This window comes from Monodelphis domestica, chromosome 4 (assembly GCF_027887165.1).
Source record: "Monodelphis domestica isolate mMonDom1 chromosome 4, mMonDom1.pri, whole genome shotgun sequence".
NCBI lineage: Eukaryota > Metazoa > Chordata > Mammalia > Didelphimorphia > Didelphidae > Monodelphis > Monodelphis domestica.
This window is the reverse complement of record NC_077230.1, coordinates 259,495,252-259,567,340: the sequence shown is the minus strand read 5'-3', so window position 1 is coordinate 259,567,340 and position 72,089 is coordinate 259,495,252.

The window sequence follows — 72,089 nt, the reverse complement described above, 5'->3', positions numbered from 1 at the left end:
AAGAGGGGGAAATTTTAAGGGCTTCAATAAGAACAAATTAATTATATTTCTAAATTGAAAAATTATATTTATAACTTTAAAAATGTGTTTTCATTATATAGTAAATAGAAGAAATATACATAGGCAGAGGTTGTGGTATTAAGCTATTTAATATGATATTTAAAAATTAGGGAAAGAAAAAAGAGGATTATACTTAGAGAAACTCAAAGGAATAGGTAAAATAGTATAAATTATACTACCTAAAGAGGCATATGCTGGGGGTTGGGGTGGGTAAAGAATACTATTAAAGGGAAGAAAAGAGTGATGACAAGAAATACTTAAACCTTACTCTCATTGGAATTAGTTCTGAGAGGGAAAAATAACCAGATTTATTAAGGTATAGAATTCTATCTTACCCTACAAAGAAGTTGAAAGGGAATAAGGAAAAGGGGGTGAGGATGGGAATATTAAAAAGGAGGGGAAAATTTGGGGGGGTGATTAAAAGACCCTAAAGAGACATCAGAGGGGAATAAGAAGGGAGGGTTGGGAAGGAAAGTAAAAGAGGATTGGGGAAAAGGGGACTGATTAAAACACTGGTGTGGAGGGAAATAGTGATAGAAAAAAGGGCATAATTAAAAGAGAAAATCAACATGATGAGGAATACATAGATGGTAATCATAACTGAATGTGACTGGGATGAATTCACCCTTAAAACATAAGCAGATAATAGAGTGGATTAAAAACAAAAATCCTACCATATATTGTCTACAAGAAACACACATGAGTTAGGTAGACAGACACAGGATAAAAATAAGAGGCTGGAGCAAAATCTATAGGGAATCAACTCATAAAAAGAAGGCAAGAGTCATAATAATGATATAAGACAAAGCCAAAGTAAAAATATATATAATTAAAAGAGTTAAGGAAAATAATTACATTCTGATAAAAGGCTGTATAGAAAATGAGTAAATATCAGTATTGCACCAAATGTATGCACCAAATGGTATAGTATCCAGATTTTTTAAGGAGAAACTATTGGAGCTTAAGGAAGCAATAGAGAGTAAAACTATACTAGTGGGAGACTTAAAACTTCCTCTATCAGATCTAGATAAGGCAAACCAAAACATAAATTAGAAAGCAGTAAGAGATGTGAAGGAAATTTTAGAAAAATTAGAGTTAATAGATATATGGAGAAAATTAAATAGTGATAAAAGGGAATGTATCATCTTTTTAGCAGCACATGGGACATTGACAAAGATAGACCATGTACTAGGGCATAAAAAACATTGCAAACAAATGCAGAAAAGCAGAAATACTAAATGCAACTTTTTCTGATCATAATGTGGTAAAAGTTATAATCAGTAAGTGTACATGGAGAGGCAAATTAGAAATTAATGAGAAATTAAATAATCTGATTTCTAACTGTGGGTTAAAAAACAAACCATAGAAATAATTACTGATTTCACTGAAGAAAATGACAATTCGGAAACAGCATACTAGCATTTATTAAATACATTCATAATAGTATGCAGAAGAAAAATTATATACTTGAATACCTATATTAACAAAAAAGAAGAAATTAATGAACTGGGCATGCAACTAAAAAATACAAAGAGAAGAAATTAAAAACCCTAAAATAAGACCAAATTGGAAATCATGAAGTTTAAAAGAGAAATTAATAAAATTTAAAGTAAAAGAACTATTGAACTAATAAACAAGACTAGGAGCTGGTGTTTTGAAAAAAAAATTATTGGTTAATTCAATTTAAAAAAAGAAAGAAGAGAACCAAATTAACAGTATAATGAATGAAAAGGGCAATCTCAACTCTAATGAAGAAATTCAGGCAACCATTAAGAGCTATGTCATCCAATTAAATGACAATAAACATGGCATGAAAATTTCTAGATGAAATGGATGGATATACAAAAATGGATATACAAAAATATACACTGCCCAGATTAACAGAATAATGGATCAATAGAAAAGGAAATATAATACTTAAATAATCCCATATCTGAAAAATAAATTGAACAAGTCATTAAGAAACTCCCTAAGAAAAAAATCACCAAGGTCAGATGGATTTACAAGTGAATTCTATCACACATTTAAAGATAAATTTATCCCAATACTCTACAAACTATATGAAAAAATAGGCAAAGAAGGAAACACCAAATTCCTTTTATGATACAAATATGATATTAATTCCCAGACCAGGAAGACCAAAAATAGAGAAAGAAAACTATAGGCCAATATCCTTAATTAACATAGATGCAAAAATATTAAATAAAATACTGGCTAAAAGACTATAGCAAGAAAGGAATGATGAACTGGAGGAATTTCATGTGAACTGGAATGACCTCCAGGAATTGATGTAAAATGAAAGGAGTAGAACCAGGATAACATTGTACACAGAGACTGATACATTATGGCACAATCAAATGTAATAGACTTTTCTACTAGCAGCAATGCAATGATCCAGGACAATCAAGAGGAACTTAGGAGAAATAACACTATCCACATCCAGAGAAAGAACTGTGGGAGTAGAAAGACAGAAGAAAAACATGATTGATCACATGGTTCAATGGGTATATGATTAGGGATGTTGACTTTGAATATTTTTACTCTATAGGTTTTGAACAATAATACATGAAATGAATCCATGATGTTGAATTGCTTGTTGACTCTGGGAGAGGGAAGAGAGGAGGGGAGGGGAAAAACATGAATCCTGTAACCATAGAAAAATAATTTAAATTAATTAAGCAATAAAAATATTAAAAATAAAATAAAAGACTACAGCAAGTTATCACAACCATTAGTCATTCTGACCAGGGGGAATTTATGCCAGAAACTCAATACTTGTTCAATATTAGGAAAACTATCCATATAATTGACCATATCAGCAACCAAATTAATAAAAACTGCATGATAATTTAAATAGATGCAGAAAAGGTTTTTGACAAACCACAATACCCATTCCTATTGAAAATACTAGATAATAAATAGGAATAAAAGGGCTTTTCCCAAAAATGATAACTATTAATAAGTATCATCTACAATGTGAATAAGTTAGAAGCATTCACAATAGTATCAGGAGTGAAGCAGGGATGCTGATTATCATCATTACTATTTAATATTGTACTAGAAATGCTAGCAGTAGCAATTAGAAAAGAAAGAAAATTTAAGGAGTCAAAGTAGGCAATGAGGAAACTAAACTATCACTCTTTGCAGATGACATAATATATCTATAGAATCTGAGAAAAAAGAAAACAATTAAAAACCTCATGATTGATAACTTCAGCTAAATTGAAGGGTAGAAAATGAGCCCACATAGATCATGAGTGTTCCTATATATTTGCAACAAAACCCTGCAACAGGAGTTAGAAAGAGCAACTCCTTTTAAAATAATCCTAAGAAATATAAAATACATATGAATCTACTAGCCAAGACAAGTTCAAGAATTATATTAACATAATTGCAAATCATTTTTCATACAAATAAATTTAGATCTCAACAAATGGAAAAAAAAACATAAATTTTTCATGGTTAGGACAAGTTAATATAATAAAAATGACAATCCTATCTAAATTAACCTACACATTCAGTGTCATACCTATAACAGATTACCAAAAAAAACCTTCTTTATAGAATTTTAAAAAATTACAAAATTCATCTGAAAGAACCAAAGATCAAGAATATATATCAAGGGAACTAATGATAAACATGTGAAGGAAGGAGACCTAGCTTTATCAGATCTAAAACTACACTATAAAGCAGTGATCATCAAAACAATATGGTACTGACTAAGAGATAGAAGGGTGGATTAATGGAATAGACTTGGAGTAAATGACAGAAGCAAGATAGTGTTAGATAAACCCAAAGATCCCACCTTTTGGGACAAGAACCTACTATTTGACAAAAACTGCTCAGAGAATTGGAAAAGAATATAAGACAAATTAGGTTTAGGTCAACATCTCACACCATATACCAAGTTAAATTCAAAATTAATAAATTACTTAAATATAAAGAAGGAAATTATGAAAAAATATGCAAAATCAAATAGTGTACCTATCAGAACTATGGGAAAGGAAGGCAATTAAGAAAAAGCAAGAGATAGAGAAAATTACAAAATCTAAAATTTTTATTATGTTAAATTAAAAATGTTTTGTACAAAGAAAACCAATGCAAACAACATTAGAAGGAAGGTAACCGATTGGGTAAAAAAAAACAACTTTGATAATAAAAACCTCTAACAAAAGTGTAAATTCTAGATTTATAAGGAGCTAAGATAATTGTACAAAAAATCAAGCCATCTCCAACTGACAAACACCTAGCAGATCAGCCAATTTGACAGTAAAGAAAAATAATAAATATTAGTGGCATTGTGGCAAAATTGGAATACGTAAGATTAAATTAGTTTCTCTACTAAAAATGTTATATTTTTATGAGGTTTATTAACAATTATTAGAAATCAAGGATACAAAATAATGATCCATGTACCTAGGGCACAATTAGCCCATTCACAGCCTACTTACAACATGTTGTAATCTCTGAGTAGAGGAAGAGAGCTCTTGAGAGGCAGAGAGCCCATTAAATAATAAATTGTGATCTCGTCCAGGCGGAGACACAGGTGAGATCATAGGGAATTCTGGGATGTACGAAGGACTTCTGGGGATTGGACTCTGGGGTTTAAATCTCCATTTTTATAATCCCTCAGGGATCATTATTGGGAAACTAGTTTCCCCAAAAGGATCATGAAAACATAATCAACTTAAATATTACAATAATTTGAGGATAAGAGGAAAAAAGAAACAAAAAAACAGTTAGGGGGCAGTCCCCTTTGGCATGAAAGTATACATACAAATAAATGTTCGATCAACCACACCCAAAGATCTTTCTTGCTCTTCTTGCGCAGCTTGTGGTCTGGAGGCATCTTCATGGTGTCTTCTCCAAACAGTTCAGTTTCTGGATTCAGAGAGGTATCATGTTTCTTAACCTAAAATTCTTCTCAAAAGGAATTTAAACTTTGCAATTTAAAATGATAATATTTTTACATTCCCCCCCTTGAAGAGGGTGACTGAGAAACACAGGGATCATTTAGGGATGTGTGGCTGAGTTATGAGGTATATGAATCAATTGGCAAGGGAAATTAAAAGACATCAGAAAAATCTAAATAAAAAAAGATAATTTCTGGATGAAAATATAGACTATCAAAGTCTTATATATATGTATATAATATAAAATAATGTAATATAATATAAAATAATATAAGCAAGTAAGCATTTACCCAGTCAGTAGCCAAGACTACAGAAAGTTGCCACACTAGAAAAGACAGAAAAGGGATTAGATTATAGTAGCCAGGTAGGATCCAAATTTGAGATACTAATCTATAAGTATTTTCAAGAAGAGGGACTGTCCCTCAATTCCAGAATGGCTGAAAAAATTGTGGTACCTGATGGTGATGGAATACAATTGTGCTTTAAGGAGTGATGAACTGGAGGATTTCTATATGAACTGGAAAGACCACCAAGAACTGATGCAGAGTGAAATTATCAGAACCAAGAGAACATTATACACTGAAAGTGAAAAATTGTGGAATTATTATATAATGGACTATAGTAGTATTTTTTTTGTTTTTTTTAAATATATTTTATTTGAACATTTCCAAGCATTATTCGTTAAAGACATAGATCATTTTCTTTTCCTCCCCCCCACCCCCCATAGCCGACGCGTAAGTCCACTGGGCATTAGATGTTTTCTTGATTTGAACCCATTGCTTTGTTGATAGCATTTGCATTAGAGTGTTCATTTAAAGTCTATCCTCTGTCATGTCCCCTCAACCTCTGTATTCAGGCAGTTGCTTTTTCTCGATGTTTCCACTCCCATAGTTTATCCTTTGCTTATGAATGGTGTTTTTTTTCTCCTGGATCCCTGAAAGTTGTTCAGGGACATTACACCGCCCCTAATGGAGAAGTCCATTACGTTCGATTATACCACAGTGTATTAGTCTCTGTGTACAATGTTCTCCTGGTTCTGCTCCTCTCGCTCTGCATCACTTCCTGGAGGTTGTTCCAGTCTCCATGGAACTTCTCCACTTTATTATTCCTTTGAGCACAATAGTATTCCATCACCAACATATACCACAGTTTGTTCAGCCATTCCCCAATTGATGGGCATCCCCTCGTTTTCCAGTTTTGGGCCACCACAAAGAGCGCCGCTATGAATATTTTTGTACAAGTCTTTGTGTCCATTATCTCTTTGGGGTACAGACCCAGCAGTGCTATGGCTGGGTCAAAGGGTAGATATTCTTTTGTCGCCCTTTGGGCATAGTTCCAAATTGCCCTCCAGAATGGTTGGATCAGTTCACAACTCCACAAGCAATGAATTAATGTCCCTACTTTGCCACATCCCCTCCAGCATTCATTACTTTCCTTTGCTGTTATGTTAGCCAATCTGCTAGGTGTGAGGTGATACCTCAGAGTTGTTTTGATTTGCATCTCTCTGATTATAAGAGATGTAGAACACTTCTTCATGTGCTTGTTAATAGTTTTGATTTCTTTATCTGAGAACTGCCTATCCATTTCCCTTGCCCATTTATCAATTGGAGAATGGCTTGATTTTTTGTACAATTGATTTAGCTCATTATAAATATGAGTAATTAAACCTTTGTCAGAGGTTTCTATGAAGATTTTTTCCCAATTTGTTGTTTCCCTTCTGATTTTAGTTATATTGGTTTTGTTTGTACAAAAGCTTTTTAGTTTGATGTAGTCAAAATTATTTATTTTACATTTTGTGATTCTTTCTATATCTTGCTTGGTTTTAAAGCCTTTCCCCTCCCAAAGGTCTGACATGTATACTATTCTGTGTTTACCCAATTTACTTATGGTTTCCTTCTTTATGTTTAAGTCACTCACCCATTTTGAATTTATCTTGGTGTAGGGTGTGAGGTGTTGATCTATTCCTAGTCTCTCCCACACTGTCTTCCAATTTTCCCAGCAGTTTTTATCGAATAGTGGATTTTTGTCCCAAAAGCTGGGATCTTTGGGTTTATCGTATACTGTCTTGCTGAGGTCGTTTTCCCCCAGTCTATTCCACTGATCTTCCTTTCTGTTTCTTAGCCAGTACCAAATTGTTTTGATGACTGCTGCTTTGTAATATAGTTTGAGGTCTGGGACTGCAAGGCCCCCATCATATGTGAAGAAGTATTTTGGTAGTTCAATGGGTATGGCACTAAATAGATAAATAAGTTTGGGTAGGATGGTCATTTTTATTATATTGGCTCGTCCTATCCATGAGCAGTTAATGTTTTTCCAATTGTTCAAGTCTAGTTTTAGTTGTGTGGCGAGTGTTTTGTAGTTGTGTTCATAGAGTTCCTGTGTTTGTCTTGGGAGATAGATTCCTAGGTATTTTATTTTGTCTAAGGTGATTTTGAATGGGATTTCTCTTTCTAGTTCTTGCTGCTGAGCTGTGTTGGAGATATATAGAAAAGCTGATGATTTATGTGGGTTTATTTTGTATCCTGCAACTTTGCTAAAGTTGTTGATTATTTCAATTAGCTTTTTGGTTGAATCTCTAGGATTCTTTAAGTAGACCATCATGTCATCCGCAAAGAGTGATAACTTGGTCTCCTCCTTGCCTATTCTGATGCCTTCAATTCCTTTATCTTCTCTAATTGCTACTGCTAGTGTTTCTAGTACAATGTCAAATAGTAGAGGTGATAATGGGCATCCTTGTTTCACTCCTGATCTTATTGGGAATGCATCTAGTTTATCCCCATTGCAGATGATATTAGCTGTTGGTTTTAGATATATACTGTTTATTATTTTTAGGAATGACCCTTCTATTCCTATGCTTTCTAGTGTTTTTAATAGGAATGGGTGTTGTATTTTATCAAAGGCTTTTTCTGCATCTATTGAGATAATCATGTGGTTCTTGCTAGTTTGCTTGTTGATGTGGTCAATTATTTGGATGGTTTTCCTAATGTTGAACCAGCCCTGCATCCCTGGTATGAATCCTACTTGATCATGGTGAATGATCCTTCTGATCACTTGCTGGAGTCTTTTTGCTAGTATCCTATTTAAAATTTTTGCATCTATATTCACTAGGGAGATTGGTCTATAGTTTTCTTTCTCTGTTTTTGACCTGCCTGGTTTTGGAATCAGTACCATGTTTGTGTCGTAAAAGGAGTTTGGTAGAACTCCCTCTTTGCTTATTATGTCAAATAGTTTGTATAGTATTGGGGTTAACTGTTCTCTGAATGTTTGATAGAATTCACAGGTGAATCCATCAGGCCCTGGGGATTTTTTCTTAGGAAGTTCTTTGATGGCTTGATGGATTTCAATTTCTGATATGGGATTATTTAAGAATTCTATTTCCTCTTCTGTTAGTCTAGGCAGTTTGTATTTTTGTATATATTCATCCATTTCTCCTAAATTGGTGTATTTATTGCCATATAATTGGGCAAAGTAATTTCTAATGATTGCCTTAATTTCCTCCTCATTGGAGGTGCTGTCCCCCTTTTCATCTTTAATGCTGTGAATTTGCTTTTCTTCCTTCCTTTTTTTAATTAGATTGACCAGTACTTTGTCTATTTTGTTTGTTTTTTCAAAGTACCAGCTTCTTGTCTTATTTATTAAATCAATAGTTCTATCACTTTCGATTTTATTAATTTCTCCCTTAATTTTTAGGATTTCTAATTTGGTTTTCTGCTGGGGGTTTTTAATTTGATCGCTTTCGAGTTTTTTCAATTGCATTTCCAATTGATTGATCTCTGCTCTCCCTTGTTTGTTAATATGAGCTTTCAGGGATATGAATTTGCCTCTGATTACCGCTTTGGCTGCATCCCAAAAGGTTTGAAAGGATGTTTCGCCATTGTCATTTTCCTTGATGATATTATTAATTGTTTCTATGATTTCTTCTTTAGCTAAACGGTTTTGGAGTATCATATTGTTTAATTTCCAATTGGTTTTAGATTTGGTTTTCCATGTACCATTACTAATCATTATTTTTATTGCCTTGTGATCTGAGAAGGCTGCATTCATTATTTCTGCTTTTTTGCATTTGTGTGCTATGTTTCTGTGACCTAATGTATGGTCAATTTTTGTGAATGTGCCATGTGGTGCTGAGAAGAAGGTGTATTCCTTTTTATCCCTATTTATTTTTCTCCATATGTCTATTAATTCTAATTTTTCTAAGATTTCATTCACTTCTTTTACCTCTTTCTTATTTATTTTTTGATTTGATTTATCTAAATTTGATAATGGTTGGTTTAAGTCTCCCACTAGTATGGTTTTATTGTCTATTTCTTCCTTCAATTCTCCTAGTTTCTCCATTAGAAATTTGGGTGCTATATTATTTGGTGCATACATGTTGATTAATGATATTTCCTCATTGTCTAGAGTCCCTTTTAACAAAATATAATTACCTTCCCTATCCCTTTTGATCAGGTCTATTTTTGCATTGGCTTTATCAGATATCATGATTACCACTCCTGCCTTCTTTCTATCAGTTGAGGCCCAGAAGGTCTTACTCCATCCTTTAATTCTGACCTTGTGGGTGTCAACCCTTCTCATGTGTGTTTCTTGAAGACAACATATGGTAGGGTTTTGGATTCTAATCCATTCAGCTATTCGTCTACGTTTTATGGGTGAGTTCATCCCATTTACGTTCAAAGTTATGATTGTCATTTGTGGACTCCCTGGCATTTTGATAGCCTTCCCTAATTCTAACCTTTTCTTCTTCGGCTCTACCTTTTAGTCCAGTGATTTACTTTGAATCAGTCCCCCTTGTCCCCTTCCTTGATGTTTCCCTTTTTAGTCCCTCCCTTTTTGTTCCCTCCCCCTCCCCCCTCTCTTTCCCTCCCTTTTTGTTCTCCCTCTCCCCCTCCCCCCCTTGGTTTTCCCTTCTCCTTACCCTTGTTGGGTAAGATAGAATTCAAGATCCCAATGGATCTGGATGTTTTTCCCTCTCAGAGTTGATTTCCCTGAGATTGAGGTTTAAGTAACCCCCCCCCCTCTCTTCCTCTCCTTCTTATAGGAGTTTTCTTCCCCTCCCCTTCCCCTGTGAATCTTTGTGTGAGAACCATTATTCTATTTGGTCTTTCTTTACCCACTATTTATACATTACATTTTCCCCACATATTAGTATACATAGGTTGATATAAGTGTAGTCCTTATAGAAGAGTGTTTGAGTAAAAGAAGATAACATTTTTCCCCTTTCCTTAATATTTACCTTTTCAGGTATTCCTTGCTCTTTGATTTTCGGTATCAAACTTTCCACAGAGCTCTGGTCTTTTCTTTGCAAAAAGTTGGAAGTCTTCTATTTTGTTGAATGCCCATACTTTCCCTTGGAAGTATATAGTCAGTTTTGCTGGGTAGCTGATTCTTGGTTGGAGACCCAGCTCTCTTGCCTTTCTGAAGATCATGTTCCATGCCTTACGATCATTCAGCGTAGAACTTGCAAGGTCTTGTGTGACCCTGATTGGCATTCCTTTATATCTAAATTGTCTTTTTCTGGCTTCCTGTAGGATTTTTTCTTTTGTTTGATAGCTTTGGAATTTGGCAATTACATTCCTGGGAGTTGTCTTTTGGGGGTTTAGTGTAGAAGGTGTTCTGTGAGCTCTGTCAGTGGCTGTATTGCCCCCTTGTTCTAGAATCTCTGGGCAATTTTCTTTGATTATATCTTGTATCACCATGTCCAGTTTGGTGTTTATTTCTGGCTTTTCTGGGAGTCCAATTATTCTTAAATTTTCTCTTCTCCCCCTGTTTTCCAGATCTATCACCTTGTCGGTGAGATATTTTATGTTCTCTTCTAATTTCTTGGTGTTTTGGCTTTGCTTTATTAGTTCTTGCTTTAAAGCCTGGTTTTCTTTTACAGTTTGGTCAAACTGGTTTTGTAGATGCGTGAATTTCTTTTGCATCATTTCCCACTTTTCCTCCCAGAGGGCTTCCATCTTTTTGGTCCTTTCTGATTCAAATTCTTCATGGGTTTGTGGAGAGTTTCTATTTCCTTTGGAAGATTTTGGAGAATTTTCTTGTATATCTTCTTCTATCTGCTCTGTATTTTGTATTTTGGCTCCATAGAATGTGTCCAGAGTCGCCCCTTTCTTCTTATTTTTCTTGGTATTTTGGGGCTTCTGTGCTTCTGTGGAGTTTGTCATCTCTGAACGTGGAGGATTGGCTTTTCTTGTCTTTGTCTGGTGATCAGAGGCTTTAGTCCTGGGCAGATGTTGGTTCTATGAGCGTTCCCTGGGTTAAACTGAATATGCCTCACTGGAACTGGAATGGAAGGGTTGGACCACGAGGCCACACTCTCCCCCTGACTCGATTTCCGGAAGTTGCCTTCAGAATCCCTGGCCTTGAGGCTGTTTCTTCGGCCTGCAGGGGGATGGGCTGCCGCTTCCCCAAGCTCCGAGAGCACAGACTTTCACTGAGACTTGGATAGCAGGATCCAGCCCGTGAGGCTGTCTTGCCCGCCCTGAGGGTTGCTGTTGTTTTGACCAGCTCTTTGCAGCGGAGGCCCCAGGCAGTAACTTTCACCCGGACTGGGACTTGTGTAGAAGACCCTGAGGGTTGTTGTTCCTCAGACCCTGCTCTCTGAGCCCGGCGCGGCTGCCGCTTCCGGGAGCCTTGGACTCTGCGCTCCTACCCCTGAGGTCCGAGGGATCTCGGGTTCTGGCTTTTAAGGGGAGCCGTACCTTTTGAACCGGGTCCAGGTCCAGGAGGAGGGTTCCCAGGGTCTGTGCTGTTGATCGTTTTGAATTTCGGCGCCTTAGGAGCTTCTAGTTTGAGATCGGTCGGGAAGGGTTTTCCGGAGATCTGAACTTCAGCTTTCTCTAAGCCGCCATCTTCTATAGTAGTATTAACAGTAAAATAATCCAGGACATTCCTGAGGGACTTATGAAAAAGAATGTTAAACCACATTAAGAGGAAAATAAAAAGCTATGGGAGCAGAAATGCAAAAGAATAACTTATGATCTCACTTATCACTTGTTTGTATGGATATATGATTTGTGGTAGCAGATTTAAAAGTTTGCTCTATGAATGATGAATTCATAAAATGAAATGTATAAGAAGAATATGTGGAAATAGGTATCAAATCGTAACATTTGTACAACCCAGTGCAATTGCTTGTTGGCTCTGGAGGGGATTTGGTAAGAGAGAAAATGAATCATGTAAACATGAAAAAATATTTTAAAAATAAATAATACAATTTAAAAAATCTATTTTCAATTGTTTCATTTTATATAATTTTATATTAATACAATTATCTTCCTACTCACTTTTATATTAGTTAATATGAACCTTGCTATATTTCTCTTAATTGTTTCATACAATTATAATTGTTTCAGTTTTTTTAGCACAATCATATTTCCTTACACTATCAGGTCACAATTTGGTCAGTCATTTCTGAATTACTGATTACCTGTGTAAGAGAGGAATCAGATCCAATGGTACAAGGAGTAGAGAGTGAGAGAGAGAAGTGCAAGAAGAGAAAAAACTCAAGATTCCAGTCAGAGAACAGAAGCTGGAAGATTTCCTACTGCTCTGGGATTTCTTCAGCTGGGAGCCTGAGAAGCAGGTCTCCTAAGCTGGGGTTTCTCTTTCTGAAGATCAAATGTTCCCAGTGAACTCCTGAATATAACTCAACTTAAGGTACTGTGGACTAGGACTTTGAAGAAAGCCATCTTCAGAGAAATCCTTTCTCCAAAGATTTATTCTCCATCTCTCTCCCTAACTTGTCCTGGACTCCAATATTCAAGCTAGATTAGTTCTGGAGTAGGGAGCAAACCAGCAGCTGACCAGAAGAGGGGTCAAGTCTGAGAACCTGAACCCCACGATTTTGGAGGAGTCAGTCTGCCAGTCAATAGGGCTTCCTGCTTACCCACTTTCCTCACCTAACACCTTTATCTCTCTCTCTTCCCTGTGTGAACCCCAAAAAGTGTTTATTACTCAGAATCAGGTCTGGTTAGTTCCTGACTAGCAAAGGGGACTGAAGATTTGGGGAGAAACATACCTCTCCCCAAAGAAGAGGGTTAACTCAGGATCCTAGGAATTCAAACAATTAGGTCCAAGGAGCAATCCTCTCCCCTGGACTGAGGAGTATCTCAAGATCTTGGGGGGGGGGTGACAGTTGGTGTACTTGAGGGACCTAGAGGCAGAAGAGTCCATTCTGCCTCTCAGCCATAGTTGAGACCAAAAAGGGAGACAGTGGGCCATTTTATCAAAGCTCTTTCCTCTAGTTCTTAACTTTCACCTCCCAGAACCATTGACTGAGGAGACATACTCTGTCCCTTAGGGAGACAAAACTGGGTTAACTTCCCCCAAAGGGAAGAGAGGGGAAGATCAATCTCTTCCTCCTCTCCATTCTCTCAATTCTGTCTCTCCCTCCAGAAGCCATGTGTGTATGTGTGTGTTTGTGTGTGTGTGTGTGTTCCCTTTCTGGCCATATATTACAGTAACATTACAGCGATTTTGAATTTTACCCCCATAAAAAGTATTATATTAAATACATTGCCATACAAGGAAATTCTAAGGTCCTTGAATGTATATGTCCAGTAGTGAAATAGCACAATCAAAAAGAATGAACAATTTCCTCATATGAGTTGTTTTCTGTTAGTGTTGGGCCAGTTCACAACTGGTAGAGGAAATTATTCATTCCTTTAGAAAATTCATGTGAATGTATTTAGAACTCTTAAGTACTTTGTCAATATTATCTAATCTTATCAATGCAGAAATCCCATAAGATAGTGTAAGAAATATTTTATCCCTACAAAATTAACAAGTACAATGGTTATGTGACTCAATGAAGATCACATAGGCAAGAGAGGGAAGAACTGAGACAAAAACCTAAGCCTGATAACTTGAGGTCCAAACTGGTTTTACACATTTAGTCCAGTAGCAATACATTTCATTTTTATTTGTTCCACATCAATTAAAAACATTTCTGTGCCTCATTTTCTTCATCACACCTTTAAAAGCTTTACACTTATTTTCTAAGGTTCCATAATATTTAATCCAGGAAGTAAATTCATCTAGTACTATATTGAATAATAGTGTTATTAATGGGTATCCTTGATTCAACCCTTATTTATAGGAAAGATTTTTATATTATCTCCATTTAAGATAATTGTTTTATAATAAATGGTTTTAGCTAGTTTATGTCCATTACAGATAATAATTTTTATAACTGATTTTATATAGATAATACTTGTAATTTTAAGGAAAGCTTAATAAATGTTTGTTGAATGAAATTTAAAGTAGTTGAGCTCCAATAGAATAGATTTTAAAATATCTTTTAGTAATAAATCTAACAATTTGTTATTTGCATATTTTTTCAAGTATATCTATTATAATAAATTAACCATTCTTAAAGAGCTACTTTTTCCAGGAAGGGTATCAAGATCTGGAGGTACAGAAAGGGAAAAAAAACCTTTTTCTTCAAGAAGATGACATTTTAAAGGGGGAGAGAACATTTAATATATGATCCATACAAAGCAGATGTTAGGTGACTTTAGTGGGGAAACAAAAAGAAGTTGAGGGAAAGGGAATGAGTTTTTCTAGAAAGTAGGATTGGATATTGATGTAATGTCAGAATCCAAAAAGGCAGAGGTGAGGAGGGGGAGCATTTCACTTACAGGAAATAGTCAATTCAAAGGTACATAATAGAGAGATGTTTGAAGACCAGCAGTAGAGTAATAAATATGATAGCACTGGGGAAAGGTAGCTAAAGTGTTAGAGAAGTGAAAATGTTTAAATGGACCAGATTGTGAAAAAGATTTGTTTTAAACAAATGTCATACTTGATCTTTTAGGTAAAGGGAATAACTGGAATTTATTGAGAAAGGAGTGAGATATGCAGACATACAATTTAGAAAATCATTATAGTAGTAGGTATTGGATAGAATGGAGTGTAGAGTTATTTGAAGCACAGAAAACAATGAGAACATATAGAAATAAGGGTACAAGTAGTGAAAGCCTGAAATTCAGTAATGAATTTAGAGTAGGATTTATATGTTATAAAATGTTGTAAAGGCAAAAAAAAATCATTGGTTCAAGTATATGTGGTAAAGGCAAGTGAAAACAATGAAGATGATAATGAGGTTGAAACCATGAGTGATATTACCCTAATTTACCTATATTATCATCTTTCATTTCTAAATAATGGATTCATTTTGACCATTGTGGTATACAGTGTGAGATATTGATCTTTGCCTAGTTTCCACCAAACCACTTCCAAATTTTCCAAGGAATATTTGTCAAATTTTGAGTTTTTAATTAAAAAGCTTGAATCATTGAGTATATGAAAAATTAGATTACTGTGCTCATTTACTTCAGCACATGATATATCCAACCTCTTCCACTGGTCTCTATTTCTTAGCCAGTAGCAATAGGTTTCTATGATGACTGATTTTTGTGAACTCTAAAACTAGTAGTCCTTTTTAAAGAATTTTTATAATGCACCTTTCTAAATATTTTATCTCATTGATTTCCTTGATATTCTTGGACTTTTCTTCTTCCAGATGAATTTTTTTTCTACTTTATAAAATAATTATTTTGTAGTTTAATTTGCATGTCACTGAAAAAGTAAATTAACAGATAGAATATTCGTTTTTTCACATATTGGCTTGCCTTAAGCATGAGCATGTAATATTTCTCTAGTTTATATCTATTTTGTGTGAAATTTATTTTATAATTGTGTTTGTGCTATATCTGAGTATGTCTTGGCAAGTTGAGTCCCTAAATGTTTACATTATTTTCATTTTACAAAATTTGTTATTATTTTCTCTCATTTTAATTTTATTTTCTCATTATTATCACTTGAATTTATTTTTCTTGCTTAATAGTTATACAACATTTCTAGTACAGAACTGAAAAATAAGTGGTAAAAATGGACATCCTAGCTTTATCTACCAAAAAGTCTTTAAATTTTCCTGATTACTGATAATGTTTACTCTTGGTTCTAGGTACTCTAGGTACTCCAGGTTTACTCTAGGTTCTAATCATTTTAAGAAAGTCTATTGATTCTTTTGATTTCCAGTTTTGTTTAATAGGAATAGATACATTTTTCTAAGGGAATTTTTTCTGCTTGTACTGATATAATTATACAGTTATTATTGTTATTATTGAAATGGTCAAATAGACTCATAGTTTCCCTGAATTTGAACTATTATGACATTTGTTGTGACAAGGATTTATTTAATTTTCATTAAGAGCAGATTTTAGGTCAGAAAAAGGGTTTGTGATTTTTACTCTGTCCCCTTTAAGAGATCAACCAGATAGATTCTTATTCCATCCCTTCAACAGGAAAGCATAAACCTAGGGATAAAGGTCAGTTAAGGGCTCCATCTTCTCTGGCAGTCAAAGGGAAAAGGAATGATTGATTTGAGAACTCAGCTCAACAGCTGATGAGGGTTGGAGTAACAGAAAATAATTAAGGAGGTTGAAGAAGAAAACTTCCCATTTTCTTTCCCTTTTCAGCACTCTAAGGAAGGGGTTCCCGAACTTTGTACACAGAGGTCCAGTTCACTGTCCCTCAGACCTTTGGAGGGCTGGACTATTAAAAAAAACAAAATTATGAACAAAATTGTATACCACTGTCTGGGATAGCCGAGGCTGTAGTGCTGACTGTGATGGGCCTGTCACACCTTGCATAGGCCCAGCACTGCCACCACTATACCAGGCAGCAGTATACACAGTGTGGAATCTCCTCTCCCAGATTGCTGCTCACCATGCTGATGTCTTCCATTGTGCAGCCACACAATCCTTTGCATGGCACCTCATTGTCATTCAGTTACTCTCAGAACAAGGGGCCACACAAAGGATTATGTCACCAGAAGTAGTACTGTACATGTACAATGCCATGCTTTGTGGCACTGCCATATTCAGTGCTCCTCTCACTGACCACCAATGAAAGAGGAGTCCCTTGAAGAAGTGCAGTGGGGGCCAGATTAATGGCCTCAGGGGACCACATGTGGCCCATGGGCTGTAGTTTGGATAGAGGTCTATTTTTGAGGCCAATTTCACAACAGGAACTGGAGGGGGAGCCAGAGAGCTGCCTGTGGGAACTAACACAGGCAGTTGGATCTTTGGTGTTGGGTGAGAAAGAAACTTATCTTTTTAGTTTTATAAGTTATTGTAAGAATATAGAGATTCAATTTTAGCTTAGGATAAGATAGTAAGAAAAAATATCTTTTGTTTAGTCAGTAAGTGTAGTTCAGTGCAGGTCCACCTTGGTGGACAAGAAGAAATTCTGTGAGGATCAGTTTTGGGGGGCTTTATTTAGATATTTAGAATAAGATAAACAGATTTCATATATTATCCCTAACTACTAGTTTCTATCCTTCTTCATTTTCCTACCTCAACCAGTAATGAATTATAGTTGGATTAAATTGTTCATGGCTGTCCATCTAACATCTGAAATTCAGTTTAAACTTTGACATCTTTAGCTGATTATAACTGGCCATTACTATTTCCTAATATTCAATACTAGTCCAGATTAATTATACTTACAACAGCTTGGCCCCATACCAGATTTAGTCACTTATAATAGCTGGGCAATGCCAACAGGCTATTAATAATCAATAAAACCATCACATTCCTGGTATAAATGCTATCTGATTGTAATTTATGGTGTTTGTAATATATAATTATAATCTTATTAGCATTTGTTTTAAAAGTTTTTGCATCAGTATTCATCAGGAAATTGATCTGTTATTTTCTTTCTCTGTTTTTACTCTCCCTGGTTTAGGTATCAAGAATCAGTACCACATCTGTGTCATAATTTTTTTCATTTTAATTTATGTCTTAAAAGTAATACTAAGTACTTGTTCCAAGGCAGAATAGTAGTAAGGGCTGGGCAATTGAGGTTAAGTGACTTGCCCAAGGCCACACAGCTAGAAAGTGTCTAAGGCCACATTTGAACTGAAAACCTATCATCTCCAGGCCTGACTATCCATACACTGAGTCACCTAACTGACCCATTAAAACATATATTTTAAGGTATATCTATTTTGAAACTCTTTATATAGCTTTGGGGTTAATTATTCTTAAATTGTTTTTGTTTATAGAATTTAACAGTGAATACATTATTTTTCCTGGAGTTTTTTTTTTTCTTAGGGTGCTCATTAGCTACTTACTAAATTTATTTTTAACATTAGGGTTATTATGTATTTTATTTCCTCTCATAAATCTGAGTTTATTTTTATGCAAATATTCATTTTATTTAAATTGTCAGTTTTACTGCAATATAATTGATCAAAATAACTCCTAATTATTATTTCATTTAATATTTATTTGTGGTGTGTTCATGCTTTTCATTTTTGATAATGATTATTTGGTTTTCTTCTTTATTTTTTATTAAAATTATATCATTATTTACTTGTTTTATTGTTTAATATCAGGCCAGTTTATAGTTTTATTTATTAGTTAATATTTTATAACTTTTTTATATTAAGCTTTTCTTTATTATGAATTTTTATTTTGCTTAGATGTTATTCATCCATAGTTTAATTTTAATTACATGTCCAATTCATTGATATCTTTTTTCTCTTTCTTTTATGATATACAAATATACTGGCTAATTTCTTCATTTAATTTTTTTTATTTTTCCTCATTTACATGAAACAAAATGTATAACATTCATTTTTTAAAAATTGAAATCTGAATTCTCTCCCTCTTTCCCCTCTCTCTACCCTTAGACAAATAGTCTAATATAAATGTTAATTTATAATCTAATATAAATTTTACTTTTGTAATCAAGGAAAAAATTCAAATTAGTATTTCTCATGGAAGAAAATTAATATTAAAAAATGAATAAAGAAAATGAAAGGTAGTACACTTTGGTCTGGATTTAGGTTTTATAAGTTCCTTTAAAAAACATGTCATTTTTTATCATAAGCCTTTTGGGATTGTCTTGGATCAATATATTGGTGAAAATGGCTGTTATTCACTGTTATTTATCCTGCAATATTGCTGTTGGTGTGTATAATATTCCCTTTATTCTGAATGATTCATTCTGTATCAATTCATGTTAGTCTTTCATGCTTTTTCCAAAATCATTCTGTTGAAAATTTAATATAATAGAATAATTACATCACAATCATATACCACAAATTTTTTAGCTCTTCCCCATTAATGAGCATACTCTCACTTTCCAGTTCATCACCATCATAAAAAGAACTGTCATTAATATTTTTGTTGTATAAATCTATCCTTCTCTTTGTTTTTTGTTGTTTATCTCTTTGGGATATTGCTAGGTTGCAGGGCATGAAAAGCTTTATAGCCCTTTCTTTGGACATAGATTCAAACTGCTCTCCAGAAAGGTTGAATTAGATCACAATTAACCTAAAAGTGCATAAGTATCTTAATATTCCTATATTCTCTTAAACATTTCTCATTTTTCTTTTCTATTATAATAGCCAGTCAGATGTGGTACCTGGTTTTAATTTTTATTTCTTTAATCAGAAATAATTTAGGGAGTTTTTATATGACTATAGATAACTGTGATTACTTCATCTGAAAATTGCCGATACATATCATCTGACTAGCAGTTAGGGAATGACTTGGGTTCTTATCCATTTAACTCATTTTCTCTACATATTTGAGAGATGAGATCTTTATTTACAGAAATTTGTAATATTTTCATAATTATAATTACCTGCCATCTTATTTTCCCCTTTACTTATTCCCTTTTACTCTGCTTTTATATAGGGTAAAATAGATTTCTATACCCAACTGAGTGTATATTTGACACAATTCTATTGAGAGTAAGGTTCAAGTGCTCACCTCCCAACCTCCCCCATATTTCCTTCCACCATCTCTCAACACATTCTTTTTTATCATTCCTTAATTTTTTTTAATTTTTAGATAATATCCCATCATAGTCGACTTAAGCCCATGCTCCCTATCTAAGCATATTCCTTCTAATTATCCTAATAATGACAAAGTTCTTAAACATTAGAATTATCTCCCCATGTTAAATTTTTAACAATATAACATTTATGAATCTTTCATGATTTCTCTATCCATTTCATCTCTTTATGCTTTGCTGAGTCTTACATTTCAAGGTCAAATTTTATTTTCATATCTGGTCTTTTCACCATGAATGTTTGAAAGTCCTCTATTTTAATGAATGTTTTGTTTTCACCAGAAGTATTTATTATTGTATTCTTAGCTCCTTTCCCCTGTGGAATATAATATTTCTAGCCACTTAATCTTTTAATTTATGAGCTGTTAAATTTTTTGTTATCCTGACTGTGGCTCTGTGATACTTGAATTATTTCTTTTTGGGTTCTTGCAATATATTTTTTCTTGACCATCTAGCTTTTGAATTTGGCTATAATATTCTTAAGAGTTTTCATTTGGGAATCTCTTTCAGTAGATTATTGATGGATTTTTTTTCAGTTTCTATTTTATCCCCTCATTCTAAAAATATTAGGACAGTTTTCCTTGACAATTTCTTTTAAGATGATTACCAGGAATATTTTTGATGATAGCTTTCAGATAGTCCAATTATTCTAAAATTTATCTACATTCTCCTTATTGCTCAAGCTGGTTGTTTTTCAAATAAGATATTTAACATTTTATCCTTTGATTTCATTTTATTGTTTCTTGATGTCTCACGAAGTCATTATCTCCCATTAGCTTGAATTCTAATTTTTAAGAAAATATTTTCATCAGTGTGATTTTGTTCATCCTTTTCCATTTGACAAATTGTACTTTTCTTCTTTTTCAGTGCAATTTTGGACATGTTTATCCATGTTTCCCATATTTCTTAAGGAGTTTTTCTCTTTGGTGGATTTTGTCTATCTTTTACATTTGGTTTATTGTGTTTTTTAAGATGTTATTTTCTTCAATATTTTTTTTCTTTTTTACCAACATGTTGATTTTTAATGATTTTCTTTTATAATTCTAATTTATTTCCCCAATTTTTTCTCCACCTCCATTATTTGATTTCTAAAATCCTTTTAGAGGTGTTATAGCAATTATTTTTTATTTGAAATGAATTTAATTTTTTTCTTTCAAAATTTAGATGCACTAGTTTTGACTTTGCTATCTCCTTATGAGATTGGACTTTGAACTTTCCTGTCACTATAATAATTATTATGAGTTTATTTTTAAAATTAATTTCCCTCATTTTCCAGCCTATTTTTTAACTTTGACTTTAAAAAATATGGTAAAATTCAGTTCTGTAATTGTGCTATATGAGGCACTTTACCAAGCTTCATGTTTTTGAGAAGTTGCTTTCCAAGCTAGTTATGGGGATCTATGTTTTTAGTTATTTCAAGGTGGTCAGATGTAAAAAGAACTATATGTACTAACATCCTTACCTGTGCACTCATCTAAGACAGACCATACTCTGTCTTTTATTCCCTATAGTAGTAGTCTCTCAGAAGCTGAGAATGATGATTGCCTTTGTGCAAAAATCAGAAAGATACTTGTGGGTGAAAAAGATTTATGTGGAAAAGTCGGTGCACAGAGTCAGTCCCACTCTCTCGGCAGTAGAAGCCTGGATCCAGTGGCACAAAAAATCATTATACCTGGAGACTTCCTCAGCTGCATTGGGTGACTGTGCTGTTCTTTATGCTCCAACACACCCTAAGCACTCCACAGTGCTTTTCTGCGTCACCATCTCAGCCATTGAAACTTCTTATTGGTTTCTTCCACCTGTTCAGCCGAAGCAGTCTTCACATGCTGGGTGAGCAAAACCCTAGTTCACCAGGGGTCAACAATGACCCGATGTCTACCCTCACAAGGTTTGGCTGGCCTGTCAAAGCTGTTGCCCAGGGTGTGGCCGCTGCCACATGCTAGCAGCTACTGGGAGCCACAAGTGAGAGCTGGGTGTCAGGTAGGGGTCAGAGGCTGAAGAGCTGCCCTAAGAGGGCATGATAAGCCATCCATACCAAGGGTGCTACCCCTCCCTGAACACCCCATACACCCCTTACTCCCTAGAACTGTGTTATAAACATGGATTTTGGGGCAGTCTCATTCTCCATATCACAAATCTTTCTTTCACACACATTATCATTATCATCTAATTTTTTTACTCTGTTGCACAAAAATTTGTTTTGAGACATTATTTTGAAGTAATTTGGAGAAGAATATTTGGAGATCTCAATTTTCTATACACTGCCATCATGTCTTAGAAGTCATCACTAAACTTTTATTAATACATCGATTTTCCTCATCACATTAAGGAACATTGCTATGATATAGTTATGCCTGAAAACATCCAGAATTGTTGTTGGTATATCTAACTAATCTATTATATTACTCATGTCAAAATTTTGAGAGTTTCCTAGGTTAATATGTTTTAGAAACATAAACTATTTTACAGATAAAATAGTACAAGCTAACTATAGCACAGAGTAGGGAAATGAAGGCAAGACAAGTTATTTATATCATTCTATTTAAAAGTGGAAAATCTGGGGTTTTAATCAACATTTGTATCAAAACTTATTGTCCTAGGGTGGCAGAGTCAAGATGGTGGCATAGAGGCAGCAAAAGTTTAGACGTCTAAAAGCCCTTTCTTACAGATTAAAAACCAAATGCTCCTAGGAGACTGAAAACCAAACCTAACAAAAACACAGAGCCAAGGAACCCTCTTGATGTAATCAACTTAAAATGTAACCCCCCCCCAGCCTGAATTTGAGAACACTGAGGTTTAAGGGGAAGGAAGGAAGAAGGAAGGTCCCAGGACCCCTCCCCCACCTCCAGTATTGAGCCTCCAGCAGTGGCTGTAATCTCTGGGAAAACAAGGGTGCTAGTCTGGAGAGAGTAACTTGTGGGCAAAGCTGGGCCAGGCTCAGGGCTTAGAACATAGGCGGGGGAAGCAGCTGCAAAAAGAAGCAGAGAAGGCAGACTAGTTGCAGCCAAGACATTCTATATTTCCCACCCCTTCCTGAGGTTTGGCCTCAGGGCACATCTAGCTCTGCAAGTTCAACTCCCCTGAGCTTAAACTTATCAAGCCTTCAGAGGAGAGGGAAGCTCAAGCTCCAACATCCCTCTCCCACAGATTGCTGTGAGAGCCTTGCTAATTTCCAAGGGTGAAAGTTGACAGAAAAGACCTAATCAACAGATCCAACACTTAATGAGATGAGCAAGAGTGCAGGCAACTACAGGGGAAAAGAAGGGTCAAATATGAGCAAGCAATAGAAAAAGAAAAAAGAAATTACAATCGACAGCTTCTATCCAGGCAACAAACAAAGAACAAATGCAACAGAGGAGGGTAAAGGAACACCAAGCAAAAAACAAAGAAACTCCAATGAATTTGACACGGGCTTTGGAAGAACTCTAAATGCAGTTCAAAACTCAATTAATAGAGGCTAAAGACCACTGGGAAAATAACCTAAAAAGCAAGATAAGTCATCTGGAAACAAAAAATAGTGTCTTGAAATCCAAAATTAATCAGCTTGAAAATGAGGCAAGGGAGATGAAAGATGAGGCAAAGAAGATGAAAGATGACCTCCAAAGAAAATCAGACCATAAGGAGAAGGATGACCAAAAAGCCAGGGTTGAAATCCAGGCTTTAAGAACAAGAATACAACAATTAGGAGAAAGAGGCTTCACAAGGCAGCAAGAAACTATGAAACAATATCAATAGAATGAAAAAAATTGAGGAAAATATGAAGCACCTCATTCACAATACAGAACATTTAGAAAATTATTCTAGGAGAGACAACTTAAGAATCACTGGTCTAGTGAAAGACCATGACAAAAGAAAAAGCCTGGACATCATTCTACAGGAAATTATCCAAGAAAACTGCCCCATCATTCTAGAACAAGAAGGAAAAGTGGAGATTGAAAGAATCCACAGATCACCTCCTGTACTTAATCCCCAATGGACAATACCCAGGAATGTTAAAGCCAAATTGAAGAACTACCAGCCCAAGGAAAAATATTACAAGCTACTAAAATAAGCAATTAACATACCATGGAACTATAGGAAGGATAATAAAGAATCTGGCTGCATCTACAATGAAAGATCAAAAGGCATGGAATATGATATTCTGGAAAGCAAGGGAACTAGGTCTACAACCAAGAATCAACTACCCACCAAAACTGACTTTACTCTTAAAGGGGAAAGTATGATCATTTAATCAAATAGAAGAATTCCAAGCATTTGTAAAGAAAAGACCTGAACAGAAAATTTGATGCCCAAACACAGAAACCAAGTGAATAATCAAAAGGTAATTCAGAAAGTGGGAAAAAAGACAAACAAAACAAAAAAAAAAGCTTTTTAAGGGACACAATAAGTTAAAATGATATGTATCCCAAGAAGAAAATAGAATATTGGTAACTCTTAATAATTATTTTTATCACCTGGGTAGCTAGAAGAATTATACTTAGAGGGAGCAATGACAATATGTATAGGATTAAATGCCAAGACATAAATATGTATATAGATATATGTAGGCATACATATGCATATGTATGCATATATATGAATATATAGAAATAGAGTTTTAAAAAGAGGTTGATACTAAGAGAAATGAGAAAAGAAACAAAATGGAGTAAATTTATATGTCACAAAGAAGGGCATGGTGAAAGGGGGAGAACATCAATATGCTGGAAGGGTAAAGAGGATGTAGATAGGAAATAATCAATTCTTACATGCATTGAAATTGACTCAAAGACAGAAGAACAATCAAATACAATGGGGCAGATAATTGATATGAGCCATATATGGAAGTAGAAGGATAACAAATGGATTGGTGTGGAGGGAAGCAATACAAGGGAGGGAGAGAGTGGAGGTAGTTTAAAAAGACTATAAAGAAAATAAATCAGGATTAGAAGGGAGGGTGTAGAAAAGGAAGTAAAATAAGGGTGGGAATTAGAGGGACCAATTTAAAAACACTGATGTAGAAGGCAATAGTGAAAGAAGAAAAGGCAGGACTAGGAGTAGATATCAAAATGCTAGGAAACACACAGATGGTAATCATAACTCTGAATGTGAATGGAATGAACTCACCCATAAAACACAAGTGAATAGCAGAGTGGATTAGAAACCAAAACTCTACCATATGCTGTCTACAAGAAACAAACATGAGGAAGGTAGACATACATAGGGAAAAAATAAGAGGTAGAGCTAAATCTATTGAGCATCAACTGATAAAAAGAAGGCAGGAGTCACAATCATGATATCTGACAAAGGCAAAGTAAAAATAGTTCTAGTAAAAAGAGATAGGAAAGTAATTACAACCTGATAAAAGGCAGTATAGACAATAAGGAAATATTTGTACTCAACATGTATGCACCAAATGGCATAGCATCCAAATTTGTAAAGGAGAAACTGGTGGAGCTGTAAACCTCAAAATTTCTTAGACTTATAAATGTTGGAAATTTCACGATTGGGAAATTTCATACTTGAAAAATTCCCTATTGATAGTGGGTCTTGGCTATTGGAATGTGAACCCCATTGGCATGAGAGTTTCCCCCTCTTACCTTCTTAAGATTACTTTAGGACAGAAACCTTTTGCTGAACAATGGAAAGGACTTTGACCTATGCTTAAGCATAGAACCGGAATTTCTTTGAGTCATGATTGATTTTAGAATTGATACAATGGAGATACTTGGAATCAATCTCCACCCTATTCAGTCCTAACAGGATTGAGTAAGGGCTGCAGCCTAGATCAAAATTTAATTATTCCAATCTCTACCCTACTCACGTTAACAGGATTTAGAAAGGGCTGTAGCAAAGGATCAAAGATTTAATTATTTGAAAATATTACCTTCAACAGACATGTGCAAAGCCAGAGACCTCTGGGCGGTCCTGGGTTAAGCTAGAGCCTCCATTGGCACAGGGAAAATGATGGACAGTGATTGGTAGATGGGAGAACTGAGGGGAGGCAACTTGAATGGTTTCCTTAAAGAGAGAGGGGTCTGAAGACTCAGGGTGGGTGTGTTTTTAGGAGTTTGTCGGAGTGGTTGTTGTGTGCTCTGAGAAGCTTGCGCTGAAGGAAGCTGAAGGTGGGGGCCCCCGGAGACTGTTTCTCCATTTTTGGTCACATGAGTAATAGGGACTGATCTCCTTTCATTGCCCCAGCTATCTAAGGGCTTGGGCCTTTTGGCCCAGCCTAAACAGAAGGGGTATTTAAGCCCTATTCCCTTCTCTCCCCTTTCTCTCTCCCTCTATCTCTCTATCTCTAATTTGTTTCTTCCTCCTGTTTGTAATTAAAACTCCATAAAAGATTGACTGCTGACTTGAGTTTTCATTTAGGAATTACATAGCTGAATTCCTTGGCAACCTTAAATTAATATATATCAGTCTTTAAAAGTTATTTCCTTATCACATTGTGGCGACCACGAAGTTATTTCCTTATCACAGAGCTGAAGGATGAAATAGATAGAAAACTATACTAGTGGGAGACCTGAAACTTCCTCTTTCAGAACTAGATGAATCAAACAAAAAATAAATAAGAAAGAGGGAAGAGAAGTGAATGAAATCTTAGAAAAATTACAGTTAGTACATATGTGGAGAAAAATAAATAGGAACAATAAGGAATATGCCTTCTTTTCAGTAGCTCATGGTACATTCACAATGATTGTCCATGTACTAGGGCATAAAAACATTGCAAACAAGTACAAAGGAAAAAAATAATAAATACAACCTTCTCAGATCACAATGCAATGAAAATAATAATTAGTAAAAATACATGGAGAGGCAAATACAAATTAATTGGAAATTAAACAATAAGTTTCTCCAAAATTGATTAAAGAACAAATTATTGAAACAATTAATAATTTCATTTAAGAAAATGACAATGATGAGACATCCTTTCAAAACCTATGGGATGCAGTCAAAGCAGTAATCAGCGGAAAATTTATATCCTTAAGTCCATACATTAACAAAATAGAGATGACAGAGGTCAATGAATTGGGCATGCACATTAAAAAATCTAGAAAGTGAACATATTAACAATCCTCAGATGAAGACTAAATTTGAGATCCTAAAAATTAAAGAAGAAATTAATAAAATGAAAGTCAAAGAACTATTGATTTAATAAATAAGACTAGAAGCTGGTACTTTGAAAAAACAAATAAAATAGACAAGGTACTCCTCAATCTAATTAAAAAAGGAAAGAAGAAAACCAAATTGACAGTATCCGAGAAGAAAAGGGAGACCTCACCTCTAATGAAGAGGAAATTAAGGCAATCATTAAAAACTATAATGCCCAATTATATGGCAATAAATATGCCAATCTAGGTGATATGGATGAATATTTACAAAAACATAAATTGCCTATAGTAACAGAGGAAGAAATAGATTACCTAAACCACCCCATATCAGGAAAAGAAATTGAACAAGCCATCATAGAACTGCCTAAGGAAACCCCCCCCAGATCCAGATGGATTCACAAATGAATTCTATCAAATATTCTAAGAACAGTTAATCACAATATTATACAAACTATTTGACAGAATAAGCAAAAAACAAATTCTACTAAATTCCTTTCATGATACAAATATGATACTTATTCCAAAGCCAGGCAGGTCAAAAACAGAAAAAGAAATCTATAGACCAATGTCCTTAATGAACATAGATGCAAAAATCTTAAATATAATACTAAGGAAAAGACTCCCTCAAGTCATAACAAGGGTTATTTATTATGACCAGGTTGGATTTATGCCAGGAATCCAAGAATGGTTCAATATTAGGAAAACCATCCACATAATTGTCCATATAAAGAAGCAAACTGACAAAAATAACATGATGATCTCATTAGATGCAGAAAAAGCCTTTGACAAAATACAACACCCATTCCTATTGAAAACACTAGAAAGCATAGGAATAGAAGAGACTTTCCTAAAAATATTAAACAGTATTTATCTAAAACCATCAGCAAGCATCATCTGCAATAGTGATAAATTAGAAGCATTCCCAATAAGATCAGGGGTGAAACAAGGATGCCCATTATCACCTCTATTATTTAGCATTGTACTAGAAACACTAGCAGTAGCAATTAGAGAATAAAAATAAATTCAAGGTATTAAAATAGGCAATGAAAAGACCAAGCTATCACTTTTTGCAGATGATATGATGGTCTACTTAAAGAATCCTAGAGAATCAACTAAAAAGCTAGTGAAAACAATCAACAATTTTAGCAAAGTTGCAGTATATAAAATAAACCCACATAAGTCATCAGCATTTCTATATATTTCCAACACATGTCAGCAGCAAGAATTAGAAAAAGAAATTCCATTTAAAATCACCCTTGACAATATACAATACTTAGGAATCTATTGCTGAGACAAACACAGGAACTATATGAACACAACTACAAAACACTGTCTACACAATTAAAACTAGATCTAAACAATTGGAAAAATATCGATTGCTCATGGGTAGGATGAGCTAACATAATAAAAATGACAATCCTCCCCAAATTAACTTACTTATTTAGTGTCACACCCAATGAACTACCAAAAATCTTTTTTAATGAATTAGAAAAAAATAAAACTTAACGTTCATTTGGAAGAAAAAAGATTATGGATATCCAGGGAAATGATGAAAAAAATGCACAGGAAAGTGACCTAGCAGTCTCAGATCTCAAACTATATTATAAAACAGTGGTTATCAAAACAATGTGGTCCTGGCTAAGAGGCAGAAAGGAGTATCAGTGGAATAACCTTGATGTAAATGACCTCAGCAAGACAATCTATAATAAGCCCAAAGATCCCAGCTTTGGGGACAAAAATGCACTATTTAATAGAAACTGCTGGGAAAATTGGAAGACAGTATGGGAGAGATTAGGTTTGGATCAACATTCCACACCCTATACCAAGATAAACTCAGAATGGGTGAATGCCATGAATATAAAGAAGGAAACTATAAGTAAATTAGCTGAACACAGAATAGTATACATGTCAGATCTTTGGGAAAGGAAAGATTTTAAAACCAAGCAAGAGTTAGAAAAAAATCACAAAATGCAAAATAAATAATTTTTATTACATCAAATTATTTTTTTTGTACAAACAAAACCAATGCACCCAAAATTAGAAGGGAAGCAACAAATTGGGAAATAATCTTCATAACAAAAATGTCTGACAAAGGTCTAATTACTCAAATATATAAAGAGCTAAATCAGATGTAAAAAAAAATCAAGCCATTCTCTATTTGATAAATGGGCAAGGGACATGATTAGGTAATTTTTAGTTAAATCAATCAAAAATATTAATAAGCACATGAAAAAGTGTTCTAAATCTCTTATAATCAAAGAGATGCAAATCAAAACAACTCTGAGGTATCACCTCACACCTAGCAGATTGGCTAACATGACAGCTATGGAAAGTAATGAATGCTGGAGGGGATGTGGCAAAGTAGGGACATTAATTCATTGCTGGTGTGGTTTTGAACTGATCCAACCATTCTGGAGGGCAATTTGGAACTTTGCCCAAAGGGAGCTAAAAGAATGTCTTCTCTTTGATCCAGCCATAGTACTGTTGGTTTTGTATCCCAAAGAGATAATAAGGGAAAAGACATGTACATGAATATTCATAGCTGCACTCTTTGTGATGGCAAAGAATTGGAAAATGAGGGAATGCCCTTCAATTGGGGAATGACTGAAAAATTTGTGCTTTCTTTTGGTGAAGGAATATTATCATGCCCAAAGGAATAATAAAGTGGAGGAATTCCATGGGAGATGGATTGATCTCCATGTATTGATGCATAGTGAAAGGAGCAGAACCAGGAGAACATTATATACAGAGACTGATATGGTAGTAGTCTCTCAGTAACCGAGGATGACGATTGTCATTGTACATTTTTGTGCACAAAGACACTTGCGCATGAAGATTTAAGTGGAAAAGTAGATGCACAGAGACAGTCCCACTCTCTCGGCGTGGGAAGCCTGGGTCCAGTGGCATGAAAAGTCGTTACACCTGGAGACTTCCTCAGCTGCAATGGATGACCATGTTGTCTTTTGTGCTCCAACACGCCCTAAGCACTCCACAGTGCCTTGCTGCATTGCCATCTCAGCCGTTGAACATTCTTGTTGGTTTCTTCTGCCTGTTCCGCCGAAGCAGTCTTCACATGCTGGGAGAGAGAGAGGCAGAGAGAGATAGAGACTAATACACCATGGTACAATTGATTTTAATGGGGTTCTCCATTAGTGGCAATGCAGTGATCCTGAACAACCTGTAGGGATCTATGAGAAAGAACACTATCCACATTCAGAAGAAAAATCATGTGAGTATAAACATCGAGGAAAACTGCTTGATTACATGGTTTGAGGGGAATATGATTGGTATTATAGACTCTAAATGAATGTCCTAGTGCAAATATCAACAACATGGAAATAGGTTCTGATCAAGGACACATGTAATATCCAGTATAATTGTGTGTTGGCTACATGAAGGGTGGGGAAAGGGAGTGAGGTAAAGAATATGATTCCTGTAACCAAGGAATAATGTTTCTAAATTGACTAAATAAAATTAAAAATAAATAAAAATAAAGAACTTTAAGAAATAAAGTTCTTCTATACTTTCAAAAAATTTTATTGTCTCATCTAATGCAATTTTGATGTGTTTTCTTCAGTTCTGAGAATTTTGCAAGAATGATTACTGCAGTACTCAACATGATATGCAATATTCCAGTGTTGGTCATCTCTGACCTATTTAAAATTAAACATCTTTCCCACTTCATCTTTATACCTAAATTCTATTTTTATTTCAAATCTCATCTTAAGCCCCTCATACAATATGAAGTTTTAGATAATTCCCCTAATCAAAAGTAATATCATTTATTGAATTTATTCTTTGTTATTCCTATCCTATGTAATATTGTACAGTATTTATTCATACTACTATACTTTATTATACCACATTTTAAGTACTGGTTCTATCACTGACACTAAATGACAAGTTTTAAATTGCAAATATTTTATTTTTCTTCATGTCATCATATTTTTAGAGCCTCTTTCAATGCAGTATATCTAGTAAACATTCACAAATTATTCCCTGACAATAGATAATATGAGAAATATAAAGCTACTGGAATGATTTCTCACTTTCTTGAAGATTTGGAGGAGATAGGCTATTGCTTTCTATACTTATGGGTGAAAAAAGGAGCATATGAAAAATAAGCCACCTATTTTTTTGTACATTTACAATTACCACTTATTAAGGGAATGAAAAAATTAAAGAATATAATCATGAATTTGCCTAGTATTTTTTATGAGAAAAACTTGATTGGCTATTTGCCTTGCACTAAAATTTATCATTCACATCAGTTTAATAATAGCATCTTATGATGATATAGATGCTTATATCCTGGGGGTCCCCAGTGTGCTTCACCAACTCAATTCATACAGGGTTCATTTTGCCACTAAAATGAAACAATTTCCAGTGTTGACAACAGAAGCCAAGCAGACAATATGCATATAGCATATGGTGCAACAGTGGGGATAGAGAAGGCATTGGCCAAGAAAATTAAAACAAACCTTTATCCTTGTGAAACATGTCTTGAATCATTTATGCCAAAATAACTTTAAAAAAGTAAATTTTGCTAAAAAATCCAATAACTCTAACCAAAAGAGTTGATAGCATTCATGCTGAATAAGCAACTTAGTAGAAACCAGAATTTCCAGAAATGTTTGTCATTTCAAGAACTTGATGTTGCCTACAGGATTTCTCTCATACCTTATTGGCTACATAGAAAGATGTATTCCTCTAGAGGACAAAGTGGCTTGTAATTTATTCTAATCTATTGTACAGAAATATCTTTGCTTCTCCATAAACTAGGATAGAAATGACAGTTGAACTATTTTAAACTTTCATATTGTGTCAAGGCATAATTATATTTTTGATAAAATCTGACAGGAATCTTATTCAGTGAAAAGGAAGCTGCACAATAGGTGTGCCCTGCTACATTGCAACCTAATGGTTGAATGTATTCACTCTTAAGTGAATCAATTTGTTCTTTCCCCATAAATGTTTGTTTGGATTTGAATCAGTGAGGTTTCTGGCACTATCCCTATACAATTTCATGAGAACTTTCAATGACATGCATTATATGTTTTGTATCCTCAAATAGTTGTAAATAAAAGTTGTCTTTGGTACTCTGGTACTGTGCCAAGTGAATGACTATTCATTTGATTTTCTATCAGGAAACATATTTCTACATCTTCCATAATTAACCTGCCAATCTAATTTGAGCACAAAACTTCTGCCAGGTACCATGGAGAAGATTAAAAGCTTGGAATTCAGCTTATAGTATTGGCATTCTTTCATATTTTCACATTAACCTTGCATAATGGACTTAAACCAATTTAATTTTTAGTATTGGGTGTCTCATTTGGGTGTCTACCTGGACTATCAATCTATGTCCTAGAAAAGTAAAATAAAACCAATTCCACTGTAACATTCAGGAGAATAAACAATTAGATGTGACTGAAAGGAATATATTGAACAGAAAAGGAGGTTCAAATTTCCATTCACAAAGTAGCCAAGGTTGATAAATAACCCATTTATGCTAATCCAGAATCTAGAAATGATAAAAATCCCATACTTAACATGAATTCATAATATCTACTTAGTGAAAAACTCCCTAAATATGCATTGAAAATGTAACTAGTTGTATGCTGCAATAGTAGTAGTAGTAGTAGTCTCTCAGTAACCGAGGATGACAATTGTCTTTGTGCATTTTCATCTACGGTGTATAGATGAGTGTGCACAAAGACACTTGTGCATGGAGATTTAGTGGAAAAGTCATTGCACAGAGACAGTCCCACTCTCTCGGCGTTGGAAGCTGCATTGGATGGCCATGTTGTCCTTTGTGCTCAAACACGCCCTAAGCACTCCACAATGCTTTGCTGCGTCGCCATCTCAGTCGTTGAAACGTCTTATTGGTTTCTTCCATCTGTTCAGCCAAAGCAGTCTTCACATGCTGGGTGAGCAAAGCCCTGGTTCACCAGGGGTCTATGACCCAATGGCTATCCTCACAAGGTTTAGCTGGCCTGTAGAAGCCTTTGCCCAGGGTGTGGCCGCTGCCGCACGCTAGCAGCTACTGGGAGCCACAAGTGAGAGCTGGGTGTCAGGTGAGGGTAAAAGGCTAGAGAGCTGCCCTAAGAGGGCACAAAAAGCCCTCCATACCAGAGATGCTACCCTTCCCTGAGCACCCCATATACCCCTATGCTGTAATATCAATAGCCATTTCAACAGTGGATAAATGTGATGATTCAAAAACTCAGGACAATTAGCTTTTGAATAATCTATTTCTTTTGTTTGCCCATTTTAAATCAAGCTAAATAAGGGTCGTATCCAGACATGTCAAAATTGAATTTAAAATAATTGGTAGAAAAGTGTATAAGATTTGGAATGGAGAATCTGGATTTGAATGGGTTCTGCGATTTTTAATCTCTATGACATTCAACAAATCATTTAACTTTCTTATGACTCATTATTCTCATCTGCAAATTAGGAGTTTAAATTTGATGATCAACAAGATACTATATGTATGGCACTTTGAGGTTTTTGAAGGACTTTACATATCTTGTTAGCCTTGTAAGAACCTTATGATACTGGAACTGGTAATATCCTCATTTTGTAGATGAGATAATTGAAAATAAAAAAAAAAGCCTTACTTTCATCCTCATGAGGTCTCAGCTAGTAAGTGATAAACACAGTTTTTGAAACTAAGTTTTATTTATTTCATATTCAGAACTATAGCTTATAAGCCATGTAGAGGATCTGAATAAATCAAAGTCCACAATGTTGACTATCTCAAATATATGAAGTACTGTTTAACTTTCAACCTACATGAATGTAAGAAAGAAGGAAAAACCAAACATTTATTATTCTGTAACAGACTACATGAGTCACTTTTCTTATGAACTCTATTACTCTAATAATTATTAATATAAACCTTTTTAAATTGTTTTCTAATATTAATTGATAAGTAAATATTAGCAAAAAACTATGACATACTGTTGAGTCAAACTTCAAAGGAGGTCATTTATAAAATTTATTACATAATATCATTATTCAAAGAGTACAAATTAAAACAACTCCCAAAGATTTTTCCTACTTTTCTTCTGCCTATGATTATTCCAATATATAATTTTATTATGTCCCTTAAGTTTTGGTTGGTTATTGTTTTTTGTATTCATAGAGGACCAAAATGACCTCACCATGTCAGGATCAGTGTACAGTGTGTCTGACTTAGGATAATCAAAACATAACAAGCTTAGAAGGTTCTACCATGAGTCAGGCACAAGTAGTCATTATAAATGTTTGGAGTGAATTTATATCTGAATTTTTACATCTCATATTTCTTTTGAGCTACTGCCATTATCCTTTGCTCATAGAACACAGAGCCCTTTTTATGTGGGCATGCTATGCTGAATAGTCCTTTATTCATGCCTTTTGTCTCACAATCAATACCAAACTTCTTCAAAATGACCTTTGTAAATGTAATTTTATGACTTCTTACAACTTCCATAACTACTTGCCATGTGTGAATTGTCTATACAATCATCTTTCATGCAAACATATGTTTTTCATTCATACAACATGACTAGCCTATTGGAATTATATTCTCCACGGTAGAGTTTGAACTCCTGGCATTTCAGCTTGAGAATGGACCTCTGTGTCTAGTAGTTTATCTTGCTAGATGATCTTCAGAATCTTCCTAACACAATTTAAATAGAAATCTTTCAATTTCCTGGCATTTCCCTGGTACATTATCCAGGCTTCACAAGAGTACAACAATTAGGTCAGCACTTTGGTAAACTGCCCAATAACTCTTCTCTCCCACACTTTCTTTTGGAACCTCTCAAACACTGAACAAAGTTTTGAAATGCTTATGTTAACCTCAACATATATGTGTCCATCCCAGGAGAATGTATTACCAACCTAAATAAACATATCCATAGCATTCAAGATTTCTCTATCTGGTATAAGCATATTGAAGATCCATGGTAGAGAATAATGGTTATGAACTGAGATTTTACTGGAGCAGAGACTGTAAATTAGTAAGGCCATAGTATAAACTAGTGATGGTTAACCTATGGCATGGGTGTCAAAGATGGCATGTAGAGCACTCTGTGGGCACATAGTCAGCCCCACCCCCAACTGCCACTACCAGAATCCAGAAAGGCAGAGGGACTCAGGCAGAGCTGTATTCCTTCCCCTCTCCATCATGACTGATGACATTTTTTCACATCATTTGCCCCTCTGCCTAGCAGCCCAATGGGAGCTCAGAGGGGGTAATATGAGTGGTTCACAGGAGTCAGAACTAGAGGGGAGATTAGTGCTCAGGCAAGACCCCTCCCCCTCTTGTAACTCTATGAGGACATTCCTCTATCCAGCAGCTCAGTGAGAATGCTTCCCCCTTCTGCTGTGTGGTATAAGTTGGGCAAGGACATACCCAGCATGTGGTTGGGGGGTAGTGGCCCAGTACTCAGTCTAGAGGGTGGGGTGGGGATGGAGCCTAGCACTCCATCTTTAACAGATTTGCTATTATTGGTATAAATGGTTAGTGACCAAAACTTTTCTAAAATGACATCACTTTGGAAGTACTAAAAAGAAATAGGAATTAGCATTTAGTCACAGAATCTCATGTTAGCATTCCTTCCTCCTAGTAATGAGCAGAATCAACTTTAACAAAAATCCAGACAAAAGACAGTCTGGAAAAATGAGTAAATAAAAAAATAATTTTACCATATAAAACTTCTATAGTGACATGGAAACTCAGTACACAAACTTGAAAGACAACAACCAAATAAAAATGACAAACAAAATCTCAAAGGAAATTGTGAATTAGACATGAACTTAAAAAATGTCTAATAAGAGCTAGAAATAATTTCTAAAAAGCAAAAAAAAATAAAGGATTTCATTTTATTTTAATTAATTTAAATTATTTTTTATTGTTACATGATGTATGATTTCCCATTCCTCTTCACTCCCCCATCTTGGAGCTGACAAGCAATTTCACTAGGTTATACATGTAGCATTGTTCAAAACCCATTTCCATTTTATATATCTGCAACAGAGTGATATTTTAAAGCCAAAACCCCAATCATATCCCTATCCAACCAGGTGATTGATCATATTTTTTTTTTTGCTTTTCTACTCCCACAGTTCTTTCTCTAGATGTGGAAAACATTCTTTCTCATGAGTCCCTCTGAATTGTCCTGGATCATTGCATTGCAACTAATAGAAAAGTCTATTACATTCAATTATTTCACAATGTATCAGCCTCTGTGTACAATGTTCTCCTGGTTCTGCTCATTTTGCTCTGCATCATTTCTTGGAAGTCTTTATAGTTCAGTATTCCTTTTGGCACAATGGTATTCCATCACCATGAAATACCACAATTTGTTTAGCAATTCCTCAATTGAGGGACATCCCCTCATTTTCAAACTTTTGCCACCCCAAAGAATGTTCTTATAGATATTTTTGTACCAATATTTTCCTTATTTTATCTTTGGGGTACAAACCCAGAAGTAGCTTGGCTAGAATCAAAGGGAAGGCATTATTTTAAAGCCCTTTGGGTGTAATTCTAAATTGCCATATCCCTTCCAACATTTGCCACTTTCCTTTGATGCCATATTGGCAAATACCAACATAAATCATTTTTAAAAAAAAATAAGGAGTATGCTTAAATTTCTTCTAAAAACAAATATAGATCATATACAAAAACCAGGGAGAACAAAAATAGAGAAAAAACTATAGAGCAATTCTTTTCTTTTAAATTTATTTATTTAGAATAAATTTTAGAATTTATTAAGAATTTTGTCACAACCCCCCCAACATTCATTATTTTCCTGTAATTAATATAATAGTCCTATTGATCAATCTGCTAGGTGTGAGATGGTACATCAGAGTTGTTTTTATTTGTATTTCTCTAAACCGGAGAGATGTAGAAAACTTTTTCTTGTGCTTATTGATAGCTATTATTTCTTCATCTGAGAACTACCTATTAATATCCCTTGACCATTTGTTGATTGGGGAATGGCTTGATTTTTTTGTAAATTTGACTTAGTTCCTCATATAATTTGGAAAATAAACCTTTGTCAGAGACTTTTGTTATAAATTTTTCCCGAGTTTTTTGCTTAATTTCTAATTTTGGTTACATTGGGGATTTTTTGTACAAAGCCTTTTAAATTTGATGTAATTCAAATTATTCATTTTTATATTTTGTTATGCTCTCTATCTTCTGCTTGGTCTTAAATTCCTTTCTTTCTCACAGATCTGACAGGTATACTATTCTATGTTCACCTAATTAATTTATTATTTCACTCTTTATATTTAAGTCATTCATCCATTTTGAATTTAATTTGGTATAGGGTGCTAGATGTTGATCTAAACCTAATTTTCCCCATAGTGTTTTCCAATTTTCCCAGCAATTTTTGTCAAATAGCGAGTTCTTGTGCCAAAAGCTGGGATTATTGCGTTTATTGAACACTAGCATATTGAGGTCATTTACCGCTAGTCTATTCCAGTGATCCACCCTTCTATCTCTTAGGCAGTACCATATTGTTTTGATGACTACTGCTTTATAATACAGTTTAAGATCTGGTACTGCTGAGGCTCTATACATCACATTTTTTTCATCATTTCTCTCCATATTCTTGATCTCCTGTTCTTCCAGATGAACTTTGTTATAATTTTTTTTGTAGTTTGATATGTATGGTATCATACTATATATATCATTACTGAATAAGTAAATTAATTTGGCTAGGATTATCATTTTTATTATATTATCTCATCCTGTACATGAGCAATTAATGTTTTTCCCAATTATTTAGATGCAGTTTTAATTATGTAAAAACTTACACCAATTCTTCTAATAAATATTGATGATGAAAAAAATTAATATAGCAATGACAGGAAATCATAGAAATAAATCATCAAGATATGAAGATATGACCAAGTGAGATTTATATTTTAAAAATACAATGCTCATACAATATTAAGATATAATGATACCAAATGAAGATATTGATATTAAAACAACAAAAATCCTATGATAATACCAAAAGTTGTATTTTAACAAAATACAAAACATATTTCTCGAAAAATAAGAAAAATAAGAATGAATGTTTTTTTCTTAAAATGACAAACAGCATTTGCCTAAGATAAAGAGGAAACATTATCTGTATGAAGTATAAGCTAGAAATCTTATCAATAAGTCTATATGTCCAGTTTTACCTTTAATTTCACTCTTGAACCAATAACAAGAAAAAGAAAATGAAGGATTTATAATAGGCAATGAGAAAATATTTTTTTCATTCGTCATAGATGATATGATGGTATAATTAGAGAACATGAAGCAATTAAGAAAATTAAATGAAACATTTGACAGCTTTAGCGAAGTTACATATAAAATATGAGCATTCCTCTATCAAAAAAAGCTAGCAGGAAGAGATAGAAAAGTGAAGCCCATTTAACAATAGTGCAGAAATATAAAATACTTGGGAGACTACTTGTCATGAAATAACATTCATACTATATGGAGAAAAATAAAAGACATTTTTCCATGAAAAATAGACATAAACTACTATAGAAATACCCCCTTGCTCATGAATAGACTGAGATAACATAATTAAAATGAGTATTCTATTTAAATTAAGTTAATTGTTTTGTGATTTACCAACCAAACTGTCAAATAATTATTTAATAGCATTATTTTAAAAAATGTTTTGCACAAACAAAACCAGTATTGCCAATATTAGAGGTGTAAAAGGAGGAAACTGGGGAGTTGGAAATGTACAGTAAGATTCTCTGTTAAAGGACTCAATTCTCAAATATATTAGGAATTGATACAAATTTATGGAGATGAAATTCATTCCCAGTTAAAGATCTGGAAAATTCCTATGAATATGTTTTGACCACTTATTAGCTGGTGAATTGATTTTTGTTCTAAGAAGCTTTTAAAATATTTTTATATTTGAAAATTTTTCTGTCTACATAAACATATCTATAATTATCAACTATTATTAAATTATTACAGTATTTTATGAAGAAGACCTATATTTAGAGAAAGTCATTTGGCCTTCTAAACAAGCACATGATAAAGTGACTGAGCATTCATGGCGTGAAACCTAAACTCTAACCATTCTTGCAAATGTTCACAATAATTATTGTACAGAAGTAGACATGCTAAAAGAAAAAAAGTTTCCAAATAGAGAGGTTCTTCATGTAACTTTTCCAAAGCTTCTCATGATCTTCTAGGTGCATTTGGAAGATAAAATCAGGGGGATTAAAAGATTTTAATAGAGCACTTAATTTTTTAAATCAGATATAAAAAGTATACACACATGCAAAAATCAAATGTACTTATGTATATGTATACATATTATATATGCAAATATATCTATTCATGTATACATATATACATACACATACATTTGATTGTACTAATACATGGATCAAATAATATTTTAAATAACAGTTAATGACTTTACATAAATAAAATTCTTTAGATTTTGCAAAAAGATATTTTGCCTCATATCCTTGTAACAAATCTGTGATATATATAATGTAAATAATATTATTCTTATCTTATTGATTGCACCCATTGACCTGAGGTTAATATGACCATTAAAAATAAATTAAACTCACAGGAAGGAAAATTAAAGTGAAAAAGAGAACAATTCAGGTTTTATTATCTCATTTGCAGTAGATGCCTCACCATGTAGCTATAGTGGGTGCTTATAATTCCTTAAGGCATACCTAAATAACAGTATCTGAATCTATTCATAATATTTTTAATTATCACATTGCATCATTTTCCTTCAGAGATTTAGCATTTATATCTACAATATTTTAAAATTTCTGTTGCATGTCAGTACTTGTTTATATACTATTTGTAGAAGTTTATAAAATGTTGGTGAAAAATATCTGACTTTCTCTTGTCATAAATCTATCTCACTAACTCTAGTTTGACATGGATAAAATCCTCTTTTTATAATATTAACCTCCTTGCCCAAATGGTAATAAATTTAATATTGTGCTTTTTGGCATGAAATTTAAAATTATTTACTTATATTCATATCCTTTCCACAGGTTTTTAACTTATATTAGTAATCTACCCACCATTTGAAATATTTTGTTATTTTTTCTAAATTATATGCACAATCATATTTTAATTGTTTTTTGATGTTCTGAAATCCTTGTTATGGCCTTGCTGCACTTGCTCCTTCCAATTCTAATTCCCTGAAATGGTAGATAATATTATATCAGTTATACATGTGTTATCATGGAATGTATATTTCCATGTTTGACATATTGTGAAATAAGACATTTTACTTATTCAAGAGAAAAAATATGAAGGAAATAATGTGAAAATGGTTTACTTTAATTTACAAACAGATTGCATTATTTCCTTCTCTAAGAATTCTCTACTATTTCACACAAGGCCAAAAAGAATTCCTGGATTAATTTTAAAAATTTTGAAATAAAATAAAAGTTATATAGGAAGCATTAGGCAAAAAATGTTAAAAATTATAAAAAAACTATTAACAACTTGTTAAAGAGGTATAAAATATTACTGGTGCAGATAGCATCATACAAAAAAACTTACCAAATGGAAAAAGGAATACAAAATGGTACTGATGAAAATAACTCCATAATAAAGCAAAATTATATGAGAGGCAGTGCCAAGATGCAAGAATGAGGTAAGAAATTTGTTGAATGCTTCCAAAGTCACTTTAAAAAAATATAAAATACCTCAAAATTAGTTCTTCATAGAATCAGGTCCACCAAAAAGATGGGGCTAATCAAATTTGTATTAGTTTGATTATTGATATGCTCAATTATTGCTAATATTCCTGTTATTCCTAATATTCAGCCACCTTTGCATTTGTGGTATAAATCCCAAGTAGTCATAGTGAATGGGGTGTATGGGGTGCTCAGGGAGGGGTAGTATCTCTGGTATGGAGGGCTTGTCATGCCCTCTTAGGAAAGCATTCCAGCCTCTGACCCTCACCTGACACCCAGCTCTCACTTGTGGCTCCTAGTAGCTGCTAGCATGCAGCAGTGGCCACACCCGGGACAACGGCTTCGACAGGCCGGCTAAACTTTGTGAGGGTAGGCATCGGGTTGTCGACCCCTGGTGAACCAGGGCTTTGCTCACCCAGCATGTGAAGACTGCTTCGCCTGAACAGACGGAAGAAACCAATAAGAAGGTTCAACGGCTGAGATGGCGATGCAGCAAAGCACTGTGGAGTGCTTAGGGCGTGTTGGGGCACAAAAGACAACACAGCCATCCAATGCAGCTGAGGAAGTCTCCAGGTGTAATGATTTTTCGTGCCATTGGACCCAGGCTTCCAAAGCCGAGAGAGTGAGACTGTCTTTGCAATGACTTTTCCACTTAAATCTCCTTCATGCACATGTGTCTTTGTGCACACTCATCTATACACCATAGATGAAAACGCACAAAGACAATCGTCATCCTCGGTTAACGAGAGACTACCACTATGTGCATAGTGAATAATTCTTGTGATATATTGTTCTAATCTCTTTGCTTGTATTTTATTGAAGTTTTTTGATATCAATGTTCATTAAATAAATTAATCTATAATTTTCTTCATGTTTCTGATCTTCCTGGCTTTTGTATCATAATATCTGCATTATCAAAATGATTTGGTAGGACTCGGCTTATTTTGCCAAAGAATTTGTGTAATGTTGGGATTAATTGTTCTTTAAATGCTTGATAGAATCCACTTTAGAGTCTATATGGTCCTGAGGATTTTTACCTAGGGAATTCATTGAGGGGTTGTTCAATTTCTTTTTCTGAGATTGAATAATTTAAGTATTCATTTCCTCTTTTTTTGTATCAGAAATTTATATTTTTGAAAATGTTCATGTATTCACCTGGATTATCAGAATTATTGTCATATAATTAAGCAAAATAATTCCTAATGATTGCTTTAATTTCCTCTTTATTGGAGGTTAAATCAAACTTTTCATTTTTGATGCAGGTAATTTGATTATCTTCTTTCTATTTTTAAAACAACTTAGCCAATGCTCTATTTTGTTAGTTTGTTTGTTTGTTTTTCCAAAGAACCAACTCTTGGTCTTATTTATTAGTTCAATAGTTCTTTTATTTTCAATTTCATTAATTGATCCTTTGGTTCTTAGGATTTCTAATTCAGTCTTTTACAGAAGACTTGTATTCACTGGTACAAGCATTCAAGGATAATATTTACCCCTGGGTACTGTTTTGGCTATATCCCATAATTTTGACCTTTTTTCCTCCTCATTTTTATTCTCTTTAATGAAATAAGTGATTGCTTCTATGGTCTGTTCTTTGAAACACTTATTTTGAAGAATTAGATTATTTAGTTTCCAATTAATTTTTAAATTGTCTTCCCATGATCCCCTATGATTGTAATTTTATTGCATTATGATCTGACAACGTTGCATTTATTGTTTCTGCTGTTCTGCATTTTGTTGTGAAGATTTTAGGCCCTAACATATGTTCAATTCACATATATGTACTATGTGGTGCTGAAAAGAAAGTATATTCTTTTTTACCCCTATTCAGTTTTCTCCAGTTATCTGTTAAATCTAATTTTTCTAAAAATTCATACATTTCCTTTAATTCTTTCTTATTTATTTTTTGTTTAGCTTAATTAGTTCTGATATAGAAAGGTTAGGGTCTCCCACTAGGATAGTTTTACTTTCTATTTACTCTTTAAGCTCCTTTAAAAATTTGGATTCTCTACCTTTTGTTGTATATATGTTAAATACTGACATTAATTCAATGTCTATACTACCTTTTATCAAGATGCAATCACCTTCCTTATATCTTTTTACTCAGATCTATTTTTTGCTTTAGCTTTGTCTTCTATGATCATGATTGCCACTTTTATTTTTCATCTCAGTTAAAGATTAAATAGATTCTGCTCTAGCCCTTTATCTTTAGTCTGTGTGTATCCTCCTGCCTCAAATGTGCTTCTTGTAAAAAACATACAGTAGGATTCTTATTATTAATAAACTTTTCTATCTGCTTCTGATTTAGGAGGAGTTAATCCCATTTATACTTTCTCTTTTAATTTTGTAATTTCTCCTTTCACTCTTTCCCTCAACCAGTGTTTTGCTTTTTAATTACTCCCCCATTTCCCTTCTTTTATATTGCTCCCCTTTCTACAACCACTCTTCCTCCTACTTCTCCATAGGTACTTATATTCTCAACTTCTCTCTCCCTTCAATTACTTGCCTCCCCTCCATCGCCATTGTTATTCCCCTTCTACTTCTCTATAGGGTAAAACAGAATTCTATAGCCGAATGAATCTGGCTGTTCTTCACTCTCTTAGCCACTTCCAATAAGAGTAAGGTTTAAATATAACCTGTCACCACCCTAATCCTTTCCTACACTGTAATAGTTTCCCCCATCCTGTGCCTCTTTATATAAAATGATTTATCTCAATTTACTTCTCTCTTCCCATTTCTCTTAGTGAAATCCTTTCTCACCCCTAGATTTTTTTGGCATATCATCCTAAATAACTTACTACCAGACCCACTGACTATGTATACTTCTTCTAAATACTCTGATCAAAATAAAAACATTTGAAGAGTTATAGATACCATGTTTTTGTATAGTAATATAAAACATTAACATTATGGATGCCCTTTTTCTCTTCCTTATTTTCCTTTTTATACTTCTCTTGAATTTTTAATTTGGACATCAAATTTTTTGTTTAAGTTTGGTCTTTTTTTCCAGAAATGCTTGGAAGTTTTCCATTTTATTAAATAACCATATTTCCCCCCATAAGAACTTGTCTAGTTTTGGTGGATAAATGATTCTTGTCTGTAAACCCAGTTCACTTGCCTTCCAGAATATCATATTCTAAACCACTTGATAAAATACCTTTAATGTGGTAGCTATCAGATCCTGTTTAATATTGTCAATGACTCCTTGATATTTGGATTCTTTCTGGATGCTTGCAGTATTTTCTTCCTGATCTGGGTTCTCTTGAACTTGGCTATAACATTCATGGCAGTTGTAATTAGTGATTTATTTCAGGATGTGAACTGTGGATTCTTTCAATTTCTACTTTACTCAATCATTCAAGAATATTAGGAAAATTTTCTTGGATAATTTCTTATCATATCATGTGTAGGCTTTAAAAAATTTTTTGTAATGACTTTCACATACTCTAATAATTCTTAAATTATCTTTCCTCAATTCATTTTCCAGGTCAGTTGTTTTTTCAATGAGACATTTCCTATTTTTTCATTCTTTTTATTTGGTTTTATTGTTTTTTATATCTCATAAAGTTATTAGTTTCTCTTTCCCCAATTCTAATTATTAAGAAATTAAGTAATTCAATAACTTTTTGATCCTTCTCTTTTTGTCTATTCTAAAATTCATTGGATTTTGGGCCCCTTTTTCGAGTATGTCAATTCTTTTTTGTAAACAATACTTTTCTTCATTGGATATTTTTGCCTCTTATTCCAGTTGGCCAATTTTGGTGTTTAAACCATTATTTTCCTTTTGTATTATTTTCATTTCTTTTTCCTATTTTTTCTTCTAATATTGTTGAATTCCTTTTCGAGTTCTTCCACTACCTGAGATCAATTCCCATTTTCCTTTGAAATTTTGCATTTGGTTGCTTTTCTCTCAGTGTCCCCTGTTGACTCTGAACCTTATTTTTTTATCTCCATAATGATTTTCTGTGGTTAGGACTCTTTTTATGTTTCCTCACTTTCCCAGACTTTCTTTGCCTGTGGACTGCGAGTGCCAAAGTTCAACCTTCTATCTCCTATCTTGATGGCTTTCAGGACTAAACACTCTGAGCTAATTTGCTCTGGGGCTAAGGGTTTCACCACAGCCATATAGGCTTTAAAGGATCAAGTTGTACAGACTTCCAGAACTCACTGTGGGCCAGTTCCATGTCCTGGGAATTCGGGGGTAGGTGTGAGTTGTGAGGTGCTCTGTTGTTATGTGCATGGAGGACCTGGAGTCCCAAATTTAGCCTATACTCAGGCTCTGACCCTGGTGCAATAGGTTGGGAAAGGTCAGCCTGCACTCCTCCTCTGTATACAGTTTTGCTTTCTTATCTTTTGAAGATTGACTCTCTCTGCCTACCTTTCAAGTTGTGTTCAGCAGGAGAGCCCCATCAAATCATCCTGCTGTTTTTTTCTGCTATTATTTTGAGATGTTTTGTAAAGATTGATTTGGAAGGATTCTCAGAGTGGTCTCAGCTTTCAATGCTGCTGAGCCACAATCTTGACTCCACTCCCAAGAGAAGTGCTAATCAAATTTTCTGCCCAAAACAACATAGAAAGTTGACATGGAACATCATTCTCACTGAGATAAGAGTGAGGCACAATATACCACAGACAGCATCATCCAGGCAAGCCAACAGAAGACTTCCCTATAACAAGTCATTCAGGCTTTCTTTTATACTCCACTTCAGTCATACCAGACAGCTATTCCACCACCATGTCTCTTTGCCCTATTTCAGGCTATAATACTTCCAGGATTTCAATGTGCCATGGCATTGGCCCAAAATTTATCCAGGCCACCTCTTTGCAATAGAGGGGGCCCCAGCATGAGAAACTTGGGGCAGTGTTTCCTCTTTCTCAGGAACAGAGCTCAAATTTAGCATAAAGGTAAAGGTCATGAAATAGATTGGGAAAATGAGCAAAACATAAAAAAGATCTAAGTAAAAGATCATATGATGAGTGTGAATTTCATAACACAAATTCTGAAAAAGACAACAATGTCAAAACAAATATGAAGGTACATACGATAATATGAAATGGTGTTACATCTGAAAAGAACTCTGGAGGAGCTGAAAAAGATTTGAAAAATTAAATAAAATGTGTAGATAAAAAATTTGGGAAATAAATGAGAGTGATGCAAGAGAACCATGAAAAGTATTAACAATTTTGTAAAAGAAGAAAAATATAGTGGGAAAAGATGTAAACAAATTCACTGAAGAAAACAATGCAATATAAACTAGAACTGACCAAATGGAAAAGAAGGAACCAAAAATCACTAATGAAAACAACTTCTTAAAAGTAACATTAGCCAAATGGAAAATAAGGTATAAAAGATACAAAATAGATTCATTCCCTGAAAATTAATGTCAGGCAAATGAAAGCTGATGACTCTAGAAGATATCAAGGAGCAATAGAACACAAAAGCAAAGAAGTAATATTAAAAGGAAAAGAACAAGTATGAAAAATAAATCATATCTCTGATAAATGGTTCACTTTACAAATAGAGAATTGAGTCAAATTTATGAGTACAAATCATTCCATAATTACTTAATAGTCAAAGGATATGAATAGTAATTTCTCAGATGAATGAATTAAATCTATGAAAGAATTAATGAAGAAGTGTGTAGGAAGGATGCCTAGTAGTACTAGATATTAATACATATATGAAATATGAATATAAAAATTATGAAGCTTTAATTATCAAAACTTCCTAGTATTGGATAAAAATAGAAATGTAGATCAGTTAAATAGAATACACACAAAACAAATAGTAGTAAAAGACTAAGATATCTCCTATTTGACAAAAACAAATATATAAGTTTTGAGATCAGAAATTGGTATTTGGAAAAATTGTTGGGAAAACTGGAAAACAGTATGTAAGAAAGTACATATGGACTAATATTTTTCACCATTTACTATAATAAATTCAAAATGTAATTCATAAATAGACATAAAGAGAGATACCATGAGAAAATTAGAAGTCTAGGCATCATCTCATAGATAGGAGAGAATTTATGAATAAATAAGAAATAGAAATCATTGTGAAATGGAAATTTGGATAATTTTGTTTAAATTAAATTAAAAGATTTTGTGAAAATAAAATTAATGTAGCCAAGATTGGAAGGAAAGCAGAAAACTAAGGAACATTTTTAGATAGTTTCTCTGACAGATGACTCATATCGAAACTACATTTAAAGAATTTTGAAAAATTTATAAGAATATGACATATTCCACAACTGATGAATGACCAAAACAAATGAATGAACAGTTTTTGGATGAAGAAAAAATAGTGATACATAGTAGCATATGAAAAAATATTCTAAATCATTATTTATCAGAGAAATGCAAAACAAAACAATTCTGAGACATCACTTTAGGTTTAACATATTGAATTAAGTGATAAAAGGGGAAAATGGGAAATGTTGCAGGGAATGTGAAAAACAGGGACACCAATACAGTATTGATGAAATTATTAAATTACACAATTATTTTGGAAAGCACTCTGGAATTCTGGCCAGATGTGAATTTCAAAACTACTCCACTGTATTCAGACCATTATTTAGAAGATCAGATTTAGCTATTTCCTGATCAATAACAATAGAGATACTTGGAATAACAGAATCAGTTCTTCGAAACTACATTCTCTACCCTACTCAGTGTAACAAGATTAGGAAGGGCTGTAGAAAACTCAAGATTTAATTATTTGAGAATATGGCCTTCAAAAGACATGTGCAAAAAAATGGACAGACCTCTGGATGGTCCTAGGTCAAGCTAGAGCCACCTTTGGCACATGTGAGATGCAAGAAGTGAGGTAGAGAACAGCCTCTGGAGTTCTTGGGACATCCTGTGAGGTGGGCTAGAGTCAGTTCAAGGCTGGTGCTTGAGTTTGGAGGGGCCCCGCAGACTGCTTTCCTTCAGATTGGTCATGTGAGTGATAAGGACTGATCCCTTTCCCTGCCTTGGCTATCCAAGGCTTTAATGCCTGCTTTGGCTCAGTCTGAGCCAGAGTGGTTCTGAGTTAAACTTCTTTCCATCTCTCTCTCTCTCTCTCTCTCTCTCTCTCTCTCTCTCTCTCTCTCTCTTTCTCTCTCTCTCCCTCCCTTCCTCTATCCCCCTAATACTTTCTTCCTCCTATTGTAATTAAAACCCAATAAAAATTTGGCAGCTGACTTGAGTTTTTCACTTAGGAATTACATAAGTGAATTCCTTGGCGACCTTAAATTAATATATATCAATCTTTTAAAGTGATTTCAATCACTTCAATCAATCACAGAGAGTTATAAAACTGTGCATACATTGAGACTGAGGAATACCTTTGTTGGGGGTCTATTTCCCAAGGAAATCAGGGAAAAAGGAAAAGGATCTCTATGCTCTAAAATATTTATAGAAGTTCTATTTGTGGTGGCAAATAGCCAAAAATTGAAGGCATTCCCAACACCTGGAGAAAGCCTAAACAATGTGTGGCATATGATTATGATGGGTACTATTGTGACATAAGAAATGAGCAAGTTAGTTTTTAATAAAACCAAAAAGCCTACATGAAATTATGAAAAGTGAAACTAGTCAAATGAAGAGAAGGGTATATACAGCTAGATATTTAATGCTTGAAGAAAACTTGTGAATGTGTACCTTTAGAGAAAAAGCTGATAAGTAGAAACAGGAATGACATTATACATACATACATACATATATATATATATATATATATATATATATATATATATATATATATATATATAAAGTGATGTCTTCTCTAGTGAAGGTAGAAATGTAGGGAATTTTTTGGCCTTTAATGTAGCCAGCAAGCAAATAAAAAATCATAATATAAAAATTTTAAACTATCTATAATAATATAAAAATGGTTAACATCACTATTTATTAAAAGAATACAAATTAAGACAATTCTGAGCTACTATATCATACCCATCAGACTGACTAATATGACCAAAAAGGAGTTTGATAAATGTTGGAGCAGATGTGGTAAAATTGTAACACTAATATTTTATTCACGAAGCTGTGAAGTCAATCTTGTGTGATGGCAAAGAATATAAAAATGAAGAAATGTCTATAAGTTGAGGAATAGCTCCACAACCTGTGATGTATTGAATACTTGCATTACAATGGTATACTATTATACCTTAGGAAATGACAAGCAGAATGATCATAAATAAACTTGGAAAGATTATATGAAGAGTTCAAAATAAAGGGAGCAGAACCTGGAGAATGCTGTAACACTAATATCTATTTTGTATGATGATGAATTATGATGTTTTATTAATTATTATTAATAATATAATGACCCAAAATAACTAAAAGAGACTGATGAAAATAGAGGCTTTATGCTATTACAGAGAGAACTGATGAAGTCTGACTATAAATTGAAACAATCCATTTGTATTTTATTTCCACCAGGAATTTTTTCTTGAATGTACAATATGTATTTTTCACACTCTGATGAATATTTGGACATGCCTATGCACAATAGTACCCTATAATGTATCATATTGCTTCTCATGTAGATAAAGAAAATTGGAGGGAGGGCAGAAGGGATGAATTTGTATGAGAAAAATAAGCTAAAATTTATTTCTAAAGGCAACTGGGAAAAACACATTTTGAAAAATGGAAAAAAATCAAAGGAATGAATAATAGAAGAAAATCTACGATATCTTTTTGGAAAAATACTGAACTCAAAAGTACATTAAGAATAGAAAATCTAAAAATTATATACCCTGAAAACTGTGATTAAAAAAAAGAGCTGGTACATCACATACAAGAAATTATTTGGGAAAACTCTCCTAATAGAGAAGAAAATAGAATTTGAAATAATTCATATGTGAACTTTTAAAAGGGATTCCATAATTAAATTAAAAAAAACATATCTCATATATATTATTGCTAAATTCCAGAACTCCTAGGCCAAGGAGAAAATATGAGAAGCAGTCAGAAAGTAACAAAGCATACATTATGGAGGCACAATTAGGATTATACATAACTTGAAAACTTTAAATATGGTATATAAGAAGTAAAAGGATCTAGAATTACAATGAAGAATCACATATAAAGAGAAAATTAGTATATCTGGCTTTTTTCCGCTCAGTGGTACATGGTATCTACAATAAAGATGATGATTTTTTAGGCCAAAAACTTCTTAGCCAAATATTGAAAAGCAGAAATATATTCAAAACATCCAGAGAACAGAGAAAACAACAATCTATAGATTTGGTATGCAACTCAAAATTTAGAAAAAAAATTAAAATCCTCAATAAAATACTAAATAGGAAATACTAAATAGGAAATTAAAATTAAGAAAATTAAAAAGAAGGAAACTATTGAGTTAAAAAATAAGTCTATGCTCTGCTTTTATTTATTCCTTTTAAAATTTATTTATAATATTTTTCCATGGTTACATGATTCATGATTTTCCCCATCCCTCTTTCCTCCCCCCTCCTGGAGGCAGTAATTCCACTGAGTTATACAGATATCGATATTCAAATACTATTTCCATGTTTTTTCATATTTGCAAGAGAGTGATCTTTTAATGCCAAAACACCAATCATATTCCCATCAAAGCATGTGAAAAATCATGTTTTTCTTCTGTGTTTCTGCTTCCACATTTCTTTCTCTGAATATGGATAGTGTTCTTTTTCATAAGTTTCTGTGGATTGTCCTGGAATCATTGCATTGTTGCTAATAGAAAAGTCTATTACATTCAATTGTGCCACAATTTATCAATCTCTTTGTACAATGTTCTCCTGTTTCTGCTCATTTTGCTCTGCATCACTTACTGGAGGACTTTACAATTAATTCATAATTTATTTTAGCAAAATAGTATTCCATCACCATCAGATACCACAATTTTTCAGCCATTCCTCAAATGAGGGACATAAAATTTTGCCAACACAAAGAGTGTGGCTCAAATTTTTTCATACAAGTATTTTTCCTTATTATCTCTTTGGGGTACAAACCCAGCAGTGGTATGGCCAGATCAAAGGCCCTTTTCTTTTAAAGCCCTTTGGGTATAACTCCAAAATGTCCTCCAGAATGGTTGGACAGATTCACAATTCCACCACCAGTATATTAGTGTCCCAATTTTACCACATTGTTTCCAACATTTATCACTTTCCTTTGCTGCCTTTGATTTTTAATTTGGATTTCCCTAATAAGAGGGGATTTAGTACACTTGATCTTGTGATTATTGATAATTTTGATTTCTTCATGTGCAAACTTAGACTTTGGTTTTATTTAAAAAAAAACAATAAAATAGATAAAATAGGTAAGCAACTGGTTAATTTTACTTTAATAAAAGAAGAAAAGCAAATTACCAAAATCAAATATTAAAAAAGGTGAATTCACCACAATGAACAGGAAACTAAATTATTATCTTTTTTTGTCCAACCATATAGCAATAAATATGTCAATTTAAATGGGATGTAGGAATGTTAAGAAAAATGTAATTACTCAGTTTATCAAAAAGAAAATATAATATTTAAGTAAATCCATCATTAAAAAAAGAAAATTGGCCAAGCCATCCTAATAAAAAGTCCTCAGAGCCATGGATTCACAATTGAATTCTTCCAAATATTTAAAGAATAATTATTTTCCAATATTATAGTGTTTAGAAAATTATGTGGAATCCTATCATATTCTTTAGTGACACAAAATGGTACTTATATGAGAAGAAAAACAGAAAAGGAAAATGACAAGAGAATTTCCCTAATTAATATTGTTTCAAAAAGTTGAAATAAAATAGATAGAAGGGAGATGACAGAAATATATCCCAAAGATCAAACACTTTATCAGGTGGGATTTGTGCCAGAAATGCAAAGCTAGTTCAATATTAGCTAAACTAAAAGTATAATTGATAATATCAATAATAAAACTAATAAAACCCATATGATTAATGTATGTAGGAAAGCTTTTGGTATTATATAACACACATTCTTTTAGAAATATTAGAGAGCAAGAAACAAATGGAACTTTCTTTAAAATAAGTTGTATCTTTCTAAAACCATCAATAGGTATTAAGTGCAATGAAGATAAGCTAGAAACTTTTGTAATAAGACCAGGAGGAAAGCAAGGATGTTCATTATCAATGCTTTTATTCAATATTGTATTAGTTATAATAATAAAAGAAAAATAAATTGAAGAAATGAGAGTAGGTAATGAGGAAGTAAAGTTATTACCCTTTGTACATGATATGATGATGTACTTAAAGAATCCTAGAGAATCAACCTAAAAACCAACTACTTGAAACAATTAACTACTTTGTCAAAGTTGAAAAATAAAAAAATCTAACAACACATATCAATGGAATTTCTATATATTACTAATGAAGTCCAGCAGCAAGAGAGAAAAAGAAATTCCATGTGAAATGACATAGACAATAACAAACAGCTATGTTTCTACCTACTAATGAAAAATAAGATTTATGAGAGCACAGTTAAAAAACACCTTTCAACAAAATATAAAGTCAGAACAAACAGTTGAAAAACAATTATTACTCATGGGTATGCCAAGCCAATGTCATAAAATGACAATTGTACCTAAATTTTGTTAATTATTCATCGCATATAAATAAAAGTAATCAAAATGGTTTAATGGAGCTAGAAAAATTAAAAAAAATCCATCTGGGAGAACCAAAGATCAAAAATATGAAGGAAATTCTTTTTTTTTTAAATGTGAAGGCATGCAGCCTAATCATACCAGATCTCAAACTATGCTATAAGACAAACAAACAAAAACTTGCTACTGGATGCGGAATTGCATTGTGGATGAATGGAATAGATTAAGTACAAAATGTTCAACAATAAAGACTGTAGCAGCTTAATGTTTGATAAACCCAGAGATTCAAAGATTTTGGAAAAGAACTTAATATTATAAAAAATGACACCAAAATCTGGAAGACTATGGTAGAAACAAAAGCATACAGTAACATCTTAAATGATATACTAACAAAATATCAAAATCAGTATATTGCTTAGACATAAATAATGATAACATGAGCAAAGTGAGGGAGAGTGGAATTGTTTACTTGTCATATCTATACAAAAAGTGTTAAATTTACAGTTGAGACTGAATATTTAAATTGGTGGTCACCAGGGATTTAATTTTTAAAACTCAAAATGAATTACTAAAGTAAATGTAATTTATTGTAGTTTATTTATAATGGAGGGAAGATATTAAGGAAGGGAGAAAAGGGGAGAAAGGGAGAAAGAAAACTCTGGCTTCCTCAGAGCCAAGTAGAAATTTTAAGCCCGAGACAGGGGAAAGGAGTCTCAAGATGAAAGGCCTTTCTCAGAGGTTCACACCTCCAGAAAGGGCAAGGAAGTATGTCAGCCTTTACCCCCACCACAATGACCATCTAAAAGGAAAGCAGTCTAAGGTCTCCTGTAAACTCCTGCAGGGGTCCATTTCCACAGCTAAGTGTCTTCTCAAGTCTGATTGTCTGTCTTCCAGTCTCTCCTCAAGTGTCTGTCTTCCAAGTCTGAGTGTCTGTCTTCCAGTCTCTTCTCAAGTGTCTCTCCTCACTAACACCAAATGACTCTTCCAGTCTCTCCTCTAAGTGACTCTTCTTCACTCCAAGCCCAATTCACTGACTTCCAGTCCAGCTCTGAGTGACTGAACCTTCAATCTATATTTCCATGTACCTCTGTTTCTTCTATTTAAAGACCTTTATCTCTTGTGTCACCTCTCCTAAATTTTATATCTACCAATCACAGCTGATGCTCTTCTCCAGGACTCAATATATGAAATGGGTGTCACACCTTTTGTAGTTAGTTAAAAACCTTTTTGTCGTTAGTTAAAATCTTTTTGTTTAGTTAACACCTTTTGTAGTTAAAATGGGTAGATCTACTTTAAACACTGAGTTAGCACTTTTGGGGATTAAAATCTAAAAATAGATAGGGGAATACAATTTAAATCTTCACAATAAAGGAAGAGCTAAGTATCTTCATTGTTACAATCAGGGGTGAGCCAAATCCAATCTTCACAACCCCCCCCTGATAATTTGGAGACTAGTCTCCCCATTGATCATTTAACAGAATCATCTTGTAGTCATAAAACTTTCTAACTATAGATGCATATAATATTTCACTTTCTCAGAGGAAATTACAATAGAGAGAAATAGAAAACATAAAAGAGAAAAACCAAAATGAATGTTTTGCTAGGTGCATTGACAAAAGGCCAAATTAGGGGGGTAGTCCCCTTTGGCATAAAAGCATACAGTTACAAGAAATGTCCAAAGCCCTTTTATTCAATCAAAAAATTAATCTATTGCACCCATAAGATAATTTTTTATCTTGATGCAGTGTAGGTTTCTGCAAGCATTTTTCATCCAAGAATTCATTTTTCTGGATTCAATGAGTTAGAAAACTTCTTTTCCTGAATTTCTTCTCAAACACAATTTTAAATCTTGGATTTCTATTTATAAAAATACAATTCAATACCCCAGAAGAGGGTGCTCACCAACACCTGGATCAACTCAAAGTAGTTGAGTTATCGTTGTATGAGTCAATTATCAAAAGAAAAAAAACAAAATATAAAAGAAAAATAATTAGAGGAAAATTCATGCTTTTTAGAGAAATAAAAATTCAAAATTCAGAAACAAAATATCAAAAATTATGTATATAGATTTTCTGAATTAAAAAAGAATTAATTCATAACAGGCCCTTGTTATTAGGGTCCAATTCAAATGAATTTTTGTCTCACAAATCTGTATGGGAAAAAATTGCAGTAGTGTTGTATTTACCCGTTATAAGTCAGGACTACAGAAAGTTGCCTTATCTTGAGAGAAAAAAGAAACTAGTTTTTTATGTAAAAAGGGAAGTGTCATTCCCTGGTCTGATAATTTCATTATTTCTCAGGAACAGGGGAGCCAAACTAGCCAATTTTTAGGTACTTTCATAGAAAGTATTTTACAAGGAGTGTTATTCAAGGAGTCCTTTGTCTTAACATATGTCCAGTGCTACAACCTAGAGTCTCACACCAGGTTTAAGTCCTTTCATATTGGCATAGAACTTCATCAATCCTACATAGATTGGTTTCTTTTTGACCTGTGTGTTCTTTTGGCACTTTTCAGGTTAAATCCATGATTCTATGGCACTATGTAGATAAAGTCTGTGCTCCTTTTTTTCCCCATTTCCTAGAATCAGACACAATCATAAATCACAGCCCCATGACATTTATCACTAAATTACAGATTTCCATAATATAAAGTTTTGGGATATGCATTTTATGCTAAGGAAATGTATATCTTAGCTTATTGCAAAAAATCAAAAATAGTTAAAAGAAAATATTTTCAATGCAATTACAAGTGCTTCAAATGCAAAAATGAGAGAAAGAAAAAATATTGTATGGCACAAATAAAGTACAATAAATAGTACAGATCCATAAATATGGAAGTCTTATCATAATCAATAGTTAAATACTATCAATATAGTAAATTATTTGTTATCAACAGAAGGAATAATCAGTCACAGAGGTACTGTATAAAATAAAATCCATTTTTCTTCTTTGCTACTATTTGGAGGGGAGAAAAAAAACTGAAAAGGGTTAATATCAGCAAAAATAATTGAGTCTAAAGGGCATAACCTACTACCCCACATGGAGTTATAGTAGCACCCTGAGTATTTTTTGGACGAGCTCCACTTAAGTTATACTGTTGTGGAGTTAGTTGGTTTCAGTTATTTCCCCAATTTCTGTTTCTATAATTTTGATTTCTGAAATTTTTATTCATATAGTCATTATAGTTATTTGTATCACTTCTAAAGTTGTGATTTTTATGATAATAATTTTGTCATTTCTATAGTTGTTATTTCTAAATTTGTTATTATTTCTTTTTTCCCATAGTCAGTTCTTATAGATGATCATTACATGGCCTCTTTTTCCATGAGGCTTATTATTATTTTATCTGTGGATTCCTGCAAAAGAGGTATGGTCTCTCCCTGATTTTTCAGTTTTCTTTTTAACATTTCAATTTCTTTCTGTAAGTCTTCCACTTATTTACTGTTTTCCTCACTTTGTTTTGTATGGTCCATATAATCCTAGACTGCTACTCTCCTCAATTCTTCAAAGTCCATAGAGTCCCATTTCAAGCTGGTTTAAAAGAAGTCTTTTACCACTGAACAACAATTCTTAACAAATTGTCTACTTATTTGTCTAATGTCTCTTTCTCTGGATAGATCAAAGTCCATATATATGTTCCCCACATCAATAAATCTATCTATAAAATGAGATGGAGTCTCAGATTTTTCTTGTTTGGTGCTTTCAAATTTAGGCCGCAAATCTGGTCTATCAGAACACACTCTTATGACTGTCAATAATGCTTCTCTGGCCTGGTTTAGTTTTGTATAATCTGGTTCAACATTGGGGTTCCAATGTAGATTTTAATTTGGCCAATAATTTACTCCCTTACCTCATTTCTGATTAGAAAAATAGATGACTTTATTTTTTTCTCTCTGTCAGAAATTTTTATGGCTGCTAGAAATATTCTCTCTCTGACTAGAAAGCAACCAAAACATTTCTTATGGCAAAATAATATGCCAGAGATGGTTTGGCTATTTTCAATTGATGGACATTTTTCCTGTTCCTATAAATTTCATTTATTTGTGCAAAATCCTTTTTAATTTGTATTTTGTCTCTTCAAATAAAATGTAGATTATTTAAGAACAAGATCTTTTCTTTTCCATTTTTTTGTAGTTTCTGATATTGATTGGCATATATTAAATACTTAAGAGGTCCTTCTCAAACAAGTGGCTTATTAAAGCATTTAAATATTCACCTTTTATTTCCAGTTGATGTCAGGGGCATTAGAACTTTTAATTTGTCTCAATAGGTCACAATTAAAAAATGTAAAGCAATTTGGTTCAGGAAAGTTCTTAAGAAATATATTATTCAATTGTTTCAGTCTTTGACTCTTTTTGATCCCATTTTGGGATTTCTTGGCAAAAATAACAGAATTGTTTGCCATTTCTTTGGATTAAACATTTTGTAGTTGAGGAAATAAAAACAAACAGGTTTAATGATTTTACCAGGTTCATATAGCCAGAATGTGTAAGTCCTGATTTGAATTCAGTTCTTTGTGACCCCAAGCCTGGTGTTCTATCCACTGAGCAACTTTAGAAGCAAAAAAAAAAAAAGACTAAATTAAAAAGAGTAAAGCAAGCTAATGCTACCAGAAGAGAAGTTATGCATTCCATTTATCACTGGAAATTATAAATATAAAAACATCAATCTAACAATGTTATCATTATATATGCATATATATATATATATAACCATGAACTACTCTCAAAGAAAATAAAGTTTAGTTCAGTTTACTTAAGCTAAGTACAACTTCACTTACCCGAAAATACTCACTTTATACATAGAAGAGAATTCTTAGTCAGTGTTATCTAACCAGAAAAAAATAATTTCTATTTCAGTGTTCAATTTTCTCTAACTATTTTAGGAGAAGGTTTGTGTCAGTTGTATTTTGAGAACTGATATTGACTTACTTAACATCTGCCTTTGTTTGATACTTTAAACAGGACTTTCATTAATAAGAAGGAAAAACAACAACAACAAATTTCCCAGGCCCAATGTGGGACCAGCTCTTCCTCTTTAACGCAAAGAAGGATAGTAGCAATGAACATTCTCTATTTTTCTTTGAGTATAGTCATCCCTTTGACCCCCCCTACATACACTTTTTCTCCTCTCAACTAACCCCAAGTCATATAGGAAGAGAAAAGACCTGGTGAAAAATATCACCTCATCTTTAATACTTGTGAATCAATCAAAAATCATTTAATGACTACTATATCCAAGACATGGTTAAGTTCTAGAAATAGAATTTAAAAAAAGATTTTACATTTATATACTGCTTTACTACTTGTAAAATTCTATCTTCTCTTTATGAGGCAAGTAACAAAACCAAATTTATTCCTTCCATTTTAAAGATTTGAAAACTGTCCTAGGATATTGACCTATACAATTGCACAAGATTTAATACTGTATGGGGTGAGGGGGGGTAAAAGATTGCTTATATAATGTCTTACAAAATATTATAAAGATTAAGTATGAGGGAAAATTCACACAGATATTAAAGAAATGAAAGAGTAATAAAACTCATAGCTTCACACATCTATTCACAAATGCCCAAAGTTTAGGTCAAAATCACTTTGGGCAAGTGGCTTGGAGTTCTAACACAAATGGGAAGTTTACCTGGGGCTTCTACATTTAGATCTATGAATCTTATTACGGGACCATGATTCTGTATGGGTATATTTTATGCTTTTTTTGCATAAACAGAAAAGGTAAAGTTAATGATGATGAGGACTGGGAGAGGGATATCTTTGAATATAAAGAACTTTTACCTTATAGGAGAAAACCTTATATGATATAATCCTAGAACAAGAGGGGAGAATCATGACAGAGATTATTAGGTGAAAATCAGTGGAGAAAGGGATATTTTTCCCCTTGAATATATTACCCACCATGTGTTCAGAAAAAAAGAGCCTGAGAATAAGATCATAAGCCCTACACAGAGGACCCTTTAGGAAACTGTAGGAGCAGGAGACTTCTATTTTCCATGTATTATCTAGGGTTCATTCATTGCAAAAAGCAGAACATTTAATAACTTGTGCATATTATATTTTAAATCTTTAAAATTAAAATTTCTCCTTTAACAGGAGAACAATATTTGAATCTTATTTGCACTAAAAATGATGGGAGCCATGGGGGAAAGTGATTGTTCCCTCTAAGAGTTTGTAATAAAGGAGATTTTTGGATTTGGGGAAAGCTGCCTTCAAAGATTTCAGAGGTATAAGTTGTAGGACACCCTGTAGGAACAAAAATTGCCATTAGAATTAGCCATAATGGATAGAAGCTACTAAAGAAAGAAATTCTGATGACATAAAAGAAAAAAAAAACCAGAGAATCAAAAAAGAGATTAGTCAGAAGCGTTTAAGATGATGTATAGTGAACTCATCTACTACTTCAATTTATAAAGGAAATGTGGAGAAAATATAAATCAAATAGCATAAATGAATACAATTAATGGAATAATCTTGTGAGAATAATATCCAGAATGCTAAATCCCATATTGAACAAGCAAATGAAGTTAATGTTAAAATAAAACATAACTTTTTGTTTTCCTTGCCTTTGAATTATAATACAGTATTGTTATTCTCTCGTTTTAAAGATGCTGAATCATTTGGTACTTAAAACAACCCACTCAGATAGAATTTATTGTTGGTGTGGTTGTTATTCACATTCTACAAGTTAGAAAACCAAGATGATCAGTGATTTGCCCAAAGTGATGAAGCTAATAGATATTTGAGGTAACATTTGAATTTGTATCTTCTTGACTTTCAATCATAAGTTCTCTTCATCATGCCATTTAATTCACATTTCTTTAGTATTAACTATTTAAGAGCCAAAGGCATTATTTATCCATTTAATAAGTGAACAAAATTGAGAGAAATCATTCTATTTTTTCACATTTTGATTTATTTTATTTTTTCTAATAACATATAAACATAAATTTATGTTCATTTAAATTTTTTATATTCATTTAAAATATTTTGAATCCCAAATTCTATTTTTCCTCCCATTCTCTTCCATTACATGATAGGGGGTGCAATTTCACACATATTATAAATGTTAAGTCATAGAAAACATTTTTATATTAAGGATATATTTTAAATTGTTGATATAAAAAGAATAATAATGTTTTAAGGCAGTATGCTTCAATCTGCATTCGTATTCCTTCAGTTCCTTCTCTGGAGGTGGATAAAATTATTCATAATAAATCCTTCAGATATGTCTTGGATCATTATATTGCTGAGAATAGTTAAACCCTTAAGTTGATTATCATATAATATTGTTTTAATTGTGTACAACATTCTCCTGGTTCTGGCCATTTTACTTTGTCAGTTCATGTAACCCTTATAAGATGTTACTGAAGACATCCTACTTATAATTTCCTATAGCTTAATCATATTCCATCATAATCATATAATCATATGCTACAATTTATTTATCCATTCCTCAGTTGATGGGCATCCCCTCAGTTTCAAATTCTTTGCCACCATAAAAAGATGTGTCAGAAATATTTTTTCTACATAGATCTTTTTCCCCTATATTTAGTAGTGACAATCCTGAGTTAAATGATAAGCATAGTTTTTGACCTTTTGAATATAGTTTAAAATAGCTCCCCAGAATGACTAGTTCAATATTGACCACCATTCTCCCAATCTTACCCTCCATTGTAAAAAAAAAAAACTATATATATTGCTTTTTTTTTTTTAGTAATCTTTACCTTCAGTCTTAGTATCAATACTGTATATTAGTTCTAAGGCAGAAGAGCAGTAGGGGCTAGACAATGGAAGGTAAGTGACTTGCCCGGGATCACAAAACTAGGAAGTATCTGAGGCTAGATCTGAATCTAAAACCTTCTGTCTCTAGGTCTGGCTCTCAATCCACTGAACCACCTTGCTGCCCCCAAAACTATTCATTTTTCACTTTGTTTATGCAAGGTTGATTTTTCCTATTATTCTCCCTTCCCCTTTCTTCCTTCCCCCTTCTCCCATTGTATCTTTCTTTCTTATTCCTTAATTTAATTTTTTGAAATAATCCAATTATATTAAAGTCACATCCATGTCTCCTATCTATGTACACTTGTTACTGCAACATGTTCCCATTTAAGAATGTAAGCAGTTTAATCTTTTTGATTCCCTTATGACTTCTCTTCCATGTTTTAACTTTGCATGATTCTATTGAATTTTATATTTGAAAGGATGTATCTCTCTTTCCTTTTTATAGTAAGATTTTGAAGTTCCATTTTCGTCTCACCTTCCACAATTTGTTTGGGGTGGGAACAAAGCCTTAGGTTTATCTATATAAGGAAGATATGCCTCATCTCTCTGGCATTCTAAAAGATGCTTGCCTCTTGTCCCTTCTGGTATCTAGAGGACTGGCCTATGACATGGAATAAGGTTAAACCAGTCCAACCAGGGGAACCTAGAAAAAGTGACATCACTGGGGATATATGTTATGAATCAGATAATTTTGCCTTCTCCTTGCTAAGAAGCAGTGTAGTCTATTTGGTTTTCCTGTCTTGCTTTCACTATCTACCAAATAATTATAAATTAATGTAGTCTACAAATAATTTTAATCTTAATAAAAATAAAATTTTGTTTTCAACTTTAGTCTTTTTTATCAAGAGTACTTGAAAGTTTATTATTTTAATTATTTTATTAAATATAACTCTAAGCCAAGGAAACTTAAAGAGCAAAAATTGATCTCCCATTCAAAGTCTGAATATCTCTATTCTTCCTTAGCAAAACACAAGATGTGACTAGCTGCTGATCCTGAATGTACTTAAGACTAAGGAGACCCATTAAGGGGCAAAGACAGAACATGCCTCATATGAAATTCCATTGAGCATATTTGTCTATCTAAATCCTATCTGCATCATGATTAACCTACTGCAGATGGCATAACTGAAACTGAATTTTGTGAAGATTCTTTGTATAAATAAGGAATAGAGACTCCCTAATACTTAAATATCCTTGTTTATTTGTTTGTTTTTTACTGTAAGACTGTGATATTTTGTCCCAGATTATTTCATATGTATAAAATGATGTTTTGAAATTTTTGTTTTTAACATAATAATACTATACTTAATATCTAACCATCTCTATTTACTTTTAACAGAGAAAATAACACCTATTATATAATAGGATACTACTAAAGGGAAGGTAGAAAACTCCAGAAATACATATAATACAAGGGCAAGGAAAGGGCAATTATATGTTTTTATTTTTTCTATTAGTAATATATTCTCTAATTTTGAATCATCTGAGAATTATGGAACCTTTGTGCTAAGAATTTTCCTTTCTAGGATTGAAGTAGATGTAATTCCTGAGGAATATAGTAAAATTCTACCATATCAACAAATGCAAATTAGTGTTTGAGTCACCAAAGGAACTACAGATCTAACTGTGATAATGGATGCTATGTCCCAGATGAGAGCATATCACATTGATAATCGATTACCCACTATTAATAAATGCTTCTGGGACTTCTTGGGATGTTGGAATATTATGCTGTGGGAAATGAAATTAAGTATCATTCTTGTTGTTGAATTGTTTCAATCATGTCTGAATCCTGGTGATACCATCTGGGTTTTTGTTGTTTGTTGTTGTTGTTGCAAAAATACTGGAGTTGTTACCCATTCATTTCTCCAATTCATTTTAAATATGAGGAAACTGAGGCAAATAAGGGAAAGTGACTTGCACAGTGTCACAAAGCTATTATCTGAGGTTGGATTTGAACTCAAATATTTCTGATTCCATACTTAGTGCCCTGTTCTCCTTTTGGTTATTTGGCCTTTCCTGTACATGCTTTCCTGTACCTCCTTTCCCACAATCCAAAATATATTTCTTCTTTAGAAAATATCAAGGAAATTAATGCTAAAAAAGGATAGTTTTTTAAAATATCTATATAAATTGGAAAGCAGAATATCACCATTAGGATGCAGAAAGATAATTGTTTTTTTTTATGAGAAGTGAGGAGAATTATTTTTTAGAACGAGAAAAGTTAAACAAAATAGTTAATTCTAAATTTAAATCTAAAATAATTATGAAAAAAATGGTAGGAGAATAGTTAGCTCCCCTCAGTGAAATCAAATCACCAGGACTTCATGAAATTTATGTCATGTTGTTAATGGAATTAGAGATTGGCATTAGTTAATGACTACATTTATAAATACATATAATGCAAAATAATTGGCATACTTACTGAAAGATAATTTCTGGCACAGTTTTCAATAAAGGAAAGATGCTAGAACCTTTAAAAGGCACTGGGGTTTCTTTCAACTTCTGTAGTAATTCTAGATTTTTTAAAATATAGAAATGGAAGTAGCCATCACTAAGCTGAAGAATGAGTTCATGGTCTTATCAAAATAATAGTATTCCCATTAATGAAATTTTATTAGGAAAAAAGATGATAATATTAAGGACAATATATATACATATATCAGCATAGTATTTGATAAAATCTCTCTGCTTTGTGGTAAATAAGAAGAAATGTGAACTATTGCATTTATTAGAGTTGAATTATTGAACATAAAAAATAATCATTAAAGTTTCAATGCCAATTTGGCTAAAATTCTCCAGGAAAAAAGTTGTAGGTTCACTTTTGTTCAAATTTTTATCAATGATTGCATAAAGTAAAAAAAAATTGTATGTTCATAAAATTTAGAAAAACACAAATATTGGAGTTATATCTAAGACAATAGATGATAATAATCAAAAAGATATCTGAAGGGTAGAATGCTAGCTCAATATAAAATCAAATTTAATAGAGATAAATGCACTGCTCTAAACTTGTATTCACAGTACACAGGTGTATAATGCTGAAGCATTGGCTGAATGCCATGTAATAAAGATACAAAGATCTTTTTGGTCTCAAAATATCATTAAAGTGTCATGATGGTCATAAATTCACTTGATTAGAGGATTAAGAGATATAATGTCCAGAATGAGAAAGGTCATAAATCATTGCATTATGCCATATCATATCATATAATATATAGAACATATCATTTTCACAGTCACCTATGAGTACAACATTATCAAATAGGAATGATTCTATTAAAAGGTAACCAGAAAACAGATAATCTAGAGATCTTGTTATGTTATTGTTCCTCTTGTTGTTGTTCAGTTGTTTCAAACCTGACCAAGTCTTCCTGATTCCAATTGGGGTTTACTTTGTAAAAATACTGGAGTAATTTATCATTTCCTTCTCCATCTGATATTACAGATGAGAATCTGAGGCAAGCATAGTTATGTGACTTGCCCAGGATCACAAAACCAGAAAGTATCTAAAACTAGATATGAACACATCTTCCTGACTAGATACAGCACTTTGTCCACTATATCACTTAGCTATCTTAATTAATAAGTGATGTCACAAAATTAAATATTCTTAATTATCAAGTAATTGGCTCCCTGTTTTTTGAGGTTTTCAGGATGATGTTAGGTAATTATGTCACAAATATTATATATATGATTCAGTTTTGATACCAATTAATATATGTATCCTTTTAGATTTCTTTTTCAAAATTAATTACTTCATGAACAAAGGATGAAAAGATCAAGAATATATAAATATATTAATAAAAACAACATGGGCAACTAGGTGGTGCAGTGAGTAGTGTGACAAACGTGGAGTCAAGAAAATGCATCCTCCTGAATTAAAATATGGCTTCAGACACTTACTAGCTATGTGAACCTAGGCAACACTCTTCACCTACTTGGATTCAGTTTATTCATCTGTACAATGGGCTAGAAAAGGAAATGCAAACTACTTTAGTATCTTTGTTGAGAAAACCAAAAATGGGCTCACAAAATGTCAGACATGACTCAAAAATGAAGAGTCAAAATTAATAAACTGTCACTTTAAAGTACTTCCATTTCTATCCACCACCATAAAAGAAAGTGTTGGAATGTGAATGCTGACTAACACAAATCATTTCTCACATTTCTTTTATGAACTTTTTTTAATTTTTTTAATTTTTATTTTTTTTAAATATTTTTTATTTAATCATTTCCAAGCATTATTCGTTAAAGACATAGATCATTTTCTTTTCCTCCCCCCACCCCCCATAGCCGACGCATAAGTCCACTGGGCATTAGATGTTTTCTTGATTTGAACCCATTGCTTTGTTGATAGTATTTGCATTAGAGTGTTCATTTAGAGTCTATCCTCTGTCATGTCCCCTCAACCTCTGTATTCAGGCAGTTGCTTTTTCTTGGTGTTTCCACTCCCATAGTTTATCCTTTGCTTATGAATGGTGTTTTTTTTTCTCCTGGATCCCTGCAAGTTGTTCAGGGACATTACACCACTACCAATGGAGAAGTCCATTACGTTCGATTATACCACAGTGTATCAGTCTCTGTGTACAATGTTCTCCTGGTTCTGCTCCTCTCACTCTGCATCACTTCCTGGAGGTTGTTCCAGTCTCCATGGAACTCCTCCACTTTATTATTCCTTTTAGCACAATAGTATTCTATCACCAACATATACCACAGTTTGTTCAGCCATTCCCCAATTGATGGGCATCCCCTCGTTTTCCAGTTTTTGGCCACCACAAAGAGCGCAGCTATGAATATTTTTGTACAAGTCTTTGTGTCCATTATCTCTTTGGGGTATAGACCCAGCAGTGCTATGGCTGGGTCAAAGGGTAGATATTCTTTTGTCGCCCTTTGGGCATAGTTCCAAATTGCCCTCCAGAATGGTTGGATCAGTTCACAACTCCACCAGCAATGAATTAATGTCCCTGCTTTGCCACATCCCCTCCAGCATTCATTACTTTCCTTTGCTGTTATGTTAGCCAATCTGCTAGGTGTGAGGTGATACCTCAGAGTTGTTTTGATTTGCATCTCTCTGATTATAAGAGATGTAGAACACTTCTTCATATGCTTGTTAATAGTTTTGATTTCTTTATCTGAGAACTGCCTATCCATTTCCCTTGCCTATTTATCAATTGGAGAATGGCTTGATTTTTTGTACAATTGATTTAGCTCTTTATAAATATGAGTAATTGAACCTTTGTCAGAGGTTTCTATGAAGATTTTTTCCCAATTTGTTGTTTCCCTTCTGATTTTAGTTACATTGGTTTTGTTTGTACAAAAGCTTTTTAGTTTGATGTAGTCAAAATTATTTTTTTACATTTTGTGATTCTTTCTATGTCTTGCTTGGTTTTAAAGCCTTTCCCCTCCCAAAGGTCTGACATGTATACTATTCTGTGTTTACCCAATTTACTTATGGTTTCCTTCTTTATGTTTAAGTCACTCACCCATTTTGAATTTATCTTGGTGTAGGGTGTGAGGTGTTGATCTATTCCTAGACTCTCCCACACTGTCTTCCAATTTTCCCAACAGTTTTTATCGAATTGTGGATTTTTGTCCCAAAAGCTGGGATCTTTGGGTTTATCGTATACTGTCTTGCTGAGGCCGCTTGCCCCCAGTCTATTCCACTGATCTTCCTTTCTGTTTCTTAGCCAGTACCAAATTGTTTTGATGACTGCTGCTTTGTAATATAGTTTGAGGTCAGGGACTGCAAGGACCCCATCGTATGTGTTTTTTTTTTTCATTATTTCCCTGGATATCCTTGATCTTTTGTTCTTCCAAATGAACTATGTTATGGTTTTTTCTAAATCAGTGAAGAAGTATTTTGGTAGTTTCAATGGGTATGGCACTAAATAGGTAATAATTTTGGGTAGGATGGTCATTTTTATTATATTGGCTCTTCCTATCCATGAGCAGTTAATGATTATCCATTTGCTCAAGTCTAGTTTTAGTTGTGTGGCGAGTGTTTTGTAGTTGTGTTCATATAGTTCCTGTGATTGTCTTGGGAGGTAGATTCCTAGGTATTTTATTTTTTCTAAAGTGATTTTGAATGGGATTTCTCTTTCTAGTTCTTGCCGCTGAGCTGTGTTGGAGATATATAGAAAAGCTGATGATTTATGTGGGATTATTTTGTACCCTGCAACTTTGCTAAAGTTGTTGATTATTTCAATTAGCTTTTTGGTTGAATCTCTAGGATTCTTTAAGTAGACCATCATGTCATCCGCAAAGAGTGATAACTTGGTCTCCTCCTTGCCTATTTTGATGCCTTCAATTCCTTTATCTTCTCTAATTGCTACTGCTAGTGTTTCTAGTACAATGTCAAATAGTAGAGGTGATAATGGGCATCCTTGTTTCACTCCTGATCTTATTGGGAATGCATCTAGTTTATCCCCATTGCAGATGATATTAGCTGATGCTTTTAGATATATACTGTTTATTATTTTTAGGAATGACCCTTCTATTCCTATGCTTTCTAGTGTTTTTAATAGGAATGGGTGTTGTATTTTATCAAAGGCTTTTTCTGCATCTATTGAGATAATCATGTGGTTCTTGCTAGTTTGCTTGTTGATGTGGTCAATTATGTGGATGGTTTTCCTAATGTTGAACCAGACCTGCATCCTTGGTATGAATCCTACTTGATCATGGTGAATGATCCTTCTGATCACTTGCTGCAGTCTTTTTGCTAGTATCCTATTTAAGATTTTTGCATCTATATTCATTAGGGAGATTGGCCTATAGTTTTCTTTCTCTGTTTTTGACCTGCCTGGTTTTGGAATCAGTACCATGTTTGTGTCGTAAAAGGAGTTTGGTAGAACTCCCTCTTTGCTTATTATGTCAAATAGTTTGTATAGTATTGGGATTAACTGTTCTCTGAATGTTTGATAGAATTCACTGGTGAATCCATCAGGCCCTGGGGATTTTTTCTTAGGAAGTTCTTTGATGGCTTGTTGGATTTCATTTCCTGATATGGGATTATTTAAGAATTCTATTTCCTCTTCTGTTAGTCTAGGCAGTTTGTGTTTTTGTATATATTCATCCATTTCTCCTAAATTGGTGTATTTATTGCCATATAATTGGGCAAAGTAATTTCTAATGATTGCCTTAATTTCCTCTTCATCGGAGGTGCTGTCCCCCTTTTCATCTTTAATGCTCTTAATTTGCTTTTCTTCCTTCCTTTTTTTAATTAGATTGACCAGTACTTTGTCTATTTTGTTTGTTTTTTCAAAGTACCAGCTTCTTGTCTTATTTACTAAATCAATAGTTCTATCACTTTCGATTTTATTAATTTCTCCCTTAATTTTTAGGATTTCTAGTTTGGTTTTCTGCTGGGGGGTTTTAATTTGATCACTTTTGAGTTTTTTCATTTGCATTTCCAATTGATTGATCTCTGCTCTCCCTTGTTTGTTAATATAAGCATTCAGGGATATGAATTTACCTCTGATTACTGCTTTGGCTGCATCCCAAAAGGTTTGAAGGGATGTTTCGCCATTGTCATTTTCCTCGATGAAATTATTAATTGTTTCTAAGGTTTCTTCTTTAACTAAACGGTTTTGGAGTATCATATTATTTTTAATTCCAATTGGTTTTAGAGTTGGTTTTCCATGTACCATTACTAATCATTATTTTTATTGCCTTGTGATCTGAAAAGGCTGCATTCATTATTTCTGCTTTTCTGCATTTGTGTGCTATGTTTCTGTGACCTAATGTATGGTCAATTTTTGTGAATGTGCCATGTGCTGCTGAGAAGAAGGTGTATTCCTTTTTATCCCTATTTATTTTTCTCCATATGTCTATTAACTCTAATTTTTCTAAGATTTCATTCACTTCTTTTACCTCTTTCTTATTTATTTTTTGATTTGATTTATCTAAATTTGATAATGGTTGGTTTAAGTCTCCCACTAGTATGGTTTTATTGTCTATTTCTTCCTTCAATTCTCCTAGTTTCTCCATTAGAAATTTGGATGCTATATTATTTGGTGCATACATGTTGATTAATGATATTTCCTCATTGTCTAGAGTCCCTTTTAACAAAATATATTTACCTTCCCTATACCTTTTGATCAGGTCTATTTTTGCTTTGGGTTTATCAGATATAATGATTACCACTCCTGCCTTCTTTCTATCAGTTGAGGCCCAGAAGGTCTTACTCCATCCTTTAATTCTGACCTTGTGGGTGTCAACCCGTCTCATGTGTGTTTCTTGAAGACAACATATGGTAGGGTTTTTGATTCTAATCCATTCTGCTATTCATCTATGTTTTATGGGTGAGTTCATCCCATTCACGTTCAAAGTTATGATTGTCATTTGTGGACTCCCTGGCATTTTGATAGCCTTCCCTAATTCTAACCTTTTCTTCATCGTCTCTACCTTTTAGTCCAGTGACTTACTTTGAATCAGTCCCCCTTGTCCCCTCCCTTGATGTTTCCCTTTTTAGTCCCTCCCTTTTTGTTCCCTCCCCCTTCCCCCTCTCTTTCCCTCCCTTTTTTCCCCCCTCTCCCCCTCCCCCCCCTTGGTTTTCCCTTCTCCCTTTCCTTGTTGGGTATGATAGAATTCAAGATCCCAATGGATCTGGATGTTTTTCCCTCTCAGAGTTGATTTCCCTGAGATTAAGGTTTAAGTAAAAAAAAAAAAACCCTCTCTTCCTCTCCTTCTTATAGGAGTTTTTTTTTCCCCTCCCCTTCCCATGTGAATCTTTGTGTGAGAAAGATTATTCTATTTCGTCTTTCTTTACCCCCTATTTATACATTACATTTTCCCCACATATTAGTATACATAGGTTGATATAAATGTAATCCTTATAGAAGAGAGTTTGAGTAAAAGAAGACGATAACTTTTTTCCCCTTTCCTTAATATTTACCTTTTCAAGTATTCCTTGGTCTTTGATTTTCAGTAGCAAACTTTCCACAGAGCTCTGATCTTTTCTTTGCAAAAAGTTGGAAGTCTCCTATTTTGTTGAATGCCCATACATTCCCTTGGAAGTATATAGTCAGTTTTGCTCGGTAGCTGATTCTTGGTTGGAGACCCAGCTCTCTTGCCTTTCTGAAGATCATGTTCCATGCCTTATGATCATTCAGAGTAGAACTTGCAAAGCCTTGTGTGACCCTGATTGGCATTCCTTTATATCTAAATTGTCTTTTTCTGGCTTCCTGTAGGATTTTTTCTTTTGTTTGAGAGCTTTGGAATTTGGCAATTACATTCCTGGGAGTTGTCTTTTGGGGGTTTAGTGTAGAAGGTGTTCTGTGAGCTCTGTCAGTGGCTGTATTACCCCCTTGTTCTAGAATCTCTGGGCAATTTTCTTTGATTATATCTTGTATCACCATGTCCAGTTTGGTGTTTATTTCTGGCTTTTCTGGGAGTCCAATTATTCTTAAATTCTCTTTTCTCCCTCTATTTTCCAGATCTATCACCTTGTCGGTGAGATATTTTATGTTCTCTTCTAATTTCTTGGTGTTTTGGCTTTGCTTCATTAGTTCTTGCTTTAAAGCCTGGTTTTCTTTTACAGTTTGGTCAAACTGGTTTTGTAGATGCGTGAATTTCTTTTGCATTATTTCCCACTTTTCCTCCCAGAGGGCTTCCATCTTTTTGGTCATTTCTGATTCAAATTCTTCATGGGTTTGTGGAGAGTTTCTATTTCCTTTGGAAGATTTTGGAGCATTTTCTTGTATATCTTCTTCTATCTGCTCTGTATTTTGTATTTTGGCTCCATAGAATGTGTCCAAAGTCGCCCCTTTCTTCTTATTTTTCTTGGTATTTTGGGGCTTCTGTGCTTCTGTGGAGTTTGCCATCTCTGAATGTGGAGGATTAGCTTTTCTTATCTCTGTCTGGTGTTCAGAGGCTTTAGTCCTGGGCAGATTGTGGGTTCTATGAGCTTTCCCTGGGTTAAACTGAATATGCCTCACTGGAACTTGAATGGAAGGGTTGGACCACGAGGCCACCCCCCCCCCTGCTCGCTTTCCGGAAGTTGCCTTCAGAATAGCTGGCCGTGAGGCTGTTTCGTCGGCCTGCGGGGGGATGGGCTGAAGCTTCCCCAAGCTCCGAGGGCAAGGACTTTCACTGAGACTTGGATAGCAGGATCCAGCCCATGAGGCTATCTTGCCTGCCCTGAGGGTTGCTGTTGTTTCGACCAGCTCTCTGCAGCGGGAGCCCCCTGCAGTAACTTTCACTGGGACTCGGGTAGAAGGCCCTGAGTGTTGTTGTTCCGAGGACCCTGCTCTCTGAGCCTGGCCGGGCTGCGGCTTCCGGGAGCCTTGGACTCTGCGCTCCTACCCCTGAGGTCCGAGTGATCTCGGGTTCTGGCTTTTGAGGGGAGCCATTCCTTTTGAACTGGGTTCAGGTCCAGGAGGAGGGTTCCCAGTGTCTGTGCTGTTGATCGTTTTGAATTTCGGCGCCTTAGAAGCTTATAGTTTGAGATTGGTCGGGAAGGGTTTTCCGGAGATCTGAACTTTAGCTTTCTCTAAGCCACCATCTTAACCTGAAGTCCAGCCTTTTATGAACTTTTTTATATGAGCTATGCATCTTTTTCATAATCTGAAACATGGAAATATTTATTACATGAATAGCATATGTATAACCTCTATCATATGGCTTTCTATCTAAAAAAGGATATAATAAGTGTAGGGAGAAAGAGAACATTAATAGCAAAATGTCAAAAAATGCTTATTTTTTGAAAATTTTATTTAATTGATCAATTTAGAATGTTTTGCCTTGGTTATAACTCATGTTTCTTCCCTTCCAACCCCCCACACTCTCACATAGTTGACACAAAATTCCACTGGGATTTACATGTGTCATTAATCAAAATCTATTTCCATATTGTTGCTGTTTGCATTAGGGTGTTCATTTAGAGTCTATATTTCCAATCATATTCCCATCGACCCATGTGATCGAGCAGTTGTTTTTCTACTGTGTTTCTTGCTCCCACAATTTTCCCTCTGAATGTGGATAGCGTTCTTTCTCATAAATCCCTCCAAATTCTTCTGGATCATTGCATTGCTACTACTAGAAAAGTCCATTACATTCGAGTGTATCACAGTGTATCAGTCTCAGTGTACAATGTTATCCTGGTTCTGCTCTTTTCACTCTGCATCAATTCTTGGAGGTCATTCCAATTCACATGAAATTACTCCATTTCATTATTCCTTTGAGCACAATAGTATTCCATCACCAACATATACGACAATTTGTTCAGCCATTCCCCAATTGGAGGACATCACCTCATTTTCCAATTTTTTGCTACCAAAAAGAGAACAGCTATGAATATTCTTGTACAAGTCCTTTTCCTTATTAATTCTTTGGGGAATAAACCCTGTAGTGCTATGGCTGGATAAAAGGGCAGACAAACTTTTAGTGCCCTTTGGGATTAGTTCCAAATTGCCCTCCAGAATAGCAGGATCAATGCACAACTCTACCGGCCATGCATTAATGTTTCAATTTTGACACATCCCCTCCAACCTTCATTATTTTTCATTGCTGCCATGTTAGCCAATCTGCTGGGTGTGAGGTGGTACCTCAGAGTTATTTTGATTTATATTTCTCTGATTATAAGAGATTTAGAACAATCTTTCAGGTGCTTATTAATAGTTTTGATTTATTCATCTGAAAATTTCCTATTCATGTCTCTTGCCCATTTATCAATTGGAGAATGGCTTGATTGTATGTACAATTGATTTAGCTCCTTATAAATTTGAGTAATTAGACCTTTGTCAGAGTTTTTGGTTATGAAGATTTTTTCCCAATTTGTTGCTTCCCTTCCATTTTGGTTGCATTGGTTTTGTTTGTACAAAAACTATTTAATTTAATGTAATGAAAATTATTTATTTTATATTTTGTCATTTTTTTCTAACTCTTGCTTGGTCTTAAAACTTTTCCATTCCCAGAGCTCTGACAAGTATACTATTCTATGTTCACCTAATTTACTTATAGTTTCCTTCTTTATATTAAAGTCATTCACCCATTCTAAGTTTATCTTGATGTAGGGTGTGAGATGTTGATTCAAATCTAATCTCTCTCATACTATTTTCCAATTTTCCCTGCAGTTTTTGTCA